General features: G+C 40.5%; 1 protein-coding gene and 1 pseudogene across 2 annotated transcripts; one reads left to right on the top strand and one right to left on the bottom strand.

Annotated features, from left to right (window-relative positions):
- The first annotated feature begins 7,064 nt into the window (after positions 1-7,064).
- Positions 7,065-8,053, top strand: LOC308522573 (large ribosomal subunit protein eL6-like; annotated as a pseudogene). Its single transcript has one exon. The product of its transcript is annotated as a large ribosomal subunit protein eL6-like (transcript).
- Positions 8,054-37,542: 29,489 nt separating this feature from the next.
- On the bottom strand, positions 37,543-70,966 carry FRZB (frizzled related protein). The gene is made up of 6 exons (XM_081095727.1): positions 70,095-70,966; positions 62,564-62,611; positions 46,610-46,675; positions 43,768-43,972; positions 42,923-42,986; positions 37,543-39,174 (listed from the first exon to the last, which is right to left on the bottom strand). The coding sequence occupies exons 1-6, from the start codon at positions 70,570-70,572 to the stop codon at positions 39,058-39,060; spliced, it is 978 nt and encodes a 325-aa protein (XP_080951853.1). The 5' UTR covers positions 70,573-70,966; the 3' UTR covers positions 37,543-39,057.
- Positions 70,967-72,089: the final 1,123 nt, after the last annotated feature.

Raw genomic sequence — 72,089 nt, 5'->3', positions numbered from 1 at the left:
CAGTAGGTCTTATAATTTAAGGGAGAAATGCATTCAGGTGGCCATTTATACACAGTATTTTTAAATACCATTTTGGCCAAATTACTATCAAAAGAGTGCTGTCAAGTGAAAATTTAAAAAGCCAGTAATGTCTTGAACTTTAAAAGCTCAGCCCAGCTAGAAGTCAATGTGTGTCCTGACACTATGCTGGGGGAAATAGATTTGTCCATGATGATTAGCAGATCATTCGCTGTTAGCAGAATATTGGCCAAACCTGCTTCAATTCTATGTCTCATCTTCAAGATACTCTTCAAACTGGCCTCCTCCATGAAATTTCCCTTGACAAATGAAATGTGGCTCCACCAACGACTGCTTTATTCTACCTCTCATTTGTTTTCTGACTAATAAATCCAGCATCCAGGCATTCAAATTGTATGTTTCAAGAGGCTCAAATGTAATGTGGATAAGACACCTCAAAAATCAGGAAGCTAGTAATTATAATATTTAAAGAGGTTTCTAGTTAGAATATTTAGTATCATGTTTTAATTAATTGCAAAATGGGTATAAAATAGATATTTAAAAGTCAAAATGTATCTCACATTTCAACTATGGGAGTTAAAAGTGTTTGTAAATTATATTGTGCATTTAACAAAGTGTTGAAGATATGAGTTTAAAATTAAACTCTAAACAATATTCTAGAGAGTCAGAAAATTTGATTCTAACCATTCACCTTGTAAGTTTAGGCTTGTTTATCTGTCTGTTGCCCGGCCCTAAACTCTCTGAACCTTGAAGACTAGAACTGTGTCTTATTCACTTTTGATCCATGGACTCAGCATTCAATATGTATTTGGAGAACAAATGAATAAAATTTTAAATTATGTTCACAAGTCCATTTATAAGAAATCCGCACAAATGTATATAAACTACCAATAAACAATTATTCTTTAAACTTTATGCTGTAATCTTTTATAGTTTTCATTAGAATTAAATGCATCAGCTACAGTATTTTTATTGAATTAGCCAAGATTACTCTAGTGTGGCTTTGGCCAGGTAGCTCAGTTGCTTAGAGCATCGTCCAATACACCAAGGTTGTGTGTTTGATCCCCAGTCAGGACACATATAAGAATCAACCAATAAATGCATAAATAAGTGGAACAATAATCTCTCTCCCTCCCTCCATCCCAACCTCCCTTTTCTCTCTCTCTCTCTCTCTCAAAAATTAATTTAAAGATATTACACTAGTGAAGTTGTTTATCTTTGTAAGGGGGTTTTGAACAGGATATTTTATAATCCAAAAATAAAGTAAAAGACATATTCAATTTCTTTTTTCCCCTCAAAGCTTTTCATTAGCGTGTTACCAACCCTAATAGGATTGATTGGTTTCTTTTATAGCTTCCTGTTTGGTCCTTCAAGTTAATGTCCAAAAAGTCACATTTAATGGATTTATTGTTTAAACTGTCTCATTTTTTTGAAAGAACAACTCTTTGCATTCCACAAATTACAGACCTATTGCTTATAGCAGTCCATCTAAAATGCATGCCAGTTTCTTTCTTGAATTCATATCATTCAACAAAAATTTATTGAGCACTTACAAGATACTAGGCTTTGTTCTAGTTATTTAAGATGGTAAATTAATTTCTTGACCTCATGAAGATTTTATTCTAGCAGGGAGATATAGATAATAAACACAACGTAAGTAAACATTATAGTATGTTAGAAGGAATATGTCTGGAATTTTTTATAAAAGGTAGAACAGAGTCAGAGAGACTAGGAGAGCACAGAGCAGAAGTGGAAGGGTTGCAGTATTGAAAGGGGTGGGATAGGGTAGGTCATTGTAAGGACTTTAACTTTTTTTAAATTATTATTTATTTATTTAGAGAGAGAGAGAAATGAAAGAAACATCAAACAGTTGCCTTCTGAACAGGCCCTGACTGGGGATCGAACCCAAAACCTGGGTATGTGCCCTGATCAGAAATTGAACCTGCCACCTTTTGGGATATGGGACAATGCTACAACCAACTGAGCCACACCAGCCAGGGCAAAACTTTAACTTATTTTTAAAATATATTTTTTACTTACTTCAGAGAGGAAGGGAGGGGGAGAGAGAGATAGAAACATCAATGATGAGAATCATTGATCAGCTGCTTCCAGCATGCCCCACACTGGGGATCGAGCCCACAACCAGCAACCCAGGCATGTGCCCTGACCGGGAATTGAACCGTGACCTCCTGGTCCATAGGTCGACCCTCAGCCACTGAACCACGCCAGATTGGCAGGACTTTAACTTTTAATTTAAGTGAAATTGTCAAATTCTGGAACCCAAAAGAAGATCCTAAAATCTTCCAGAGAAGTAACACACACACACACACCACAGGTTACCTACAGAAGAACAAGAATCAGACTGTAATTGGAACTATGGATATACTGGAAGAATGTGTAGGAAAGCATTCCAAGTCCTGAGGGGAAAAGATCTGCAACCTAGAATCCTATACATATCTATCCAGACACAAATAGACAGAAAATAAAAATAGTCTTTCTTACATGGTTAGTTGATGGTATGCCTCCACTAAATGGGGGCATACATAAAATGCATGAGATCCAGGAAACAATGACTCCAACCCAAGAGAACAATGAAGCAAATCATAGGACAACTGCTGTGCAGGAGGACTAACAATGACCTGTGTCACATTGCAGTTAGAGAGAGGCCCTGGGAGAGCAGCCTCTGAGGAAGGAGGAGGCCGTAGGGCATACCCATGTTTGTGGTCTTGGAAAAAACTTGGAGTGTATAAGAAACTTTTGGTGGGGTATAGAAATGCAGAATGCAATCAGACTCTGTAATCACAGCATTAAACCCACAGAGTAAGAAATATAATTTGAGCCTACTCTTTGGCTTTCCAGTGAGCTATGTTTTTTCTAAAATATAGAAATAAATTTGTCATAAAAAATGCAAATACTATTACTGATTTTCAGTTTACCAACATGAAAATAAGTATATTTTTGCAAAAAAAAAAAAAAAAAAAAAAAACAAAAAACCAAAACACAACACTGTAAGAAGGGTAAGTGAAAATTTAATGAAATTGGAGCTCTACGGGGTGCGGTAGAAGGGATAGAACAGAGGATGCTGGGCAGCTCTGCGGCCTCAGTGCTTGCCCCAACTCCAAATTCGAGTCCTGGCCACCTCCAGCCGGCGGAACCCGGCTCGCAGCGTCTGGAGCTGCGGGATCCCCGAGTTGGTCTTCGGATCAGGAGGTGAGGGCGCAATATGACAAATTGTCAGTCTAACCAACCAAGTGATGAAGGTGATGCTATCAAAGTTTTTGTGTGAATTCGTCAACCTACAGAGGGTTCAGGATCAGCTGACGGAGAGCAAAACTCGTGCTTAAGTGTCCTCGACAACTCTCCGGCGGCACTCCAACAGGGGGCCCAAGACGTTTGATCATGTCGCCGGCATGGACACCACTCAGGAGTCTGTGTTCTCAACCGAGGCCAAAGGCATTGTGGAATCTTGCATGAGCGGGTATAATAGCACCATCTTTGCAATATGGACAGACTGGCTCAGAGAAAACATATACTATGATGGGACCATCTGAATATGATCATTTTTCTCATAACCTGAGAGGAGTAATCCCACCAAGTTTTGAATATTTGTGTTTCTTAATTGATCATGAAAAAGATAAGGCTGGCCCTGACTGGTTTGGCTCAGTGGATAGAGCATCGGCCTGTGGACTAAAGGGCCCTGGGTTCGATTCCGGTCAAGGTCATGTGCCTTGATTGCTGGCACATCCCCAGTGGGGAGTGTGCAGGGGGCAGCTGATCGATGTTTCTCTCTCATGGATGTTTCTGACTCTCTATCCCTCTCCCTTCTTCTCTGTAAAAAATCGATAAAATGTTTAAAAAAAAAAAAAGATAAGGCTGGAGCAGGAAAGAGCTTCCTTTGTAAATGTTCCTTTATTGAAATCTACAATGAGCAGATCTATGACCTACTGGACTCTGCATCAGCTGGAGGGAGTCTTTGTTGTTGGTGGAGCAGATGGTGACCTCAGCGGCTGGAGCCTATTGGGTGTTGTATTAAGGACGGAGAAACAGGCATGTGGCATCGACTTCAATGAATACAGAATCCTCAAAAGTCATCTCATACATCCTTTGCCATTACAGTAGAATCAATGAAGAAAAGCAATGAGACTATGAGTACACAAACCTCCCTACTCAATCTGGTGGACTTAGCAGGATCTCAAGGCACAGAGACACCCATGCAGGAGGGATGAGGTTGAAGGAAGCACATAATATAAATTGACCATTGAGCTTCTTGGGCCAAGTGATTACCACCCTTGTCAATGTGGGAAACGGAGACATGTTTGCTACAGAGACTCCAAGCTCACCTCAGGAATTCCTTGGAGGTAATGCCAGAACAGACATAGTTGCAAATGTTCATCCTGGATCCAGGTGTTTTGGGGAAACCCTGGCAATGCTAAATTTTCCTCAAAGGGCCAAGCTGATTAAAAATAAGGCAGAGGACACCCAGGTCAATGTGAGCCAGCGCCAAGTTGAAGTGAAGAGGCTCACAGAACACCTGGCCCAGCTCCCTTCAGGGCAGATACTACCAGAAAGCTTTCTGACCGGAGAGAAAGATGAGACTGCTTACATGAAGTATTTCCAAGATTTCTATGAAAACTTATAAGAAGTAATGAAGTTTGAAATTGACCAACTTTAAAAAAAAAGAAAAACTACAAAAGAGAAAATGAGGCTCTGAAACCTGGTCTGAATAATTTGATGGAGCTTTTTGAAGCAGAAAAAGAACACAATAACAAATTATTAATATAATTTGAAGAGGATAAAGAAAACAATTCTAAAGAAATCTTAGACATTCTTGAGTCTGTGTGCCAAGAAAAAGCGAAAGAGACGGCCAAGTGTGAGCCGCCGATGGCAAAAGTACAGAAACTGGAAGAGAGTTTGTGTGCTACTGAAAAAGTCATCGGTCGTCCGGAGAAGTCTAGAGATGCTGACAAGGAAGTTGTAGCGGAACTCATGAGCCAGACTCAGGAGCTGAGAACATCAGTCCCTGAGAAACCATAGAGCTGAAGCAAGAGCTGAAGGACATCAACTGTAAATACAACTCTGCTTTGGTTGACAAAGAAGAGAGCAAAGTGTTAAGAAACAGGAAGTGGGTATTCTGGATCTGAAAGAAATCCTTGGGCTAAGAATACTCACTCAAGACAGAGCAGGATACTCTGTGAGGACCTGGATTATGCTCCTGAGCAGCTGAACATGCTCACGGAGGCCTTGAAGAAGCCCTCAGGGCTCCTGCAGTCTGCCCAGGAGGAGCGGGCCAGGAAGGAGGCCCTGATCCAGGAGCTTCAGCATGAGTTAAGCCAAAAGAAAGAGGAAATAACAGAACAAGAATGAATATAACTTCAAAATGAGGCAGCTAGAACATGTGATGGGTTCTGCTGTGAGTATCCCCAGAACCCTAAAACACCGCCTCATTTCCAAACTCAATTGGCAAAACTCCTGGAAACACAAGAACAAGAAATAGAAGATGGCGGAGCCTCTAAGATTTCTTTGCAACACCTTGTAACAAAGCTAAATAAAGACAAAGAAATAAAAAATGCTGAAATCCTCAGAATGACAAAGCAGTTGAGTGAGATGGAAAACCTACACCTGGAAGGTGAGCAGTTGAGAGAGAAAAACTGGCTTCTGCAAGGTCAGCTGGATGATATTAAAAGGCAAAAGGACAACAGTGAACAGAATCAGCCAGCAGCTGAAGAATGAAGAACTTATCAAAGAAAGACTGGCCGAAAATAACTTAGTTGAAGAAATGCTGAGACTGAAAGCAGACCTAGAAGAAGTCCAGAGCGCCCTGCAGAACAGAGAGACAGACCACCTTAGAATGATTGAGGAAGTCGAAGGAACCAGAATGTTAGAGTCTAAAGCATTCCAAGAAAAGAAACAGCTGAGATCAAAACTGGAAGAATTCTATAAAGAAAGGAAGAGAACACTCCAGGAGGTGGAAATGTAAAGGAAGCAGGTAGAGTGTCTCGCTGAGGAAAATGGCAAGTTGCTAGGGTCACCAGAACCCAAACCAGAAGATTCACTACGTGGTGTGGCTGGAGAACGTCCAGCTTGCCAAGGAGACAGAAAAGTTGCACCCTGAAAATATATTTTTAAAGAAAAGAAAAAGTGTTTCTATGAGCATTCTGCACCTGTACATGTCGTTGACAGTCGGCAATCTGCTGTGTAGAGGGCACCACCCTCTGCAGGGCTGTAGATCAGCTCTGAACGCTGGGAAACCCTTTGCCTCTTAAAAAAAAAAAAAAAAAAGCCTGTGGCTGATGTTTATAATGGAGGCTGGCCAGGTCACGTTTTCCTGAGATATTAACCTGATCTCCCTGAGTTCTAGGTCAGAAGCTCCCACAATAGTCAGTGCTCCCAAAACTTGCAGTGGGGGTCATGGCTGATTGTGCAGTGTCTGTAAAAGCAAACTTGTTCACATAGATCATTTTTGTATTCCTACTTGAAGTATTCTCATGCACATTCATATGACTGCAAACATGGTCATTTTTCAAAATGTAATAAATATTTTTCAAATAGTACAATAAGTTTTTAAAAAGAAGGGATAAAAGACATTATTGGAACAATCAATGAAACTGGAGTAAGAATCAGAGATTAGATAAAATATTGAATAATGTTAAGATTCCTGAATTTGATAGTTGTACTATGGTTAAGTAAAGAAAAATATTCAACTCGTACTTAGGAAATACATTCTGAAGTATTTAAGGGTAAAGATCCATGGTATAAGCAAACTATTCTTTAAAGTTTCAAAAAATAATTATATGTCTGTCTGTATCTGTAACTATATCTATATCTAGATAGATAGGTGATAGATAGATAGATAGATAGAGGATGATAAAGCAAATGTGGCAGAATATTACGAATTGGTTCATCTGGGTAAAATTTAAAACAAAATTAAATTTTATGTTGTTGCCTCTGGTGAGTGAAACAGGAAAGGAGAAATCTTTTTTGGTTAAGGTTCTTTATACTATTTTATCTTGAAGTCGTGTTTATATAGCTCTTTCCCATCTTGCAAAATGGCAGGTGAGAAGAACACTGAGAAGCCGGATACTGCGGAGAAGCAGCCCGAAGCCAGAAGGCCGATGCTGGCGGCAAGGGTAGGAAGGGTAAGAAGGGTAACTCAAGGCCAAGATGCCGAAGAAGGGAGCCCAGCTGCAGCCGGAGCCCCTCCTACTCAGAGGAGTTGGTAGATATTCCTGGTTGGCTATGTATTCCCAAAAGGCCATGCACATGAGGAAGGATTCAGCAGCTAAAACCAGGATCGGAAATAAAAGGAAAGAGAAAGTTCTTGCGACTGTCACAAAATCAGCTGGTGGCGACAAGAAGGGTAGTATTGGAGTGGTTAAACTTCGAAAAATCCCTAGATGTTATCCTACTGAAGATGGGCCTCAAAAGCTGAAACCCTCCAGTCAGCATGTGAGGAAATCCAGGCCAGCATCACCCCCAGGACCATCCTGATCATCGTCTCTTGGTGCCACAGAGGCAAGAGGGTGGTTTTTCCAAAGCAGCTGAGCAGTGGTTTGTTACTTGTGACTGGGTCTCTGTCCCTTAATTGAGTTCTTCCACGTAGAACACACCAGAAATCTGTCATCACCACCTCCACCAAAATTGATATCATTGTGTGACAATCCCCAAACATCTCACTGATGCTTAATTCAGGAAGAAGAGCTATGCAAGCCCAGACACCAGGACGGTGAGCTCTTCGACCCGGAGAAAGAGGAACACAAGATTACAGAGCAGCGCATGGTTGACCAGAAAGCCGCAGACTCACACATTCTGCCCAAAATCAAAGCTGTACCTTATCTCTAAAACTACCTCTGCTCTGTTCGCTCTCACAAATGGGCTTTATCCTCACAAACTGGCACTCTACATTTCTTACAAAGAACCTAATTACATAACTGATCTATTAAAAAAGTCATGTCTCTATATTTACTACTTTGGTTTTATTTTTAAGTTTGAAAATTTTAGGAGTCCTTTATTGAGATATTTTCAATCACCAAGGTAGGTATTTGATTGCACCTGCTTTAAGAATTCCAGATTGCAATTCTCTGTGGGGAATTTTTTGCACTTCTCTATGGGAAATATTTTGATCTCCACAAAGTCATTTTGTTTCCAAATATTTTGAGGCTGGTCAACACCCCAAATTCAATTCTGTTGAATATGGTTCAGTACCAAGTGCATGGCCCTCTGGTCACACAGTATCTTTGCATTTCCTCAACTTTCACAAGAAAATCCATCCTTCACCCAGCTCAGTTGGCTGATGAAGCTATAACTCCATACTTACCAACAGCATAGAAGAGTGGCACTCAGGCCCTGATCAGGAAATAACCTCAAACTCACTACCACTCGAAGTTTTACAAAAGCTCAATTGAGAAGAATAATAATTACAGACAGTGGCCTGTGGGATCTACAGTCCATTCTCCCCTCTAAATAGCCTAAAATGTTTTCCTAAATTAAGCCAGGCCAGCAGAGATCCACAGACCTGACCACATCTTCTGAAATCCCCACCCCTGCCGAATTGCCTTTTACTGAATTTGGCTTGGGTGTTGGTTATACATTATGACACAGTGAAGGATGTTGTAAGAAACAGCCCTGTGAAAACCTGTCAGCCTGACTGGAGAATAGTGTCCACTTCATTACATAGTGGCTTCTTTGTGAGAATTTACAAGAGAATTTTCTTCCCGGTCTCCCAACCAGAAATAATTATGCTACTCTTGAGCAACTAGCTTGTTTTTTTTATCTCCTAAACACTGTGAATCATGTAACTGATCGCTTTTTCCTTCTCGATTTTGTCTGCCAAGAATCTTAGAGGTAAATCTGTGGTCGGTCGCTAGCAGGACTGCAGGACCTTACAATTTCTACTTTGTGTGTTAACCTTATTTCCAGCTTCATTGTTGAATCAGGAAAGCATCATGGAGCCAGAGTGCCCAGTGTGAGCCCAGAGCTGTACCACTTACTGCTTATATGGCCTCAATCACTCCTCCAGGCCTCGCTTACCTCCCTGTAGAATGGGAGGATAATAGTACTGATCCTGGGGGTTGTTGTCAGGATTAAATGAATTCACATATGCAAAGTGCTCAGAAGAGTGCCTACCACCTAGCAAATGGTCTATGTTTAGGCATTATTATTTTTACCTCACCTTTTCTACTCTCACTTTTCCTTTATATTGATTTCCTCTTCCACCCTTGTTAATGTATTTTTTCTTATTGCATGTATATAAATGTAAGCCGCCTTAAATGTTTTCTGGAACAAAACTAGGTATAAACAAAAGCAACACAGCACAAAAATTGCCAAAATATATGCAGCAATTGAGAATAAATTAGAAGTAACCAATATGATGATATTGATTTTTATAAGAAATAAACTTACCTAATACCACAATATGGATTATCACCTAAATAAGCTTTAATCTAGCATCTTTCAGAATCTACTAGAAGTCTAATCATGCCCTGATTTTATCCTAATTACAATTTGTTTTGATGATGGGTTTCTGTGAGAAAAGGCTCCCCCTTTATGCCACATAACTGTTCCAAGACGGAAGACTACGTGAAACTCTTAGCCAATAGACAAGCTCCTAGGAAAGGGATTTCTCTGCTTCACCCTTGCTTCTATGAAGGTCTGCGCCTCCAAAGAACCATCCCTCTGGCTGCTCAGCTGAAAAGGCAAGGCCTCCCTTCCCTCCCCTGTGACTGTGGAAACCGTTCACTCAGGTAAAAGTCAGATGCCTGACAAAGAACGATGTAGGACAGAAAAGGATGTTGTTTACACATACTGCAAGGTTTTATTCCTGCTATTAAATATATTTCAGGAGAAATGAAATCCTGTGGTTCATTTCTCTAAATTGAAACAGCACTGCGCTGCTCTTCTCACACACTTTTCTTCTCACTCTGTCTCTGATGGTGGTTGTTCCCAGTCTGGCCTTGGACTTAGGTCAGAGGTCATCAAAAGGAGCCCTTGCGGTGCAAAAATACTTTCTTCAAATTATTAGTTGCTATAAATTAGAGCTTTGTTCCTTTGGCCAGTGCACTTCACAATGTGGTTACAGTATGGTTTTTTTCTATTATAATGAAAGTAACCCCCAGAACATGTCTTCTATTAAGCCTTTTCAACCATCATGAGATGACTCTATTTTAACTGAAAGCAGGTTTTAATAAAGGAAAGAAGTTAGTCAACAAATATTTACTCAGCGCCGCTTTGGGCTCAATGGCGTCATAGAGCTGGCGGGGATCAGTGAATGGGTACTTGGAGAGGGTGGTTGGGGAAGGCCTCACAATAGGAGAACAGAGATGTAAAGGGGCCCATGGTGAAGGGATGAATTATAGCTAAGGTGAGGCATGAAAGACACCCAGACAATGGAGAGAGGAGGGGTCCTAGAGCTACCTGTGCGGATTGCTGAACAGCAATCAAATTCTGAGTCCTAATCTGGGCTCTCTCAACTCACTGCCCTGCTCCCTTCATCTTTCAGATGAAGGTAATAATGTTTGCCCTGTCTGAACCGTGGAGCTACTGATGTTTGAATTAATGGTTAGGGAATAAATTGAGCCCTACAGGCATGAAATATTAGGAAAGCACAAGGTTCAATTATGTTGTTTTCCCTGTATTTTTCTCCTGTTTCTTTTAGTTCTGGCTTGTTTTTGTTTATTTGTTTTTTAATAAGACAAACGGAGTTTATTCCTCCCTCTCTGTGAACCAACCTCACAGGTCAGTTTATTCATTCTTTTGTAAATACAATTTTTATTGATTTCAGAGTGGAAAAGAGAGTGAGAGATAGAAACATCAATGATGAGAGAGAATCATTGATTGGCTGCCTCCTGCACGCACTCTCCTGGGGATCGAGCCTGCAACCCTGGCACTTGCCCTGACTGGGAATCGAACCATGACCTCCTGGTTCAGAGACTGATGCTCAACCACTGAGCCACACTGGTGGGGCCAGTTTATACATTCTTTACCTAGCAAGGGCAGTCTAAGATTGTCCTCTATGCTCTAGGGCAGTGGTTCTCAACCTGTGGGTCGCGACCCCTTTGGGGTCGAACAACTCTTTCACAGGGGTTGCCTAAGACCATCGGAAAACACATATATAATTACATATTGTTTTTGTGATTAATCACTATGCTTTAATTATGTTCAATTTGTAACAATGAAATTGGGGGTCACCACAACATGAGGAACTGTATTAAAGGGTCGCGGCATTAGGAAGGTTGAGAACCACTGCGCTAGGGTCAAGGTCAATACAAAACTTAAAAAAAAAATGTTTTACTATTTGAGACAAACTCAGTCAACCATTTCTGGACTCAGTGTGTAAGCATTAACCCTTGCCAGGATGTCTTCCTTAGAGAATTTACTCTCATCAAAGCAAAAGAGCACAGGATTTCCCTGGGTCCTTGAGGTAGGAAGGAGAACTGTGTAAATAAAAGCCCTAATAGCAGCTTACGTGTTTAATGTGTCAACTGTTGTAGAGAGGTGGATAGAACCCTAAAAGACATAATTTACTTTTTCTACATCTATACAGTTCAATTAAACTCTTTTCAAAAATGCTTAGATTTTATTCTAACTTCCATTTTCTTATATGTACAACAATAGAATAGGGTAAACCTAGAGGAAATAGAAGGCTAGAGAAGGGGGCAAAAATTTAGGAAAACTTTGAGTCAAGTACTAAAATTTATTGGGAGCAGCAAAAGTCCATGAAAATATTTATAATTCAAGTCTTTAAATACTTAGAACTGGGTGTTTGTTTGTTTGTTTTTTAAAAACACATTATTATGGGAAATTTCAAATGTACACAAAAATAGTTTACAAATCCCCAGATACCCATCAGGTAGCTTCATCAATTTTTAAATCATTGCCAATGTGTTTCATCTATGCCCCAAATCAATTCCCTGTGCCTCCCTGAATTTTTTTTTTTTTTATTGATTTCAGAGAGGGAGAGGGAGAGAGAGATATAGAAACATCAATGATGAGAGAGGATCATTGATCAGCTGCCTCCTGCACACCTCCTACTGGGGATTGAGCCCGCAACCCGGGCATGTGCCCCCAACCAGAATCGAACCCGGGACCCTTCAGTGTGCAGGCCAATGCTCTCTCCACTGAGCCAAGCCAACTAGGGCTCCCTGAATTATTTTTAAGAAAATCCCAGATATCTCATCACTTCATCAGTAAATACATTTTGTTTTTCATTTGTTTTTCATTCGTTTTTCATACAATCATCAGTTCTCATTTTTCTGGGCACTTACGTTCCATACAGTCATCACAAACTCTGAATTAGCAAATACTGAACCCATTGCTCTTAGAGGAAATACAAGCCTCTGGTCACATTTTTTTCAATTGGTCATATATAACCTTGTTTTATGTGTATTCCTGAAAACCTGAACTGTTATTGATTAATTGCTGGAGGCTAAATGTGGACAAGTCTGAGAGAGAACAAAACTCCAAGGGGAGCCAGTCACTGAGGGAGTCCTCTCAGTTTTGTGAGTGTTATCTCCTGAAGCTCTACCAAGTCCTCACAGTTATTATCAGAGGGAAATCTCCCTTTGCTGCCAGCAGGGGAAGGAAGAGGAACCGTTCTGAAATACGCCAGAGCATTCTGTTCTTCTTACCAAGCCTGCTCTCAGGAGAAGCTATTTAGCAGAGCCTGACCTGCTGGCTATTCTGGGAGCCTGACCGACCCGGGGGGAGGGAAAACCAACCCCAGTCCCCTCTAGCCATCCTGTTCCACCGAATGCGGGGGTAGGGTAGAGGAGTTCAGGCAGAGAAAAACTTGTAAAGTGCACAGTCCTGAGGCACAGATCTATTGTGATCCAATCACAGATGTAGGACACTTACCCTCCCCATCTACACCTGACAACACATTAGTGAAGGCTTACTCACATCGTGTCCAGCTATCAAGTAAGATCCTATCTGGCTATCAAGAGAAGAGAAAACTATAAGACACACTAAAAGACAAAAAAACACAGTTTGAAGAGACAGCAAGCTTCAGAATAAAACTCAGATATGGCAGGGATGTTGGAATTATCAGACCAGGAATGTAAAACATATGTAATTAAAATGCTAAAGGCTGTGATGGATAAAAGATAGACAACATGCAAGAACAGATGGGAAATGTAAGCAGAGGGATGGAAATTCTAAGAAAAAAGCAAACAAAACAAAATGCTGGGTATAAAAAAATAAAGAATGCCTTTGGTGGGTTTATGAGTAGACTGAACATGACTAAGGAGAGACTCTCTGAGCTTAAGGATATGGCAATAGAAACTTCAAAACTAGAAGGCTATCAGAAAAAAAAAAAAACAGCTGGGGAAAACACAACAGAATACCCAAGAACTGTATGACAACTACAAAAGAGGTGACATACATGTAATGGAATACCAGAAGGAGAAGAAAGAGAGAAAAGAACAAAGGCAATATTTTAAACAATAATGACTGAATTTCCCCCAAATTAATGTCAGATATCAAACTACAGATCCAGAAAGTTCAGAGAACTCATACTTCCCCTGAAGTAGTATAGTGTTATTAGAAAGTGGACTTGGATTAGTTGTAAATGTATATTACAAATTTTAGGAAAACCACTAAAAAAAGTAATAAAACAACTATATCTGATGTGCTAGGAGAGGAGAAGAAATGAAATCATACAAAATGCTCTATTAAAACCACAAAAGGCAGAAAAAGAGTGGAAAACACCCACAAGTGAGAGTGCTGGGTCATATGGTAATTTTATTTTTAATTTTGGAGGGCTTTCCATGCTGTTTTTCCATGGTGGCTATCCCAATTCACACTCTGATCAAGAGTATACAAGTGTGCCCTTTTCTCCATACTCTTGTCAATACTTACGTTTTGAATTTTATTTTCTTTCAGTTTTAGTGAAATATAATTTCAAATACTGTATTTTATAAGTTTAAGAGGTACAGCATAATGACTTGACTTATAAGAAACCCACTTTAAATGTAAAGCCCTATATAGATTAAAACTAAAAGGATGAAGAAAAATATACCACGCTAACACCAAACCAAAAAATGCAGGAGTAGCTATATTAATTTCAGACAGAGCAGACTTCAAAGCAAGGATAATTATCTGGGATAACAAGGGGCATTACATAATGATAAAGGGGTTAATTCTCTAAGAAAACATAACAATTTTCACATGTATATGCCTAACAACAGAGCACCAAAATACATGGGGCAAAAATTGATAGAACTTCAAGGTAAAATAGATGAATCAATTATTATAGTTGGAGACTTCAACATCTTCCTATCAGAAAAGGACAGACCCAGGAAAGACACAATTAAACTCATCAACACCTTTGACCAACTGGATATAATGGACATCTATTGACTATTTTACTCAATAACAGCAGAATAGACATTCTTCTCAAACTCACATGGAACATTCACCAAGATAAAATGGCATCCCATTTTACTTAGAATAAAATTAAAACTTTTCCGTGACTTACAACCGTCTTGATGAGGTTACCCTTGCTAATTTTTCAAGCTCATCTGGCACTGCTCTCCCTCTCTTCCACTACCTCCAGACATACAGGTTTTATTTCTATTCTGTAAATTCCTCAAAATCATTCTCCACCTTCAGGCCATTTCACTTTGTTTCCTTTGCCTAGAATATTCTTTCTCCCAGATATTTATATGATTAGTTCTTTCTTGTCTTTTAAATCTCAATTTGAATCTTACCTAAAAAGCCAGTTCTTCTTGGTCTAATGGATGCTAAGTGAAATAAGCCAGTCAAGAGAATGACAAGTAGCATATTATTTCACTTATATGTGGAATCTAATGAACAAAATAAACTAACAGAGTGGAGACAGACTCACGGATACAGAGAACAGACTGACAGCTGTCAGGGGGGAGGGGGTTGAGGGCTGGATGAGAAGGGTAAAGGGATTAAGCAAAGAAAAAAAAGAAATACTCATGAACACAGACAACAGTACGGTGATTACTCGAGGGAAGGGGGTATAAGGAAAGGTAAAAGAAGGGAAAGTGGGGATCAATGGTGATGGAAGGAGACTTGACTTGGGGTGGCAAACACACAATAACAATATACAGATGACATATTAAAGAACTGTATACCTGAAATCTGTATAATTTTATTAATAATGTCACCCCAATAAATTAAAAAAGTATTTTATTTAAAAAGAAAATGAGTTCTTTAAAATCTTGCTGCTCTTATTTATAACAACCTAGTTTACGTAATTGTGTATGGTGGTTATCTAAAATAAAATAGGAAATACATGAGAAGGATCCAGTTTGAAGAGATTGAGTTCAATTTAGAACCTGTTGAGTTTGAGATAGAATGTCACCAGCATAGATGGAACTGGTCCCCAGGAAAGTTACATAGTTCAATATATAGTTACCAGTGCATAGGTTGCATGAGAATTCATAGATTTGTCTCAAGTAATCAGAAAAGAAAGACTATACAAGGATTGATGGTAGAAGACTATGAAACGCCACCCATTTCACTGATGAGTGTAGGAAAAGATACCAAAATGGCCTGGAGATAAAAGTAGCAAGAAAATAAGTGAAGAAGGGGAACACAGAGAAAGGAGAAAGACATTTTCAGAAGAATGAAGTGGCAAAACCAATAAGAAATTAAAAGTATATATAAAAAAAGGACAAACTAAAAAGCACTCATTGCTTTGGAACTGAGAGATCACTGATGGTCTGGGCTAGATCATCAAGTCCAATTGCAATGGATTGAAGATAGAGAGTTGGAGGAGATGACAGTCAACTACTTATTGAATGGTTGTCTTCTTCACCAGATTTTAATCCCTACAAGGGCAGAACCCAATCAGTCCAGTATATTCATGTTTTCCAGAACTCACCAAAGTGTTAAACATATAGTAGGAACTCCTACCCTCAATATAAACAGGAGGGGTCAGGGAAGGTAAAGAGCAAATGAAGACCGGGGAGGGAGGAAGGGAGGGAGGAAAGAAGAAAAAGTAATGGAGAAAGGAAGAGGGGGAAAAAGAGGAAGAGAAAGAAATGATACAGCAGTGGGTAGAGAGGACTTAATTATTTTCAAGGCAGAAACATATTGAGCATATTTTTATGTGCATGCAAGAAAAACCAAGTGGGAAAATTTAAGACACAGAAAAAAGACAAATAGAAAGAGCTCTGTGAAAGGGTATGAGATGGGATCAGGAAGTAGAGGAAGAATTATATATTCATAATGGAATGAAAATTAAGTAAGACTGGCAGAATGTTAAAAGACATAAATGACCTATCAAGGGTAATTTTTTTAAAAATATATTTTATTGATTTTTTACAGAGAGGAAGGGAAGGAGAGAGAGAGAGAGAGAAACATCAATGAGAGAGAAACATCGATCGGCTGCCCACCTGCCACTGGAGATGTGCCCGCAACCAAGTTACATGCCCTTGACTGGAATCGAACCTGGGACCTTTCAGTCCGAAGGCCAACGCTCTATCCACTGAGCCAAACTAGCCAGGGCAAGGGTAATTTTTAAATTATTTCATTGTACTATTATTTTATTTGTTTAATAATGCAATTATGTGAAATAACAAATATATATATGTTCAAATTCATATTCTTTTTTTTTTAATATATTTTATTGATTCTTCACAGAGAGGAAGGAAGAGAGACAGAGAGAGTTAGAAACATCGATGAGAGAGAAACATCGATCAGCTGCCTCCTGCACATCCCCCACTGGGGATGTGCCCGCAACCCAGGTACATGCCCTCGACCGGAATCGAACCCGGGACCTCTCAGTCCGCAGGCTGAGGCTCTATCCACTGAGCCAAACCGGTTTCGGCCAAATTCATATTCTTGACTGAATACATAATAAGCCAGTTATAATTTGTACTTGTATCAGAATTTTTCTTTTTTAGAAAAATTTTCTACTTTAGCTATAAAACACATTACCTCTGAAAGTGAGGTAGAAATAGAACCACGGATAAGGAAAAATTATGCTTAATTTTCATATAACATAAATGACAGAATTTCACTTAGAACTCATTTAGAAATGACTTTTAGAACTAATAAGTGAATTTAGTAAAGTTGCAGGACATAAAAATCAATATTCAAAAATCTGTTGCATTTCTATACACTAATAAAAAAAAACCATCAGAAAGAAAAAATAAAGAAAACAATCTCAATTACATCAAAAAGAATAAAATGCCTAGAAATAAATTTAAGCAAGGATGTGAAAGACCTGCATATTGAAAACTACAAGAAATTAATGAAAGAGATTGAAGACACAAACAAATGGACAGATTTATCAGAACAATCAATATTATTAAAATGTTCATACTATTCAAAGCAATCTATAGATTCAATGCAATCCCTATCAAAATTCCCTGGGCATTTTTCAAAGAAATTTGTATAGAATCACAATAAAATCTCAAATAACCAAATCAATCTTGAGAAAGGACAAAGCTGGAGGCATTGCACTCCCAGGTTTCAAAGTATATTACAAAGCTAGAGCAATCAAAACAGTACGGTATTGGGATAAAATAGACACATAGATCAATGGAACAGAACAAAGATCCCAGAAATAAACCCACACACATATGGTCAATTAATTTATGACAAAATTGCCAAGAATATACAATGGAGAAAGGAGAATTTCTCCAACAAATGGTGTTGGGAAAACTGACAGACACATGCAACAGAATGAAACTCAACCACTACTTTACACTGTACCCCAAAATAAAATCAAAATGGATTAATGACTTGAACATAAAACCTGAAACCATCTAACCTAATAAAAGGGTAATATGCTAATTAGACCAGGAGACCTTCCACACATCCTTCTGGACAAAGCCATGGTGGTGGGGCCGAGGCAGAGGTGGTTAGGGGCGGTCAGGCCAGCAGGGTGGGGACAGTTGGGGGTGAGCAGGCCAGCAGGCAGGTGAGCAGTTAGGAGCCAGGGGTCCCAGAGTGCAAGAGGGATGTCCAGCTGCCGGTTTAGGCCCGATCCCACAGGGCAGTCGGACATCCCCCGAGGGGTCCCAGATTGGAGAGGGTGCAGGTTGGGCTGAGGGACACCCCACCCCCCGCCGTGCATGAATTTTGTGCACAGGGCCACTAGTATAAAACTTATAAAAGAAAACCTAGGGAGCAAGCTTCTTAATGTAAATCTTGGTAATCGTTTTTTGTAAATGACACCAACAGCAAAACTGAATAAGTGGGACTACATCATACTAAAAAGCTTCTGAACAGCGAAGGAAGCCAACACAATGAGAAGGACTTAATATCCAAAAAATATATATAAGAAACTCATACAACTCAGTAACGAAACAAAAATATCTGATTAAAAATGGCCAAAAGACTTGAATAGACATTTTGCCAAAGAAGACATGCAAACGGCCAGTAGGCACATGAAACAGTGCTCAGCATCACTGATCATCAGGGAAATGCACATCAAAACCATAATGAGACATTTCATACCTGTTAGGATGGCTGTCATCAAAAAGAGAAAACTTAAGTGTTGTCAAGAATATGGAGAAAAAGGAACTCTGGCTCACTGTGGGCGGGAATGTAAATTGGTGCAGCCAGTATGGAAAACAGTACGTGGTAGGTGCCTTTAAAAATGTAAACCTAGAACTACCATATGCATAGCAATTCCACTTTTGGGTATTTATCCAAAGAAAACAAAAACACTTACTTGAAAATATATCTGTACCACATTATTTACAATAACCAAGATACGAAAATAACCTAGGCCCATCAATGGATGAATGGATAAGGAAATTGTGGCGTATATATATGAATATTATTCAGCCATAAAAAATTAAATCTTGCCATATGAGACAACACTGATGAACCTCATAAGTGAAATACATCAGACAGAGAAAGACAAATAATATATGATCTCTCTTATATCTGGAATCTTAAACAAACAAACACAAAAACAATGGGAGTTTATTGATAAAGAGAACAGATTGGCAGTTGCCAGAGGTGGGGAGTGGGGCAGGAGAGAAAAGGTAAAGTGGTCAACATGTAAAAAGGAAGAGAAAATTTTTTAAATTAATCTCATATTTTTAAAATTGCTCTGCTTTGCCGGTATCAGAACCAATAGAGGTCAAGAGAAGAAACAGAAATAAGGTTTGTTGTTTGTTATTTAAAAAAAAAAACAACATAAAACAGAGCCTAGTCTAAGCCTCACCTATTTTAGTCCATGTCCTTTGAGGTATATAAACTTCTCCCCACCTCTAGAGAAAAAAAAAAGTGAATAGTGACTAAACTCTACTGCAGAGTTGTGTTAATGTAGCCAAATGTCTTGTTTACCAAAATTGAACTGTCATAACATTTGTCCTATCCGTTCCTACCTGGAGGACAAGGCTCTACTGATTTCTTTGTGCTTTTCTAAAACCTTACTGTGGCCTCACCCCCAAACCCAAGGAAACAAATCTGAACCTTACCTAATTTGTATCTTAGCTGAAAACAGGCAACAAGTACAAATTTATTTAATGCCTCAAAAACCAAGTGTCTAATAGGACCTAACATCCAATTTCTCAACTCTGTTTCATAGTTTATCTGTCAGGGCTGACCTTAAAGGTCATTTTGGACGAAAACAGTGAGACTCAGGAATTTGGAGTATCTTGATGATATGCCAATAGTGATCAACAAAATTAGGACTAGAAATTGAGTTTTCTGGTTCCCAAACCAACTCATTTCTCACCACCCATGGAGTGCGCTTTTAAAGTACTTGCAAATATTTACATGTGACTAGTGGAATCTCTTCTGATCCTTCTAAAACAGTGGTTCTCAACCTTGGCTGCACATTAGAATCACCTGGAAATCTTTTTTAAATCCTGATTTCTGGGCCTCATCCTTCGTTGTTATGGGGTGGGGCCACAACATTAGTAACAAAGAAACAGAATTTCCAGAGGACAAGGCCCAGAAATCAGGATTTTAAAAAGATTCCCAGGTGATTCTAAAGTGCAGCCAAGGTTGAGAACCACTGCTCTAAAACCTTTTTTTTTCTCATTCCACTTTTCTAATCGTTAATCGTTCCCACTTTCACTAATTCAGAAGACAGCTATCCTGTGTATGAGTAAGCAGAACCTAGGTGCCCATTTGCTTTGGGATCTTTCTCTTGCTGGTCCGTGCCTCCTGCAGTGGGGATGGCGTTATTAACAAGGGGAGGCTGGCCTTCGTCTGTTGCATTTGCAGAGCTAGTTTATCTAGAGAAAACTGAAACAAATGGCTTGTTAGAATTTTGTGGCTGGTTTTTGTTTTATGTGCAGATTCCTGTCACAGGAGCAACTGAAAGTTCTGTGGGAGGAACTGTGGGTCCCATGCCGCCTCTGCACCCCCAGAGCCTCTCAGCCCTGATGCTTCCTGTTCCGGCGCTGTGTGGACTCTGACACTCCCGGGTGCACCCGCCTGTGCCTCGGGCACTCACCTCCACCTGAGGCACCCGCCTGTGCCTGTGCGAGGCCCTCCTGGGCACCCCTCACTCCCACCCCACCCCCAAATGCGCACTCAACTGCAATGCAGGCGGCTTTTACACTCCAGGATCCTTTTGACCAATGGATGAAAGGAGCCATTTGGATAAATTTTTCCACCTTTCACTCCAGGCCCATCATGGCCCTGCACACAGTCTCTTCCAGACCCAAGCAAACCCTTTTCCCCTCAAACTCCAAGAATTCAGTTATTTGAGCCTTTGAACGGCCATTCCTTCTAATTCTTTGGAAAGAATTGAAATTAGGTTGTTGAGAGGAGAATAAAGGAAGAAAAATAGTGGGGAATTGCAATGCTTAAGAGCATGACACACCACATTCATTCCAGAGAGGGGCAGCACTGGTGACAGGTGGCACAACCAAAAATCATCCTTCACTTACACATCTTGGCACACTGAGGGAGCAATGGAGACTTCAACAATACGTCTTTGAATCCTCTTACATCCATTATTGCTCCCCCCTGTCCTCACTACTCAAGCCTCTCTGGCAAAACACCTCTGCCCAGCCTGTACTTTTAGCATTCACACCTTCCCCTCTGCATTTTTTATAACATTCACACCATACCTTTTCTTAAAGGTCCCTTCCCTCTACTCTCCTGCCTTTTGGACACTGACTCTGTGCTCCTCCAAATCTCCCCCATAAACGACAGTGGCACCTGGAGAAGCTTTTAAGAAGTGAACATACCTGAAGGTGGCAGGACGGGTCGGGATCAGTGTTGTTGCCGTGGTTCTCAGAGCAGAGTCCCTGGAGCAGCATCCACGAGGGCTGGACCTTGATGGAAATGGAAATTCTCAAGACCCGTCCAGACCTACTGAATTAGGAACTCTGGGAGTAGGGCCCAGGGATCTGTTTTCACAAGCCCTCTAGGTGTTTCTGATGTGAGCTAATGTTTAAGAGCATATATATACTGGTAACCATTGCCACGTGGTTCTCATTCAGCCTACCCTCGCCGTATATCAGAGTCACCTGGGAGCAATTAAAACCTACAGATTCCTGGGACTTACCCTCGGAGATCAGTTTCAATGGGACTGTGATGGGCCCCAGAGTGTTTAGATTATTTCACTGTTCGTCCAGGGTACTAAAACATTGCAGTATCCTCAAATAAAAATTAAATAGGAAAACAATTTTTTCTATTGGGGGGAGAGGGTTGGGGTGTGGAGGAGGGAGAGGATAGTGCTGATATAAGGGGAGGTTTCTGATTAAAGTTTGAAGTGTTTAGGTATGTTTAGATATGTTTATAACCTTTAAGGTAATCATTAATATAGAGCAAGGCTGCATGTTCAATTTTTTAAAACATGCTTCAATAAAATCCACAAATGGTCTTTAATATTTCTGAGCACATGTGGTAGAACTGCTTAAAGTAAGCAGAACTATTCCAAGCATCATGGACACCTAGACTGGCCACAGGGCACTGTGGTTCACTGATGGCTGGCCAGGTGCCTTCCCCCTTAACAAATTTAGCAACCTTTTCAGTCGGTGCCCTGGGCAACTGGCCTCCTCACACTCCCTCTCGGCCCCCAATCCTTTGGAACACAGCTACAATTCTGCTAATGTCTTCAGACAAAGGCATCATTTTATTCAGCTTTTATTAATAGCAGCAAGTGTTAGAAACTTTGTAGACTGAAGCCTGTGGGGAGAAAAGCTATAGACCTGGTGTGGATTTAAGCATTATGCCACCTCGTCAGGCCATTTTTCCACTTCCTTTTCATAAGGACCAAAATAGACAATGGGAAAAACACCAACTGCAATTTTCCAAGTGGAAATAAGACACTGCTTTGGGGTTCACTAGAAAAGTTTATGTTTAGATAAAATAACAAGCAGTCATACAAATCTCTACCTTTTCTGGCCTAATCGGCTTCCATTACCACCAGCTGATTTGATTGGGGAATTTTTCTTTCAACCTAAGTAATCATATGGCATGTAGTTAGACGTAGTATACCCTTCTTGATTTTAGAAAATTAAGGGTTGACTAATGGATTCAACTTTCAGTATTTTCATCTTGGTTGCATGAATTACCTTGATTTTCTCCTAGCAATACAATTAGCCATAAATCCCGAGTGTTATCTGATTACTCCAGAAGCAATGACCAAGCTACAGTTCAGGGAAAACCACCAAAAGGCAAGTGGTATTTACGAGGAACTTGAGTGCCAGCTTGTCTCGATGCCCAACAACAATAAAACATTTTTAATATCCATTTTGTGCTTGTAGTAGGCTAAGTGAGCATAAAGGAAATACATGAGAGGCAGACTGGTTATCCTCCCAATGAAAGCACATCTGTTCTTTTGCTCATGATATGCCCAACTGTGCTGGGAACAGAAACTCACTGCAGAAACTACCTACTGAGAACCCCATAAAATCTGGAATCTTGTCTTTGAAGTTGTCTGCAGAACTCAAGGAAAACAAAAGTTGAAGGAAACAGTATGGAGGCAATTTGAACACTGGTCCATGTCAGACACTATTGTGTCTTTAAACGCGTGACTAACTTGTCAGTGGCTTTAAGACACGCAGTAGAGGGCTCAGTGAGGGGGGAACTTGACTTTTCCCCCCACAAGCTGTTGAAATACAGAGCCTGGAAGTAGCTGGGGAAGAAGTGGGCAAATTTACATGAGGCCATTTCAACCCTTTCTGAGTTTCCAAGTGACTGACACCTGTCTGAAGACCAAGCAGGACCTGGCCAAAGGCCCAGTGGCAAGGCATAAAAATACGCACTGTGGTAGAGACCAGACAAAGAAGGTAGATGACCCTGTCACCCCCAGAAAATGAAACATGAACTCGGCCCCAGCCCTTAGCCGTTTTCTGTGTAGTCTGCTGATTAGTCAGATACATTGAGCCAAAGGTACAACTGGACTTTTTCTGCTTCAAGATTGCATGATTGTGGAAGAGAATTACCTCCTCCAAAGATACCAGTGTATTAAGGCCCCCAAGAATGTTTCTCACCAAAGCATATGTAGTGTGGGAATTTATTTCTTGGCACAAGTTATAAAATCGAATGCCTGGGCTCTCAGATCCCTCCGATCACTGGGTTATTTTCGGGGGCGGGGGGGGGGGTGGTCTTTACAATTTTTAATGCATTATATTTTCCTCTGCATTTCCCCCAAATCATATGCAGACTGCCAACCATACTTTTTAAATCAATACATGCGGCTTCATAGAAATGGGAACCAGAAAAAAAGATGTTTTGATGTTCTCACATTTTTTAACCTCAGATTTTTATGCAATTGCAAGTATTATATGTACAACTTTGAATCCTGCTTTATTCATTTAACTATATCATATGAATACTTTGCATTATTAAACACTTTTACAAAAACATTTGAATGGCTGATACTATTCTCTCCAGGGGATAAATCATAGGTCTCTTAAACAATCCTCCAATCATTGACATCAAGCTAAATTTGAAGTATAAAAGTGAACCTACTCTTACTTCAGCTCTGAAGAACTAGGAACTAATCAGTGGGTACTGCTCTCAGAGTTGGTACCTAAAATGCTATTGCAATCAGTAAATTATATATCATGTCACACTTGATCAATTTTTACCATATTAACAGTGATTACACGTTTCTCGAGTTTCACAGGGAAATCAAATAATTGACCACAGCTGGCAATATTTTATTTTACATGGAACACCGCAGCTGGAGGACTGCCAGCCTAACCTTGAACGGGGCTGGAAATTGACTGCAAACATTTAGGGGCAATGTCTTGTGCTGGCTGACTTTCCCTCCTTTGCTAACCTTTCACTGGGTGTCTGAATATTTTCAAAAGTACTCATTGGCGTTACATCGCCTTCGCTGGGGCCCAAGGAGAACCTAGGAGCCCAGCAAGCTGTATCCCCAAAATGCAAAACAACCCCTGATTATGTAGGATATGTCCGAAGCACTTCTAAACGTCTGTGGAAACTGGAAGCGTTTGATCCCCTCCGTTTTTACAGCCTCTTGCAATCATTAAGCAAGGACAGTCACTTCAGAGAATATGTTTTGAATACCAGTAATTCTTGCCACAGAATTTTTATAAGCAAGAATAAAAATGAGAAGAGCAAGAGGAAAAAAAAAATGTTCCTACCCCTTAGGTTTACAACCTCTTCCTGATACTCACCATGTGTTGCCTAAATCAAATGATTAAACACAGAAGCGTCCTGAGTGTATGTGTGGTGCAGCCGTATTAATATTAGGTTTATCCATTCGGCAGGAATGTTATTTTGTAGTCACAATAGTTTTATTAGAAAGAAATGTCATTCTACCCACATAATCCACAGAATTTTAATCAACATGCTGTATGATTTAGTCTTTCATTTCCCTGAAGATGATTACTTTTCACTGGGCACTGTAAGAAAAAGGGGGGAAATAGTCATAGGGAACATTTTCTAGGACATATTCTTGATTTACTAAAAATAGAGACAGACGCAAAGAATCCAGTCTTATTACAGAGGCTTTTTTTTTGTTTTTAATTTTATTGACTTTTTACAGAGAGGAAGGGAGAGAGAGAGGAATAGAGAGTTAGAAACATCGATGAGAGAGAAACATCGATCAGCTGCCTCCTGCACAGTCCCTACTGGGGATGTGCCCGCAACCAAGGCACATGCCCTTGACCGGAATCAAACCCAGGACCCCTCAGTCCGCAGGCCAACGCTCTATCCATTGAGCCAAACCGGTTAGGACCTCAGAGGCTTTTTACTTGACAGGACAAAGAATGCTGCTGTCTACATAGTAAAGCACTTACCATCCACACTTGAGATAACAAAAATAATCCTTAAAAAATTAAATTACTACAATATGTCATACCCTAATCTTAAACACATAACTAAGGATCAATTGGAGTCAGCTGATGAAAAAATATTTTCACTTCTAATAAATAGCATATCCATATATTTATATATACAGAATATATATATATAAAATCTATCTCACAAATTCTGGCCTTCTATAATATCATGTCAATTTTAAAACTTTGATAAATCAGCAATTTAAAACCTGTGTATATTTTTAGTAAGTACACATCAACATAAGAATGTAAGTTATTTACTTTCAATTTTAAAGTGTAGGTTTGCAATGTCTGTTTTCATGACAAACAATTTTCTAAGTTAAACTATTCTATTTTAGCAGCCTTTGAGCTTTTATTTTCGGTATTTTCAAAATCTTGCTTTTAGAAAATGTTGAGTGACAGCTTTAAGTATGCCTCCAGGTTCTCCGGGCCATTTCTCGTGGCCTCCACTGGGTTAATGTGGATGTAGCTGCTACACATACTATACCAGCAGGGAAAAGCTTTAGGGGTGAAAGAAATCTCATAGACATTTTAGCCCAGGAAGTATTTCAATAACACCTCAAACTGAGGTGTGGTTTAGAGCTTCGAAGAGTTTATAAATAATTGTAAGTGGTAAAATATATGTCAAAATCAAAACCTATCAGTAACAAGAGAATAACTTCACACAATTTTAAAAGCTGGTAACTTCAGTTTATGTTACCATGCCAGCAAATGCCACCTTTATTTTTTAAATTCAGCCTACACATCTGTAGCCCCTTCCTTCCACGGGTGTCAAGTGGAACTGTTGTGTTGGTAGAGTGTCTTTTGCACCATCACGTGTGGGAATTTAGTAACCTTTCTGCCACCACAACTAGAAATCACGAAGAGGTATGTATTCGTTCAGTATAAATTCTTAGCATTAATAGTTGGCCCAGGACTGGTAAAGTTATTAAACTGGTTCATATCTGATTCACTGTGTTTCTGCCTTGGTAAAATAAGCATTCAGCTCGGGCCCTCATGCTAAGGCTAGACACCAGTTTATAGGGCAAGAAGGCAACAGGCAATTTAACTTTCAGTTAAGTGTTTTTCCATTAATTGGACCACACATTCTCACAAACACCATTGCACTCAGTTTGGTGCTGAGAAGATTTGCAAGCGTTTTGTGTGTCTTTTGTTAGTTCCAGCATACAGCTTATCCTTGATTTAGCAGACTACAGTTATACTTTTCTTAATTGCTTTTCATGCATAGTTGGGAGAAACAGCAGGCAGCCTTTAAGCAAAGGTTCTGTGGCCTAAAATGGTAGCTTAGCGTGCCTCCTGCCCTGTGTTTAATTAGCATGCCAAAGCAGCTCCAGGCTGTAGAAGACAGGGTCAACAAACTACACATACAACCGATTTTATTGGCATACAAAACAAGCAAAATTATCTGCAATGAATTTATCCTGTGCACTTACTGAAGAAGACGATAGACAGGGGAAGGTCTAGCTAGTTTTCCCAAAGTTAAATCAATCTTTTCCAAAGTTAAATTTGGAAAGTCAGAAATTTAAGCTCTTTTTCTTTCCATTAGTGGCTGATTAAAAGTTATCCGTTTTCTCAGTCTTCAAGCTTTAACAAAAGCCACACTTGGCAACAATGAGATAAAGACCTCATATTCATTCGAGGTTTTTCTATTAATAAAAAGTGATCTTTTTTTTAACCAAAGAAAGGCAAACAAAATAAGTATCCTAAGAGGGTATTTTATGGATAATGCAGTCACCAGTGATATTTCGGATAGCCACACGTGCACTGAGTTGTTCAGTTGCTCATGTTACTGGAAACATGTACACCATGTGGGTGGCTGAGGAGGCTGGAGGGACAGGATAGAAGCTCCTTGGGTGGAATCTGGCTCTGTGAGCCGGATCCAGGGGCAGTTCCCAGGCAGACGCAGCACATTCAGCTGGTGCCGCAACTGCTCTCTGGAGCCAGTGGCACCTGTCACCTGGAAGGCCTGTTAGAGCTCCAAGGTGACAGCTGTATCTCCAGCAATTCACCCCGGAGACTGGCTACAGCAGCATGAACGACTGTCAGACCCTTTGCTGTATCCCAACCAGAGGGAGGAATGGGGCACTTTTCAGTTTGCCTTGGGGTTGTTGGCTTCTTAATGACTTAGGTTTGACTTTGGACATCACTACAGGCTGATGGCTGCAGAAAGTCTGAGTTGGAGGCCGAGATGATAAAGGGTGTAATCTCACAAGGAAATAGCTTGGGGTGGCTGTTCTACCTGCCCTATTTAGTTTACATACCAAAAATTCTAAAACAGGAAGAATTTGAAACTGTATTACTTCTCTTTCCAGCATTATCAGCAAGGTCTCCTGAATCATTCCATTATAATCCTACCATAGTCTTTGCCTCCTTTCCTACTGTTCTAAAATGTTTTGTCTTACCATTAATTTGTACTTCTTTAGGGTTCAACACTCTAAAGTCAAGTAACCCAGAAAGTATTATTTCTACCCCTAAGTTCTTATGTTGGCTTTCCTGGTGTGTTTATCCTTTTCTGCTGCCTTCTTCATGCCTACCTTTTTTTTTTTTTTCTAAATTAGACTTCTAGTCAAACACTAGGTTTCAGATAAGCATTTCAGGAATTGTGTGTATGAGAGTAGTAAAGGATAGACTCCCATAAAGATAAGATAAAAACTCCTAGATCATCAACTCTCATCAAAAAGAAGAGAAAAACCTGAAGAAAAGGGTTCTAAAAGAAGACAGAAACTAACTCATACAAAATTCATTCATGAAAAGGTTTATATAGAGTTGAATGCCAAGCTGACTCTGGCATTCTTCATGTTGCATAGCTACAGGGTCATCCCTAAGAAACATACTTTGCAGCCTAATGATCTCCTTCCTGAATTCCAAAATTATTCCAATGCCTGTGTATTTTCTAAAATTCTAATCGATGAGTGAAATTGTTTAAGAATAATGCAACTTTTACTGCATTTGCAACTACTGATATATATATATCATATGGCATAATATGGTAATTAGACTGGATGTCCTTCCGGACAAAGCGGGGCTGGAGGGAAACCCAGGTCCCGGGTGCCAGAGGGAAGCCAGTGCCAGCATCTGAGGGAAGGAAGGCCTACTCTTGCACGAATTTCATGCATCAGGCCTATACTCTGTGTGTGTGTGTGTGTGTGTGTGTGTGTGTGTGTGTGTGTGTATTCCCTAAGGAAAAAGTAAGAATATTTTGAAATACCTGCTTAGCAAATTACTTCCCCCTTATAATGCAGTATCTCCATTTCATAGCTCTTTGAAATTGTCTCTCATGCTATGGACACACACACAAATATGAATTTGTCAGGATCCTAACCCTCAAATAGTGTTTAATTATAGATGACACTAAGAACTTTCAGTTACACTTGGAAGAAATTAGAGAGCCAATTAGCCAACACTTGTCTTTCTTGCTTCTTTGCAATATACATATATATTGCCAATATATATATTTCACTCTGGGGAAACAGCTTATAACTGAAGCCTCCCAAAGTGAAGGTCTTAATCCACAAGCAAACACAATGTTAGCCACATTTCGTGTATGCTTTCAAAGCCTAGTCTGCTCATTGATTGGAATGATTCAGTGGTGGTGCTATAATTGTTTCTCACAGACCACTAAGAAATGTAAACTAACTGATAACAAAGTTATGATTTATTAAGACGGTGTAAATATTTCACATACCTAATTCATTCCTGCACCCTGGAGTGAGATTAAGTGATGAAGAATAATGTCTCACTCCATAATCCTACTCCTTTATCACCTTCAAGGGAATATCAGCATATATTTATACATATAAAGTCATATCCATTATAATATTAATAAATGCCTTCCTCAATATGCCTAATACAACTTTTTGTGATTATTGCAACCCTCTGGCAGTACTTCTGCTCAACCCCTATCATCTTTTTATTAAGAATCCTATAGTTCCATATGAAAGTAACTCTTCAATTGAGGATTTCTACTCATTCAAGTTTAGAGGTTATGTCATGTCTCAATTACATGACATACTGAATGAAGAACCAGTAGAAATGGAACCTTACACAGTTTAAAAATATGTTGCATTTACCAAATATATGTTGGTAGCTCTCAAATTTTTGCCTATAGCTTTCTTCTAAATTTCAGATGGTTCTGAAATTTAGTCAAATACTCATGTATTTGACTGCCCATTCAACATCTCCGTTTAGTAACAAATATCTCCAACTTAATACAACCAAATCAGAGCTCTTTATTCCTCCTTAACTTCACCCGCCCATTTTTTTTTCCTTTTCCTAGGCCTTCCCCACTCTAGAAAGTAGCACTGTCATCAATCCAATAGCTCAAATCAGAAAATTACTTGGGTCATTTTTGACTTCACACTCTTCTCAGCTCCCTATATCCTACTCATCAGCTAGTCCTATGATTTCAAAATCTAATATGTATCTTAAATCTGTCTACTTCCCCCCATAACCATAACCACCATTTTAATCCAAAAGCAACATCAGTCATCTCTCACCTGGAATATTGCAACAGCCTCCTTTCTCTAATCGTGCCCCCAACCCGAGATATCTGTTCTCCTTACAGAGCCTGGGTAATCTTTCAAAAACATAAATCTGATCATGTCATTCTCTTGCTTGACAAGGTTTTACATATTACTTTGATTAAAACAAAATTCCATTATATGGCCATCATGGCCCTACATGTCTGCCCTTGCCAACTTCTCTAAATTTACCTCCTACCTCTCCCCTCATCCCCCATTCTACTCCCTCCACAGGTCGCTCGGCAATTTCCAACTTCAGGATTTTCAAATGTCCACCTGGACCACCCTCCTACATCAGACATGTTGGGCTCCTTCTCATCCTATTAAAACCAACCAAAATGTTTCTTCCTCAGAGAAATCTTCCCTAACCACCAAGCACTCATCCAGATTTTGTGATCCCTGAAGCTTATACACTTTAAGGAAACTTTTTATTGAAAAATAACGTTTTTAATCTAAAGTTTGCAAATTTTACAGGAACACATGATCATGGACCTCCTCAGAACCTTGGAAGAGGCTGGAACAAGGGAAGGATGCTGAAGCTTAGCCTCAATGACTACTCTTTTCAGCAGGTCCTCTCCATTTCCACCTGCACCCCGCAAGTCTATTATTGCACCCTATTTACACTTCTTAGCACTTCTCACATCTGTCACTTGTCTTGTCTGTCTCCTGTGTCAGATTGTACATTCCAGCAGGGCAGGTGCCAGGCAAGAACACACTGCCAAACACCGCATCTGGCTCAGCAGCACTCGGTAAAGACTTGCCCGTGAGTGAAGAGTCCTCTGACAATACGAGCGCCAGATAAATGTAGAGAACCATTTGACAATTTAAATGTGCCTGTTGTTAAAGCAGGCTTGTTTTCCTTCCCTTTTTCCCATGGTGAGACGTTTACAGCATGGCACGTTTCCTGGTGCAGAAGGAAGAATTCTAATGCCCTCTCTATCTACTCCAAGCCTCAGGAATTTTTAAAGCCACAGCCTAATTTAGAGACAAAAAAGCATTTGTCCCAGAGGGTTGGACTTGGTTACTTGGGTCAAAAACACCATGCTCTGTGCTTTGGAAGAAGAGCTGCCACATGGCTCTGGCTATGATGACATTAGACAGGGGCCAGGGTGCCAGCAACTTCTGCGGAGCCCTTGACTCTTTCTGAGCTCAGTCCTGTCCCATCTGGACACATCTGTGCACCTGTTTTTGTTAGTCAGCCTGAGCTCATCACTACAGGACATTCTCCCCCTCTCCAGGCTGTGGCCCTGAGAAGGGGGTCAGGGAAAGGGCCTGGAGCTTTATCTACAAGGAGAGCTAACACCTCAACCCAGGTGTCTTTGGCACTAACACACTCCCTCTGCTTGAAGGAAAAAGTAAGACTTGAAATTTTACTGACTTACTAATGTGATATTTAACCTTGTCTGAATACTTGCATATTTGGCTAACTGTAAAATGTTGAACAAGTCCTTGGGAGAAAAAAAAAGCATCACTTTTATCAAGTGCAACTATTTCATGTAATTTAACATTTTCTTGTGCTAAGACCTGCAGTGTACCTTGCCAATAGCAGGAATAATGATTAAATTCTAGAATAAGCTACAAACAGATCCTTAAATGTCTTCCAGCATACTCTTTTTGAGTGGGAAAGGTGATATCCCATTCTTACCACCTTACACGGTTTCTATTTGGTTTCACTTGGACTAGAGAAGAGTTAGTGGGGTTGCTTTCTAAAGAATGAGAGAAAAAATCTTGTCTGTGTTCCACTGAAAATCCCTCAAAGTCCTCAGAAAAGAATAAGCCACACCAATCCAGAAACGAACTCAAGGTTCTTTTGTATGTATAGGAACAAACTGCATTCCACCGTTGAGTGGCTCGGGATAGACATCATTTATTTATTTGTGGCAGGTTAAACAGGCAGCTGGAGTGTATATTTTATGGTTAATTAACCTGAGCTAGGTTAATTATGGTGGCAATTAAACCTCAATCCTATGCCTTATAGATGGAACCTCACTGTGACTATCTGCAAATCCAAGCTACAGTATGTCAAACACAAACCTCTGACTGGGAGCCGTTTCAGAATCAATTTACATTCAAATAAAAAGGCACTCCAGTGAGAGGCGTATTAAGATGTTTAAATTATGGGGCGTGTGGGATTCATCAAGCAAGGAAGGCTGTTGTAAATGAAGCTTATGGGGAAGGGGTTAAACACACGAAGGGGTTTTAGTGCATGAGCAACACTTCCTAGTATCTTTTTTTTTTTTTTTTAGCAACTGAATAGGAAATGTTAAGGAAATAGCAAAGAATAAGTAAGGTTTTAAAAATAAAAACCACCAATCATATTTATAGTTTTTCACTCTTACTGGCATGCCAGCTTTAAAAATAGGGGGCAATTAGCTCGCAGAACAAAACACATCTTAATACACCAAACTAGAATGACTGGGAGGGGAGGCCAGCAGTGTGAGGGACTTTTGAAAAGAATTACCCTGTGTCCTTGCTTCTTTTGTAGATTCTACCCTCTTGTATTATATGTGGATTTTCCCTGCTGGGTTATCCTATTCCATCTGTTATCTTCCATTCCTAGTACTGAGCCTTACCACAAAATAGGTGTTTGCTGAATGGGTGTGTAAGAATGAAGTGGTGCTGTCTGTCTGGATACTTGAGCATTCATTCATACAGAACTTTATTCCTAGAGAACGCGCCTCTATGTGAACAACAACAAAAATATTAGTGGGTGGTCAAATGGATTCTATGAAAAGTTGATTAAGTGTGGAGACTATATCTCCCACTCACGTCTTTCCCCTTTAATCCCCTTTTCTCTGCTCTAGACACTGTGTACTCTTGTGCCAGTTGCTTCATTGGTACTAAAAAAATAGACACTTGATGTATTTTCTAAGCCCTTGCATTTTAAGTAGATTCCTGAAGAGCACAATGTCTGATCCAAACGATTAAATCTCTAATGTAAAATTTTAGGCCAAGTCTGATTTAAGCACAAGTCTAAACTTTCTTAGTAGTTAAGTCTCCAAGCCACCAAATATTAAAATAATTCTAACCAGTTATTGAGCATTTGATTCGACACACAAAAGTAGTCAAACTATACCCTGAGGGCCAATCCAGCCCACCTCTGTTTTTTTGTAAATAAAGCTTTATTAGAACACCACCGTGCTCATTCATGTATGTATTGTCAATGTTTGCTTTTGAGCCTCAATGGCAGAACTTGTAACAGACTGCATGGCCCACAAAGCCTTAAATATTTACCATGCAACCCTTCACAGAAAAGTTTGTCAACCCCTGGGTTAGGTTGTTCCCTTTTTCAGCGGGCTCTTGATTATCATCTAATTTTCCATTATGTACCAGTCCGAGCCCTTATGAGTTATTCTTATTTCCCAAGTTTCAATAAGAGCTGTCTCTGTTTAGAGAACCCTGTGTGTAGCCTGGAATGCAGAGCCTGCACTCTTAAAACATAAACACTTTGTCTCAATATAAGTTTAGTACTTCTGGAACTCCTAGGAAATGAAAACACCAAGAAGCTCCTCTGACAATATTTAGCTCTTAATGAGAGCTTAAGGCAAGTGGCCTCTTCTTTCGGAAGCGAATCTTTTGGGGAAGCCACCCTTGACCCATAACATTAAGAGACAATTGCTTTACTTTTCTCTTTTATGTGAAATAACCCATTGCTTACAATGGCTAATAGTAGCATAACAAAGCCTGATTTCACTGAAAATTTCAAAGATTATCAAGTGAATGGATCTGGAAGTTGACCTCTCCATAGAACTAACTGGCATAAAGATGTTGAGCTTTTGATAGGGTGACCACCTTTCATATTTAAAAGTGGTTGGAGCCGAAACCGGTTTGGCTCAGTGGATAGAGCATCAGCCTGCGGGCTGAAAGGTCCCAGGTTCGATTCCGGTCAGGGGCATGTACCTGGGTTGTGGGCACATCCCCGGTGGGAGATGTGCAGGAGGCAGCTGATCGATGTTTCTCTCTCATCGATGTTTCTAACTCTCTATCTCTCTCCCTTCCTCTCTGTAAAAAATCAATAAAAATATATTAAAAAAATAAATAAATAAAAGTGGTTGGAGAAATATTTTGGTTTCTTATTTCCAAAATAAATCACAATATTTGGAATAAAATAAATTTGAATCAGTGGCTCTTCTATGCTGGTACAGGGATTCCATCTCTGGGAAGCCCTGATTCCCCCAGTCACCAAAACAATGTAGAATTAAAGGCACTAGAGTGAACCTGATCAGTTTTGTTATCTTTATTTACTATCCAGTATAAGTAAGCAATACTTTGTCTCCTGTTTCATAAACTATTGACCATCTCAGACCTATCCTGAGTGTCAGGCATCACCTTGAACCACCCTTGCTGATACCCCTAAGATACAACCCTGCACCTTGATCTTGGTTCATGATGTTCGGCTTGTGTGCACAGGGGTGGCTGTTTGGAAGGGCGGCCCCTGCACTGCTGTGTAATGAAGTGGTGTCACCCCCTCCACCTCCTTGTGGTTAATGGGAAGTTCTTTTCGGCATTTTCTTTCATTTCTGAGTCAGTCTCCTCACCAGCGCATCAATCCTTTCCTTTTGGCCTGGACAAGCTTCTCTGAGCACATCCTTTCCTTCTTACAGCTCCTTGAATTCTCAATACCCACCATTCAAAGTAGAAACAATGCCTGGGTATCTGCACTTTACCCAAAGAAAAACGGCTTTAGTTGTCTTTCAACATGTTAATATCTGACATAATGAAATCATTTTAGAAAAGCAGGGGCCGGGGTGCGGGGTGCGGGGGATGGCTAGCTGATTTGGCTCAGTGGACAGAGTGTCAGGCCTGCAGACTGAAGGGTCCCAGGTTTGATTCCAGTCAAGGACACCTGCCCAGGTTGTGGGTTCGATCCCCAGCAGGGGGCGTGCAGGAGGCAGCCAATAAGTGATTCTCTCTCATCATTGATGTTTCTGTCTCTCTCTCCCTCTGCCTTCCTCTCTGAATTCAAAAAAACAATTTATTTTTTTTTTTAAAGCTGGGGGCACTAGGTCATAGAGAATAGTTTTCTTCTTGACTATGGAGGACTCTGGTGGTGGGAGGGATAGGAATGATTTAAGAACGAAAAATGAGAGTTCCCAGTGGACAGTAGCCATGCTGGTTTTATTTGTGATAACAATCAACTTTTTGTTTCATCTTTGTTGCATACTATTAACTCCATACTTTTCTCTAAATTCAAGGAAAAACAAGCTTAAAGGGGAAAATACCATTTCTTTTCCACCGAGAACCACCTATCTTGAAACTATTAATGCCAGAAGCATCACTCTAGTTGTTCCCTCACCTCATCCTGTATGAGATGCCATTGAAATGTTGATTTCGGAGGTGAGGACACTGAAGAGTAGAAGTGAGAGTATTGGGGTCAGAGTTGGGGTTTCTGACATAGGCAGTAGACCTCAACTTAAGGAAAAGCATGTTAGTAGCAATACATGCTTGACAGTATGCTTTTTTACAACGTCAGGATGCGTTTATCTTTTTATCAGCAATTACAGTGGCAGGAAACACAACTTGGGAAGTAAGAACAAGAGGGTCTGGCCGAGCCAGTGTGGCTCAGTGGATAGAGTGTAGTCCTGCAGACTGAAGGGTCCCCAGTTTGATTCTGGTCAAGGATCCCTGGCTCTGGTTGGGGCTCGTGTGGGAGGCAACCAATCAATGTGTCTCTCTCACATCGACTTTTTTTCTCTCCCTGTCTCTACCCCACCCTTCCACTCTCTAAAAATCAATGGGAAAAATATCCTCTGGTAAGGGTTAAAAAAAAAAAGAATAATAAGAGGGTCTGCTATTTAACATAACTCTGAAACTCTATTTTTTAAAATATACTATTGACTTCAGATAAGAAGGGAGAGGGAAAGAAACATAGAAACATCAATAATGGGAATCATTGATCAGCTGCCTGCTACACGCCTGTACTGGGGATTGAGCCTACAACCCGGGCATCTGCCCTGACTGGGAATTGAACCATAAACTCCTGGTTCATAGGTCGACGCCCAACCACTAAACCACATCAGCTGGGCAACTTTGAAGTTCTAAATCTTTGATTTTGTTATTTATGAAATAAAAATAACAATATCTACTTCACACTTTCAATGATTAGATGAGTTAATACACACGCGAATGTTTTCTATAGAGTTCTACTTATTCTTGAACACTGTTACCCCCCAAAGATATAATTATCAAAGGTATGACTATACTGTTTTTTGTTAATACAGTAGGAACAATATTTAAAAATTCTATCAGATGAGTTTCAGTAACAGTATTAGAAATATCTGCTTTACCTCATTTTAACCATGTTTTTGAATGCCTGTTTTAAATATTAAAATTCACCATCTAAATAAACACTAATCTTGAAATACTTATTTTTCAGTTTCCTTGTTGAAAAATAATAGCAAATTAATTTCTTGCAGAAGGCAGTAAGTAGTACTATTTACTCACAGTGATTGTAATTTTTGTATTTGCCTTAATACATAACAGATGTGCAAAGCCATGGATTTGTTCCACCCCAACTCCAAATGCTCGATACAACATATGGCACTGAATCTGTATGTGACACAGGAAAGTATTTGTGTGTCCATGAAGAGGATCCAACTTTGCTATTATTTTTATTAGTTTATTCAGCGTGTATCTAACATTTTGTTGTTATTTGGCTAGGAAGAGTCAAATTCTAAAAATGAACATAATTTTCCAAAGAAAATTTAAATTAACTTTATAGATCTCAAGGTTACTAACAAGGATGCATATATATTAAAATTCTAGTGGCTTTGAAAGTTGGTACCTGCCAGAAAAGCCTGTAGAGAGGACTAATTAGAGATGTATTTATTTTATATTATATGACAATTACAGAGTAGAAAATGTTCTGCCAGGTTAGAAATGTGATCGTCACGATAAAAATCATGTTGTCTCCCAAAAGAGGCCTGCACATAATTTATTAAGTTATTGCAACTATCAAACTGTAAAACCCAATGCACTTTACTAGGCTTTAAAATAACTGACAAAGCTTCATGTAGGTGAGCAAAATCAAGCCTTGCCTGTATAGATCATTAAAATGGAAGGTGGCAAAGAACAAACAAAAAAAAACCCACTGCTGAATCTAAGAATCTGGTCCTCTTTTGCTTATAAATATCATAATTGTATATGTCTTGAGCATAAATTATTTCAAACTTTACACAAAAATTATCACATCCACCCCCCCCCCCCCCCCAAGCAAACGAACTGCAGGGACTTCTTTGTACATCAAAATATTTAATCACATCACATTCACCATAATATGCTTTGGGAGAGTTGATGGCATTTTGTGGATTTGAGAAACCATTCCTTCCGGTCTCCTGCAGTCCATTTTTGCCCGTCTTTCCATCGCTGACATGAAAAAGGCCTGGGTAAAACAGGCCTCGGTCCTTGCGGCGCAAGTTGCATGACTCTCCGGGAAGAGATCCCGAGCTGCAGTTAGTTCTGCACGTGGCACCGCACTCCTGCTCTGGGACACCCACGCTCACCTTCTCAAGGCTCCAACAGCAGCATCGAGGAAGAGATGACCCTGCCTCAGGCACCTGAGAATAAAGCCCGAATGGCAGAGGGCAGAATTGTCGGAAAGCAACCACCGGGCGGCACAAAGAACCGCAGGGAACTTCCTTCCACGAGTGAGGAAGGTGCTGGGGTGCGGGGTCTGTCATAAGACAAGGATGTTCTATTACCTCTAGAACAGAACTTAGATGAGTCATTATTTAGCACTTCGGGAATAACTCATTCTTGCATGATTGTCCTCGAAGAAGGAAACACAGCACCATCTGCTTCCAAAGTGTTTTATTTTCAGTATATCATAGCTTGGAAATTTGGTTCTACTAATATCAAACATAAAAATGGGAGGGAATGAGAATTTCCAAAGATTGGTGCAGGCTCTAAAGAATCACACCGAAGGAAGTAAAAGCATCACTTGCCCCCCCCCCTCCCGCCCCCCCATGGTCCTTGGAGATCGCACTGCAGTTTGGGTAACGAGAAAGTGTACTTGTTTCAAAATCAGAGTATTTGGTTCAAAAGTCAGAGTAGCCTCTCTCCTGAAAACCATAATTCCTTTTCCCCCCCATTACCATTTACTTTTATTTACTGAAGTGTTCTACAACTTCTTAGTCAACTTTGAAATTTTTTACTTGGCTGGGTAATCTTGAATTTCCTTTAGGTTACAAAATAGATTTGCCTATAGTACCCTCTTCTAATTGTTTTCAACTTTTTTCATAATTCCTTTTATTAGACCTATTTTACTGAGCATTAGGCAGCACAAATCCAAATGATAAAGTACAGGCCAGTGCATAGGCCTGTAATTCAGTCCTGCTGAATGTGAGTGTGCAGACACACACAACCCTTGCACAATTTACCATCCTGCAAACTACAGCATTTTATAGAGCTCCGTACCTTTTAAAAACAACACATACATACATACGTTCTTTTCTCGGTCAATGCAGCAAGTCATTTTTAAAGGAAGTAGAAAAAAAAGACTCACGCCAATGGGTTTGTTTAAAATTAAGCAGAGCTATGCTGATAACAGATGTCTAGTTGTAATTCACTTCCCTAAGGCTGTCGAATATATGTATTCATAAACAAATCAAATGAATTGCCAAGAGATAAATGCTACTGTTAACACCCCATCAGCTACTGGTTTCAGTTGTGCTTCTCAATCAGGCAAAATGTTCTTTCCCCAACTCCTCTATTTATTTTGCTTCCTGCCAATCTTGCAAATAATTCGTCTTGTGTGTCTTTTCCTCATAAATGCTTCCTGCAGCTTGATTGCTTTGCCTATGCAGCATTTTCTTTCAAACTGCTATTTTACCTTTGTAAACATGTAGGACTTTCTAAGCTTGAGGAGAATGCCCAAAAGGCATGCAAACACCAGGCTGTAATTAGATCAGCTGAGTCTATTGGACAGCTTGTTTAGCTTTCTCTCTTTGTATCCAATGTTGCATTCCCAGTCTCGGTGCAGAGCAGTAAATGAACATTTACTCCAGCAAAGAGGCCCTGGTATCCACATGTTTAATTTATTATTATTGCAAAGAACAGTTTTCCCATGACTAGTGAAATAGAATACATATCATATATTTAAGGATCTGCACCCAGACCACAAAAAACGGGGGTGGGAAGGAGGAAAGAGAAAAGCAGAAAACAAAAGAGAAAATAGAAGTAATATCAGTTACCACATGAGTTTTTGTGGTAAACAATAGAATATGACGTGCAATAGTGCAATTTTCCTTTGCTAGTCCAGCAATGCAAGTCTTCATAGGAAGTCCACCAGCGTTCTTTCCGCGTTTCAGGATTTAGTTGCGTGCTTGCCGGGGGTTGGAGTTCCTGCCAGACTTCTGACTCTGCGTGGAATCACTATGGCTAGAATCACTTTTATTCAGTCCAAGGTGACGGAGCTTCATATCCCAGCGCTGTGAGATTTAAAACAGAAAGTGGTCGCATGCGCATGTTACCAGGGTTGTCACTTCTGATTCTCACAACTGAGTAAGACTGCAAAGTCAGGTCTCAAAAGCATTTTACTACTTTCCAAAAGTATAAGCTCTATGTCCCAGGATAACAATGAAATTGATGCTGTATGAACATAATTCTCAGATTTTAAAAAGCACAAACTTGGCTACCTAGATCAATAATGCTTTCATATCAAACCTTAAGCTTAAAACTTCCACGTCAGTAAATGGTGACACAAATCTCTGTTGCTACCTGTGAAATTTCCTGAGATAAAAAAATACAAGTCTGGCCCTTTATAGGTGGTCAGCAAATGGAAGCTTTACATAGACAATTTGAAGGAAGAGCTATTTTTCATCTTCCTCTCTTCTAACATAAAAGGATGGATAGCACTTTTAAAATCCATGTGATCTGAGCAATGAAAGAAAAAGAAAATTTAGGTTGGGAATAGGATCCCTTAAAAATAGTTTTCTAGCCGAAACCGGTTTGGCTCGGTGGATAGAGCGTCGGCCTGCGGACTGAGAGGTCCCAGGTTCGATTCCGGTCAAGGGCATGTACCTGGGTTGCGGGCATATCCCCAGTGGGAGATGTGCAGGAGGCAGCTGATCGATGATTCTCTCTCATCGATGTTTCTGACTATCTCTCTCCCTTCCTCTCTGTAAAAAATCAATAAAATATATTAAAAAAAAAAAGTTTTCTAAGCAGTACCTACCAAGGGCAATGAACAGCAGACAAGTTTCTGCCCTCATTCTCAGTTTTACAAAGCAGTCATTACCAACCTTTTTAATAACCACAAACAAGTTTACTAATGCTTCAGATGAACAATGTGATGAGGTTTACATGGAATATAATGAATTAAAAAGGAGTTACATTATGAATATTATAAGCAGTAACAAAGAATAAAGACTATAGCAATACTTCTCAAATTTCAATGAATAGAGAAATAACCTGTAGATCTTGATAAATTGCAGGTCAGATTCTCATTCAGTGGGCCTGCAATGGGGCCCAAGATTTTCATATTTAACAAGCTCCCAGGTGATGCCAACATTGCTGGTCCAGGGACCACACTTTGAGTAGTAAGGAGTGAATATCAAATTCTAACTCCATCGGTTACCATGCAAAGTTTCTTAAACTTACTCCACCTCCCTTTCATCAACAACACACTGAAATTAATAATAGAATCTGCTTATAAGACTGTTCTGAAGAATAATAGATGAAAAATGTATAAAGTGCTTAGTTCATAATAAATTATCATTTTTCAATTACCAAAAGTAATTCATTTTAGACACACTTTCTTCCACACTCTTATTGTTTTTCATACTAAAAAAACAGTCTGGCCGAAACCGGTTTGGCTCAGTGGATAGAGCGTCGGCGGACTGAAAGGTCCCAGGTTCGATTCCGGTCAAGGGCATGTACCTGGGTTGCAGGCACATCCCCAGTGGGAGATGTGCAGGAGGCAGCTGATCGATGTTTCTCTCTCATCGATGTTTCTAACTCTCTATCCCTGTCCCTTCCTCTCTGTAAAAAATCAATAAAATATATTAAAAATAAATAAATAAATAAAACAGTCTGATTCTCGGTTCTCCAAGGCAGGGCAAATATCTTAATTTGAACAACCTACTATAACAGAGACTTAAATAAACAACCACTTGCATGGAAAAACATAAAAAGGTTTTTATTTAATTCTTGATCTAGCTACTGAAAGCAAAAAAAATCAGTTAAATGAGCAACTCTTATGTTAAAACACACACACACACACACACACACACACACACACACACACACACACACTAGTGTCCTCCACAAAACTATTTTTCCCATCCTCAAATTAACTGGAAAACTAAAGATCTCAATTATTCTTTTTTATAATGAAAGATTATTTTTCCTTCCCTCCCATCACTATTTATTCCCTCTGCGCCCTCTAATAATTCTAATCAAAAGAGATTTTTCCAGCCCAGCCGGTGTGGTTCAGTGATTGAGCATTGACCTATGAACCAGGAGGTCATGGTTCGAGTCTTAATCAGGGTACATGCACGAGTTGCGGGCTCAGTCCCCAGTGTGGGGCCTGTAGGAGACAGCCAATCAATAATTCTCTCTCTTCATTAAAATTCCTCTCTCTCTCCCCCTCTCCCTTCCTCTCTGAAATCAATAAGAACATACATATTCTGTAAGGGTTTTTCCACAATCAAGTTTACTAATAACCAAGGACTTTAGTCCTAAATAGCTACATATGAATTAAATCGTTGAGCGTATGTAAACCTAGACTAAGAATAGAAATAATTTCACAATAACAACTCTGTGTGAGTCCCCTATAGAAAGCAACAGAAAACATGTTTGCCTTACGAAGCAACAGGACAAACAAGCCATGCATCCTGGGTCTTTACATGATGATAACTGTTTTGGTACCAGGGATGTTAAAAGCTCTTCCATCTGGTACAGGAATTTAGGACACATTCCTGTTCTACATTAGCAAGCAGAAAACCAAATTAAAAGGACAGTAGAGATTCCAAATACTGAAGAAGAGCCACTTTTTAATGAACACCAAACTAATTGAAAAGAGATACAGAGAATTCTCACAAGTCTAAACTTGAAGTATATCTCACTTTTGACAAGTATGGGGGGGGGGGGAGTAGAGCTTACTGGAGGGCAGTTTCTCCCTGCAAAATAATACCCTCTACATTTTTGTAGGTCACTTGAACTCGAATGTTTCTGCTGCGCCGAGTGCCAGATGTATAAGGTAAACTGCCCAGGGGTTTTTTAACTTACCCTGTAAATGTTTCCCAACCCTTCAAACTCACAGAAGGAAGAGGATGTATTATGTTTGGTACAATTTCCACTCTCCCCACCCCCACCCCACCCACTACACACACACACACCATTTTCAATTCTTTGCCCCTCTATATATTCTCCCATGTTCTTTGACTCTGATTTGCTTAGTATAGTAAGAAGAAATGGAAGCTTTTATTTAAAAGGTAATTTTCAGTGCTTTTTAAAAAATGCAACACTTCCAGAATTTAAGGTTCACTGGCTCAGAAATAAAGCTACATGACTGCTCTACGGAGCTTATATGTACAGATGAATGTGGCTTCACCTTGTACATAGAAAATGGTGGCACTGAGACAATATTTGTAGTTTCCTACTCATTCTTTCTTCTCTTCTGTGACTCAAAGAACTGCAATTTGTTCAAGGACACAATATGCCCAGCTAAACAAAACTATAGTTCCCAGCCTCTCTTGCAATTAAGGACAGACATGAGACCCAGTCGTATATAAATGTTGCTAGATGCAGCACTTGGAAACTCCTTTTTAGCTCTTTTCTTTCTCCCTAAAATGTGTGATGCTGGAGGTGGGGCAGCTCTCTTGTGACCTCCAGGTGAACATGAGTATGGGAGGAATAGCCTTAAAAATGGCAGAGCAGGAAGCTGGAAGGAACCTGGGGCTCTAAAAATAATGTGGAGTCACCCCACCAGACTGGACTAACTACAACTAGAATTCGCATTGTGAGAAGTTAGGCAACTATAGTTACATTTCTCATATGCATACAGAGAACTTCCTAAATGAAATCAATATTAAAAGCAAACTCAGTCCTTGGAATTTTAAATATATATACATATATCAGATTTTAATATTTCTCATGGAGTTGAGCACAGCCACTTTGTTTGTGACAAATGGCTGGTTTTCTGTGTATCACTTTAAACATAAAACAGAGGCTTACCTTAACTTTTTTACCCAGTCGATCCTTCCATTTTTCAGCAATAGAACCCTCCACCAACAGTAATCTGCATTTTTTAAAGCAAGCACATTTGAAAATTAAAACATATTACTGAAAATTACAAGGAACCATTGCAAAGACTTACCTGCTTATTGTAGAATAGAATGACCACGTTTTAGAACAGTAATTATTTTTAGAATAGTAATTTCTTTTTCATCTTTATTGTTGAAAGTATTACAGATGTCCCCTAGTTATCCCCACTGACACCTTCTAGCCCTCACATGCCCCTCCACCCCAGGTCTTTACCACAATATTGTCTGTGTCCATGGGTTATGCATACATGCATACAAGTTCTTTGGTTAATCTCTTCCCACCCACCCACCACCCCCCACCTTCCCTCTGAGATTCTAGTCTTACAACAGTAATTCTTAACCATTTGGGAGCCATGGATCCCTTTAAGAACAAATGAAGTGATGACCCCTCTCCCCAGAAAAATGCACACCCACAAATTATACACATATACCCTACCCCGTACTTGCAATTGAGTGGCCCAACTAAAAACTATCTGTAATCCCCTAGTAAGCACACAGATCCCAGGTTAAGAATCCCAGAGTAAGATCTCTAGAGAAGGACAGTAGGATAGGATAGGCAGAGAAATTGTTCTGAATCCTTAACCCTTTGCGGTCCAATGTTATTTTTGGAATTCGAATAGTCTGGTCCAAATTAATTGACGGGATTGAATGTTGAACTTTTAATGTTCTTATTGCTCGACGTTGGACCTGCTCCTAGCGCCTGGTCTGTCGAGTCAGCCTCGAGGTTGGACCAAAAAGGGTTAAGGAGCGGATTACCTGGAGCGCTCCTCATCTTCATAGCCCATGATGATATACTCCTCATTAACATGCAGTGGAGGACACAGGCAGCCAGAGCTGGTGTACAGGTTAACCGTGTCCCTTGGAATGTTCACCAGAGAAGACTTCAGGATCTCCTTCACCTCGACCACCGCAGTCACGTCATGGCACTTGGTCTTGACCTCTTTAACTTTAGCCCGAATGACTGGGTAAAAGACAATGAAGCTGATATGGTCATGTGATCCACAATAGGTGCCACCTTCAAAAAGGACAAGTAGGCTCCTGTCTAGTCAGTTCTTCTCTACTTGATGCTCAATGAATGGAGAGGAAACGTCAGCCAGATTTCTGTCCTAGATGTTAGTGAGTGACACACTGCACAGCACACCTGTCCCCTTAATGTTCAGCCCTGATCGCCTTCCAATTAGTGTACAAATATAGTTGTGTGTGTGTGTGTGTGTATTTCATTGAGAACAATGCATCTATATAATCAAAGGTCGGGTCAATCTGATGTAATTTTCCTCCAAAATTTCATTTAGAGGTGTGAATATGGTGTCCGCAGTTTCCACTGCTGCCAACAGGAACTTAAACTTTATTGATTTCACTATATGTAAAGACCTAGTACTTAAATAAGCTTCGTTTCCTTGTCAGTATTCTTTTATCGGGTCTATTAATGGATTCTCTAAAGAGTTGGGGGTCTCATTAGTGTTATAAAGATGTCCTGTTCTGCTGTGTTTCCAAACTGTTTCTGTGACCTTTTCACCTTCCTCACTTTAGCTCCCTGTTTAGACACCAGCGCCTTTTTCCTTTTGTTTCAGTACAGATTTTCTTTTATACGCTCCTGTAAGCATTCGACTTTTTTTTTTTAGTAAAAACAGTCACCACTAGATCTTGCTTCCTCCATCCTCTTTGAAATCAGACCCTCCAACATTCCTTCCCCTCATGTGCTATGGAATACAGTCTAACATGTCAATTGCATTCACTTACCTCTCTCAATGGATATACCGACACCCAGTTTATCTCACAAGCGCTGGCTTCACTGCTCAATATACAGACAAACTGCCTTAAAATAATCAATTCAGTGGCAAAGTTGAAGTATTTGACTCATAATCTAGCAAGTACAGATCTGCTTCTTTTCTGTATTTCTCCTCTTTGGAGGGGCCAAATTCTTTAGATTCCTACTTGTGGTAAAGGAGCTCTTTTTTTTTTCTTAAAGGGGGAGTTAGAAAAAGCCTACGAAGTAAAAAATGTCAATTTGTAAGAAGCCAATGGCTCTCTCCCAGGCACCCTCATTGCTCTAGCTCAATATCCATGGATGTTATATGGAGAAAAATGTGTCCAAACGAATCCCCTTTTTAAAAGCCCCTTAGGCACATATCAGCAGATCACTTTCATCTGAGTCACCACATATTTTAGAAGTTTTGGACTCAAAAAAAAAAAGGGGGGGGGGAAAGTAACCCATGAAAATTAGCCAACTAATAGCTGCATCCATGCCCCAACTCCAAACAGAAACTTATCTAATTTCCCACCAGTACAATGTGCATACAATAGAAATTAAGTTACTAATTCTAAAAAATTTAGGACAAAAACCTCATTTTTGCTTCACAGGTATTTTAATTTTCAGAAAATTGGGTGCCTCAAATATGAGAACTTACAGCAAACAAAATGCAACTGCCCCTGCTTGGTGTGACTTGTGAGCAAAGGAATCCCTTTCCGTCCGTGTTCTATTCTGTATTTTAACAAAAGATAAGATTTCCCGTTTGGAAATGTCATTTTGGAGAATCAGATGATAAATTCACAACCCAGCCAGCAGACATTTTGGGATCCTGGTTTATGTGAATGTGCTTCGCAGCATCCATCAACTCTTAGGGATCAGTGAGCTGTGCAAACGTTCTCAGACTAATGATTTATTTACCCAGTGTGGCTACTATTTTCATTAGAAATTTTTAGCACACATACCCCCTCCAAAATAAATATCTCTCTGCAAGACTTACTTTATTATTCAGTAATTTTATGAAAGCTCAAGAGATTTTACCTGAACTAATTCTGAATGAAGCAGAGGTTTTGTATGAGTTATCAACTGCTCCCACCCCCACTTTGTTTTCTCAACAGACACATAGATATTTATGAAAATCAATATATTTGGGGATTTTAAACTTTTTTCAGATGTTTTTTTTTTTCTGCTATTTAATCATTGGAGTGCCTGCCTTCCCCACAGAAGCTCTAAGTAAGACCCAGGCAAGTGAAAATCCTTAAACTGCAGGCAACCTGGTTATTATTGTTTGGTTATGAGAAAGTATCTTCTTTCCACTGATTGTGATCTGTATCCCATTTTATGTGACAGCATTCTTTCAGCTACCTTGTTGAAAATATTCTCTTTCCATGACTTGCAACCACTAGTATTTTGACTTTCAACAAAAATAATAGCATTATGAAAGCTGAATAAAGTAAAAACTGATTAAGTAAAGTAAAATAAATACAAACTCAACTGAACTTCAAGCACCTCTCACGCTCAATTCCAGGGGGAGAATCCCTCCCACCCAGTTTGAAATGTATCTCTATACTCGGTTACATGATTCTATGATACAGCATTGCTACCTGATATGCATCAAAATCAATGATTTGTTAAGAATTTTGCCCACATCAGACATTTTAATTATTTGGGACAGGTATCCTCTCAAAAGTTGTCCTTATTTATTTGCTTTTAAGTCTTATTCTTGAACTGCTCTCTCTCTCTCTCTCTCTCTCTCTCTCTCTCTCTCTCTCTCTCTTACACACACACACACACACACACATACACCTCTTTACACAGCAGTTTATAGGTCAACCATGAAGTTATCCTTACCATAGTTGTAATTGTTTCGGAAATAGGTCTTCTGTGTAGCTCTAATAGGCTTACATTTGCAGCGTTCTGAAAAACATAACATTTTATCTGTAAGCAAAATTTCAACATTAGCTTTCATTTATTTATGCACACTTTTTTGGTTGGCTAGATTCAATTTGGTGGCGATAAGGCTCTTTAGAGATTCTATGTGTCTGATCTCTTTGTCTGGAATTACATTCATCTTCATTCTCTCTGCATAGACTTTTTTTTTTTTTTCAGTAACAGTAGACTCCGAAGTTCCTACTCTCTAACAAATTACCCAAATCCTGAGGAAACACCTTCGCCACCATGCATGAGGAGAGCATGACCCCTGAATCCTGAAAGAGGATGCTTCGTGCTTATGAAAGTAGGCTCAAAGCCTAGTGAGAGGCAACTTCCTTCTTCTGCTCAGGTCACTGGTTTACCCCTCAGAATACCCCTGCATTCACATACGCCTTACAGGTGACACAGCACTCCTCCAAATCTTAGTTCCTGGACCGACAAGCTACTCGATGAGATAAGCAGGTATTATTACAACCTAATGCACTTTGTGAAGTTTTTAAGAAGAGAGGCTCAGCCCCGTCATAGGCAGAATACCTGCTATTTAACTCAATGGCATCTTTACGTTTAGTGGAAGAAATTACTACATGCATATTTTGAAATGAGAAGCTTCATGTTGCTTAAATATCTGGTGAGTAGTGACCAGGACACATTTTATGTGTAATACAGGTGTATGCCATAGAAATTCTAATTATCTCAAAATGTTTCATATATAGGACAAATCATTTAACATCATGGGAATGGACTACTAAATTGTATACAGGTTACTTAGCTGAAAAAATATATCAAATATGCTTCATAACATGGTAGGTTGTTAGTCATTAAAGTCAATATAAGAAAATAACACACAATTATTTTAGAAAACATTTTAGTTTGTGTAAAGGTTATTTTTTTAAATAGTGCTCCAGAGAAAGCTTCATTAAAAATGAAATGGTATGTGTTTCTTCTATTTTGACACAGAGAAATAAAGAAAAAAAAGGACATATGAATCATAGTAGGAAGCCAACAAAAATATTTTGTTTAAAAAGTGTTTTGTGTTAGCATTGAGACGAATAAAAGGCAGAAGCTTTCGTTGACTACGTTATGTTTTCACATCAAAATAAATTTTGATTTCAGTCGAACCTGCAGAGGACATGTTTTAAAGTACCCCAGTCCCAAGGAGAGTGGAACCGTTATCACTTTTTAGATTCTGGAACTAAGCACCTCAACTGGGGGCAGGTGCTCTTCTGCAGAGCAATAGAGGCAACAACTGTTGTTCTCGCCCACAGGAGAGGTGAGAAATTTCTCATGGCTACGCATAGCACTTCCCCTATTCTGCAGATAATTTTTCACACACAATTTCTGCAGAATAAGTATTTCAAGAAAATAAATAATGGGTAATATCGGTGCTGGTTGCTATTTTAAAGAATAATAGCTTTCTTATTAGCAAAACATGTATATTCTCGTTAAAAGAAAATGGAAGTTATCTAATTCTACTGTTTAACTTTATTTTGTACAGAAATGTTACACATTTTTTAAGGAAAGATGTTCTTGAGATGAGACTATTTCTGGATATTTACAAATTATCCTCACCCATATATAGATAGGGCATGTGCTTTTCTGCATTTAAAGATAGATATCTAATGCCAGGACTGGTGTGGCTCAGTGATTGAACTTTGACCTATGAACCAGGAGGTCACAGTTTGATTCCAGGTCCGGGCATATTCCCGGGTTGCAGGCTCAATCCCCAGTAGGGCATAAAGGAGGCAGCCGATCAATGATTCTCTCTCATCATGGATGTTTCTATCCCTTTCTTCCTCTCCCTTCCTTTCTGAAATCAATAAAACATATTTAAAAAATAAAAACAGATACCTATCAAAAATAATGCATGTAGATAAATAACTACATATTTGTAATTCTTCAGAAATCTGCACATCTATACATATAAAAGCCTAAGCAACCATTCAACTGGTAGCTATGACACACACTGACCATCAGGGGGCAGATGCTCAATGCACAGGCATGGAAACATGGAACAGACTGATGAATCTCAGAGGGAAGAGGGGAGGGGAGGGGAGAGGGCGGGAAGAGATTAACCAAAGGTTTTATATGCATATTAGAGGCCCAGTACATGAATCCGTGCACCTGTGGGGTCCCTAGGCCTGGCCTGTGGGGACTGGGCCGAATCTGGCAGTCTGACATCCCCTGAGGGGTCCCAGGTTGCGAGAGGGCACAGGCCAGGCCAAGGGACCCCACTGGTGCACAAATCCGTGCACCAGGCCTCTAGTGCTCTAATTTAAAAAAAAAACAAAAACTCTTGGCAAAAATATAGTCACTGGACTGAGTCTAATATGTCATTACCATATAACTTTGCTTGAAGCACAAATAGATTTCATAAAACTTCCCAAGCAGAGATTTTTCAAAAATTATATCATAAAGGAAGATTTCAAGTAAGTATTTACATAACTATATATACACAACTACATATACATAGTTAAACCATTTCCTACTTAATGAGCTAAGCAATTATATTCTTGGGACAAAATTTTGTTCATCCTCAATGCACTTATTTCTGATGGCTTCAGAAGTGGCAACGCCATCCCATATATGTCGCCCTTTCCATGCTCCAATCCCTAGCTCTTGCTATAAACAATTATCTGTCTAGTTGAAGTAACTAGTAGCTCAATGAAATAACAGGGTAATAAAGAGGAGTGGAATTTTATATCTACAAAGTTCAAATGTGTAAGGACTTCCTTTCACTTATTTATATTCATGAAAGTGTGTCTTAGAACAATAGATCTGGAGGATTATCCTTTTCCTAATGTTTACTCACATCTACATGTATATTACCCAAAGCCCAAAAATCAGAAAATTGGAAAGAATTATAGAAGGATACACTGAATACATTGTTTATTAGATTTTTTGTACCTGCCACCCTAAATCAGACTGTAGCAGCTTCTTTTTCTTTACTACCAATAGTTGATTTCTTAGACTTTTATTGCGCCACTAATATTATTATTATCTCTACTTTAATTTAATTTGCCAATAATTTTGCTCAATAGTCTTCCTCTCCAGCTTCCCAATGGCACAAGGTTTTTAAGTTTTATAGTGGTAAAAGAAAATCTATTTATTGCACTTTGCACAAAAATAATTAGAAATTAGTTTGCTTGCATTCCACTGTTGAGAAAAAAAGCTTGTAAAGAAATTGCCTTGGTGTTCTTATCTAAGGAAAAAATATGAAAAAGGAGCTGGCAGCAATAAAATAAGTGACAAAGAGTTCTTCAAATGTAGGGATGGTTTTAACATGAGTTCATCACCCTAGTACAAATAGGAGTTTGCAGAATTAACGTGCCCAGCACCCCATATAAACCATGGTCTGCACTTCAGGGAGATGCCCTATAGTGCACTGTGGTGCCTGCGAGGAAAGTGGTAGCACACTTTGTTCAGTTATTTGCTCATAAATATTGGCTCATTTACTAAAAACACATAAAGATGGTATTATTTTAAAGGGTCATCCGCGGCGCCCGGCCCACACCCACGCCACGCTATTTTAAAGGGTCATGTTGTTTTACAAGCTCTAAAGAATTTCAAGTACCTGATACAAGTATGCAATTTGACTCTCACTGGACCTTCACTATTTAATGCAACCTTGTTTGAGTTCAAGCTGAAGTGTGATATGACTTTCAAGCTAACACTGACCTTTGTTTGAAATTGACTTCTTTTGGGTGTCATCCAAAGCTCTAAGACTATAATTAACTTTGCCAGATTTCAAAACTCCTATAACCTTCCATGTACCATGACTTCAGAATACTACTATCCATGAATGAGTACTTTTCTGCTTTTTTAGGAAAAGACCTTAGATCTGTGCTCAGGGTTTACTGTCAGAAAGGGGAGGAGGAAGAAAATACAATTCTATTTATGTTATGATTCTCACTGTAAGTCTTTCAAGACTGACTCTTTCTAGTCAGACCAGAGTTTAAGTCATTGTAATTTACACCAAATGCATTCAGCGTATGTTTTATATCCTGGCATTTGACCCTAGAATCCCCCTCATCTTCTTTTCCTCCATTTTAAGATACATTAGAGCAGACCACAAATTTTAAAACAGATGCAAAAATAAATTTTTATGACTCAAAAATCTATATCCTTAACTATGACTTTTTTTTAAATATATTTTTTATTAAGATATTACATATGTGTCCTTGTCCCCACGTTACCCTCTACCGCCCCCTCTCCCCCGCTCATGCCCTCACCCCCCCGTTGTCCGTGTCCATTGGTTAGGCCTATATGCTTGCATATAAGTCCTTTGGTTGATCTTTCCCCCTTACCCCTACCCTCCCCTACCTTCCCTCCAAGGCCCGACAGTCCAATCAATGCCTCTCCGTCTCTGGATCAGTCCTTGTTCATCAGTTTATGTTGTTCATTATATTCCACAAATGAGTGAGATCCTGTGGTATTTATCCGCTCTCCAGTTCCATCGATGCTGTGGCAAATGGTAAGAGTTCCTTTTTCTTCTTCCTCTTCTTAAAGAATACCTTTCAGCATTTCATATAATGCTGGTTTGGTGGTGATGAACTCCTTTAGCTTTTTCTTATCCGTGAAGCTCTTTATCTGACCTTCTATTCTGAATGATAGCTTTGCTGGATAAAGTAATCTTGGTTGCAGGTTCTTGCTATTCATCACTTTGAATATTTCTTGCCACTCTCTTCTGGCCTGCATGGTTTCTGTTGAGAAATCAGCTGACAGTCGGATGGGTACTCCCTTGTAGGTAACTGACTGTCTTTCTCTTGCTGCTTTTAAGATTCTCTCTTTATCTTTTGCTCTTGGCATTTTAATTATGATATGTCTTGGTGTGGTCCTCTTCGGATTCCTTTTGTTTAGGGTTCTCTGCGCTTCCAGGACTTGTAAGTCCATTTCTTTCACCAGGGAGGGGAAGTTTTCTGTCATTATTTCTTCAAATAGGTTTTCAATATCTTGCCCTCTCTCTCCTTCTGGTACCCCTATAATTCTGATGTTGGTACGCTTGAAGTTGTCCCAGAGGTTCCTTACACTACCTTCATATTTTTGGAATCTCTTTTCTTTTTTCTTTTTCGGTTGGGTATCTTTTGTTTCTTTGTATTTCAAATCTTTGACTTGATTCTTGGGATCCTCTTGTCTGCTGTTGGATCTCTGTAAATTATTCTTTATTTCAGTCAGTGTATGCTTAATTTCTAGTTGGTCCTTTTTCATGTCCTCCATGGTCTCACTATACTTATTGAGGGATTCATTAAATTTATCGGCGGTTTCCATAAAATTCTTGAAAAACCTTATAAACGTGGCCTTGAACTCTATATCCAGTCGTTTGCTTTCCTCCATTTCTGCCTTTTGTGGCCTGTTTCTTTGTCTCCGCATTTTGGTTGCTTCCCTGTGTTGATAGAGTGGCCCTGCGCTCCAGGTGTCCTGTAGGGCCCAGTGGCTCAGCCTCCCCAGTTACCTGCGGTGGACACTCTTGGTGCACTCTTGGTGCCTTGGTTGTTGTAGGATCACTGGGAGGAATTGACCTCCAGGCCAATTGGCTGTGAGAATCAGCTGTGTCTGAAGTGGGAGAACTTCTGTGCTGAAGACACCCTTCTGGGGCAAGACTTGCTTCAGTGGGGCTTTGGTGCTCACTGAGTCTGCTCCCTGAGTGTGTCCCTTATGGATCTGAGGAGTTGCAATCTGGATGGTCCCCCTCTGACCACTGGATACAGTGGCTCCTGGATCTAAGGAGGTGCTAATTCAGCCTCTGCCTGAGGCCACACAGCAGGAGCCACGAAGAGGCTCAGCTGTGAAGCAATGCAAGCCGCTGCGGGGCCTTGGGCCTTCTCTTGGAAGTTCCGGGTCTGCCTGGCTTGGCTGCAGTTAGGTACATTCACATGCAAAAGCCTCTGCCGCAGCCTGGGTGGGGCGGGGTCTCAGGGAGTCAAAGGGCGGAGAAAGCAGCTATGACTGATTCTCCTAAGGAGTCGCGCGTCTCAATGACCCGATAATTGATGCAAGCACCTCTGAGGGAAAGCCGCACTCAAGTTCGCCCGCTGCCCGACAGTCCAGCTTCTCCCCGTATGAGTCCTGGGTCCCCAGAGACTTCCCGGAACCGGAGTTCAGAGCAGTCGGGAGCTTGTGATTCAAAAAAAACAGCCGCGTCCTCAGGTGCCACCCCCTTTCCGCGAGCTCACGAGCCACCGTACCTCTGCACTTCACCTCCGCAGCTCCTCTGGCTCTCACCGTGCTTTTCTTTCCTTCTAGTTGTAGAATTTACACTCAGCCAGGCTTCCTGTTGTTCTGGATGATGTCTGCTCTGTCCTTTGCAGTATTTTTCAATTGTCGTGGGAGGCGACAATTTTCCGGTGTTTATCTATGCCGCCATCTTAGTTTCTCCTCAACTATGACTTCTTTATTGAGATCCAGATCTATATTTTTAACTGCCTGTAAGAGTGTCCATAGCATGACCTTAAGTAGTTTTAAATATACATCAATGTCCATCACACCATGAACTTGTCTTCCTCCTATGGAAATAGTCTTTTCTGTCTCTACAACCCCGGGATAACCATTGCTTCTGTAAATGTGAGATGGGAAAGGAAATGAGAACTAACATTTGTTGAGCCCTTTTAGTCACTTACATGTTAATTCATTTTACAAATATTTTTTATCATGCACCTGCTATATGCCAACCTCTGTTCTAGACAAGTAGGACACCTGATGGGCAATACAGACAATGCAGAATAAGTTACAGATATTGAACAAGTAATTACACCTAAAATCATTTATTTTCATATGTGATGAATGCTATGAAAGAAAACTACAATGAGCAAAGAGAACATGTAACCTGATTATCTAAATTAGTCTGGTCTTCTGACAAATTTCAAAGAGAATGTGGGGGTCGGAGGGTACTTATATGCATAGCCCATGGACAAAGACAATAGTGTGGTGAAAGCCTGGGAGAGGTAGGTGCAGGGTGGATCGGGTCAACAGGGGAAAAACTGGGACATCTGTAATACCTTCAACAATAAAATAAATTTAAAAAAAAACAGCCCAGTCTTCAAAGTCTTCTGAGAAAATGACATTTATGCTTAAAACCTGAAAGATGAGTTATAACAATCTAGGCAGGAACAATACCTTAATATGTAAGATATCTAAGAAGTTCATAAAGGAGAATGAGAAAGAGCATCCAATGACAGGGAGTCAAAAAGCTGAAAGAAGAGGGTGTTCCAAAAAAATGGAAAGCAGTCCTCTGTCAAAAGAACCTCCAAGCTCAACTGAGTTAAGAGAGAAAAGTGTCCATTAAATTCAATCAGCAAGGAGAGAAGGGGACTCAGAACAAAGGGAAGGGGAGGACGTTGAAAGCCAGGCCATCCACTACACAAGCAAAGAAAGGAAAGAAAGATCCAGATGTTGATGGGCTTATATATCTGATGGTGGGATGAGGAGAGAGTTTCTTCTGATGGCTTTTACTTGATCTCATTGAAGGATGAAGTAACATCAGCAACTGTGGGGAATGAGGGACTAAGAGAGGCAGGGTCTAGAAGTGTAAGGAGAGAATAAAAGATATACAACAGTTATTTTATTCAGTAGAAAGGCAAACTTTCTAGAGGATAAAGGCAGGATTACTAGGCAATGTTAATTGTGTTTTTTAATTTTTTATCTTGAACTTAAAAGTGAAACCAGTCACCCCAATTGAGCTATTTTCTCTGACAACTAGAATTGAGACTTTGCCAGTTGAGTATGGCAGAAGAAAAGGAAGGCAAGGGAATTGAGGGTATTTTCAAGAGAATGATTATTACAGTGCACCATTAAATCTCAGGCAGACAAGGAGACTAGTGAACAGATCAATACACAGTCTCACTGGAGCAAAATGTTTAGCAATGATAATACTAGAGCAAATCTGCTGAAATGAAAAAAAAATGGTAGGCAAAAAGAGGGGTACTTAAATTAACATTAGAGTTCTGGCACTACTGCCCGATGGCAAAGCCCAGAATGTGCCCACGAAAATGGATGGTTGGGGTAGAACAAACAGGTTTGTGAAATGAAGAAGTCCTTGCACAGATGGATTATCTACTTTAAAATCAACGTCACCAAATGGCAACATGCATGGGTGCCATTATGGAGCTTGTTCAGAGGTCCCTGAATGCAGTGGTTCTCAACCTTCTGGACCTTTAAATACAGTTCCTCATGTTGTGACCCAACCATAAAATTATTTTCATTGCTACTTCATAACTGTAATGTTGCTACTGTTATGAATCGTAATGTAAATATCTGATATGCAGGATGGTCTTAGGTAACTCCTGTGAAAGGGTCGTTTGACAGCCAAAGGGGTCGCGACGCACAGGTTGAAAGCCGCTGCCTTAATGGAAGGTGGGGAATACATCATTTGGCCTTCCAGAAGGTCAGTTCACCACTGTTCTAGAAACAAAGCAATTATAAAACATGCCTAAATTTCACTCTAAGACCATCTTCCCTCTTCCAAATAGCAAGTCATAAAATAAACACCTTACTGAAATATAGAGGATCTTATTCCTAGGGCATAACATATAACATAGAACCCTAGTGTCCTGATCTACATGATGAAAGAAATTTTAGCGACAACAGTGCATATCCTGCAGAATCAGAAACCAAGTAGATCTATACTACAAAGTAGGCATATACCACTAGAAGAGTCCAGAAAACACCATGGTTAAAAGGATGGACTTTTGTCAGACACAGCTAGGTTTGCGTCTAGGATCCATTCCCTACTATTTAACATCTAAAAAGTGGCAAAATGTAAAGTTACTGAGAGACTCATTGGGATTCCTAACCCATCATTTATAAAGACTATCTAATACAGTGACGGTGAACCTATGACACGCATGTCAGAGGTGACACGCGAACTCATTTTTTTGGTTGATTTTTCTTTGTTAAATGGCATTTAAATATATAAAATAAATATCAAAAATATAAGTCTTTGTTTTACTATGGTTGCAAATATCAAAAAATTTCTATATGTGACACGGCAACAGAGTTAAGTTAGGGTTTTTCAAAATGCTGACACGCCAAGCTCAAAAGGTTCGCCATCACTGATCTAATGAGTAAAAAAGGTAATATTTTTCCAGGTTCCTCACCACCTACAGACCTGTGATACCTATCAAAAGTAAGCAAAACAATGAGATTTTTTTCAGTAGTGCTTGATTCTACTGTTTTGACTCAAGTAGACCACAATAATTTCTATCCTGATGTAGGGAGTCCATTTAAACTATCATGCACATATCCCAAATTTGAAGGATCAAGCTTAGCAAGCCAAAATAACCATACAAGTGGCCATTCTAATCCTATATAATAAAAGGCTAATATGCAAATCGACCAAACGGCAGAACGACCGGTCACTATGATGCGCACTGACCACCAGGGGGCAGACGCTCAACACAGGAGCTCATGGCTGGCAAGCGCAGCGATGGTGGCAGGAGCCTCTCCCACCTCTGTGGCAGTGTTAAGGATGTCCGACTGACTGCTTAGGCATGCTCCCTACCTAAGCAGTTAGTCGGACATCCCCCAAGGGCTCCCAGACTGCGAGAGGGTGCAGGCCGGGCTGAGAGAGCCCCCCCCACCCCCACCCCAGTGCACGAATTTCACGCACTGGGCCTCTAGTGATATTATAGTGCTGAAGAATAAGACAAAATGATTAGGCCTTCACCACACTATGGTCTGTGTCCATGGGTTATGCAAAATGCTCAAAGTCACTAATCATCAGAGAGATGCAAATTAAAATGACAATGAGGTACCACTCCACACCTGTCAGCATGTCCACCATCAACAAATCAACAAATGACAAGAGCTAGTGAGGATGTGGAGAAAAGGTAACCCTATTACACTGCTGGTGGGAATGCAGACTGGTGCAGCCATTATGGAAAACAGTATGGAGTTTCATCAAAAAATTAAATATGGATCTGCCATTTGACCCAGTGATCCCATTTCCAGGAGTGCTATATCCTAAGAAGCTAGAAATACCAATCAGAAAGAATATATGCTCCCCTATATTCACAGCAGTGTAATTTACAATAGCTAAAATCTGGAAACAGCCCAAGTGCCCATCAGTGGCTCGTTTACACCATGGAATACTATGCAACTGCAAAAAAGAAGGATCTCTTACCCTTTGAGACAGCATGGAGGACCTGGAGAGAATTATGCTAAGTGAAATAAGCCAGTCAGAGAAAAATAAATATCATGTGATCTCACTCATATGTGGAATCTAATGAACAAAATAAACAAGTCAACAAAATAGATATAGAGATATAGAAGCATGGAACAGACTAATGAATCTCAGAGGGAAGGCATAGGTGGGTGGAGAAACAGTTTAACTAAAGAACTTATATGATAAAAATATTCCTTTTTTTAAATATATTTTATTGATTTTTTACAGAGAGGAAGGGAGAGGGAGAGGGATACAGAGTTAGACACATCGATGAGAGAGAAACATCGATTCAGCTGCCTCTTGCACGCCCCCTATTGGGGATGTGCCTGCAACCCAGGTACATGCCCTTGACCAGAATCGAACCTGGGGCCCTTCAGTCCACAGGCCGACACTCTATCCGCTGAGCCAAACTGACTAGGGCGATAAAAATATTCTTTATCTTGATCTGATTAATAGCTATATGGGTGTATGCATTTGTCAAAAGTCAATGCAGCATTCATTAGTGCATTTTACTATAAGTAAATTTTACCTCAATAAAGTACTATTAACATAAATTTCATATAAGATATTTCTCTGGTTTTTCCATAAATTGAACTGTATCACGACTTAGCAGCTGTTCATTACATGTTTAAAATAATATTTATTCCCTAAAGATAGACACAGGGCAAAGAATATCCTATTAGATCTTACTTTGGATTAGAGCAGTATGTGGAAATGCAATGAAGTTGATTGTTGAAACGAGGTAATATAATAAGGCTTTAAAAAGCAAAAATAACATTTGCTCAATTTAGCTGAAAAAACAAACCTCAAATATTGTAATAAAGGTCTCAATTCATAGTTATTTGAACTCTGTAAAAGGGAATTACTTAAGATTGAGAGGACTAACTCTATATTAATAAGAAAAGGAAATTTAATTTACTCCTTTAAGATTTATGTCCTTGGAAAATTTTAAACTGCCTTTCACAAGGTGTCTGGATCCAAGAGTCATTCACGATCAACAAAATATAAAGTCAATGCAATTTGCCCATTTTTCTCTCATGAAATCTCGAAGTGTGATGTTTTGTGATGAATTCCAAAGAGGTCAACTGACAAAAAAATAAAGTAGGCTTCACAGTCTTTTGGAATACAATGTTTCTACTTAATTCCAAGCACACAGAAAAGAGGTGAAAGAAAAGGGAAGTGCAGACAACTGCTCACTCCTTCCTACCACGTCCTTGGCATAGAACATGCCTGGTATGAGGAGGTGGTCATTCCATTTGTGGTGAATGGTCAGGTGGATGAAGTCTCAGTGCTGGGGATCTGGGAAAACAATTGTACCACATACTAAGAAAGAAAGTTGCGAGGAGGAAATTTTTAATGAAAAGTTTACTTTGTTTCTTAAATCTGTTGTTATTGGAGTGCGAATAGACTGCCCAGGTAGAAGTGTTTGGAGGAGAAGTGTGGTACTCTACCTGGGAGAGTGATCAGAACGAGTCGTAGGTGATGGAGGGACACCGGTAGGAAGAGATCATTGTAAGGAGAAAGGAGCAGGGGCCAAGCACAGAGCCTCGGGGAATGCCCACCGCTGGGCGGCAGGAGAACCAGGACAGTATGGGTAGCCGCCCAGGGAGGAAAACTACTGCAAAGCAACAACAACAAGTAGATATGCCACTATAAAAATAACGTTTTTTATTTACCCTAATTTGGTCTCCAATAAAGGGTAGATGTTTTCCCAAGTCAATTCAGCCTCTGTGGTCAGCAAACATTTGCACCAAAGGGGGAAGCCAACCAGATTCCTTCCCAAAATTAGTAGGAAGCCCCAAGGGCAGAAAGAAATTGGAAGGAAAGAGAGAACGGGTCTGTACTACCCAAGCGAGGCCGGCAGAGGCCATCCCCCTGGGTGCCTGGCAGGTGCAGGCGACCGGGAACCTGCAGTTCCTCAGCGGCTGCCACTCAGCTGCCCGGAGGAGCGTCTCTGAAGGACCTCTGAAGCAGGGCCAGGAAGAGGCCAGTGAGACACTGGCGTGCACCCCGCTTACCCTGGGGCTACTAGTAATGCAATGCCCTCATTTGAAAACACAGCGGTGGGCAAAAGTAGGTTTACAGTTGCGCCTATAGAAAATGCATTGATTAATAAATTAATAATAATACAAGAATAAACTCTGTGTTTCATGTCATCAGAACTGTAAACCTACTTTTATCACAAGGGAACCCCGAGGTCACTATAATCTGATTTTATATTAGGAGGCAGACCCAGAGAAGTTATGTAATTTGGTCATGATCGTATAATTAATTAGTGTCAGAAATTACCAACTCTATCTCCTCTCTGGGAAATTTGTGTTTTTCAAATATAAAAGCTCATAAATTGGTCACCGTCACAAAGTAGAAGACTCTGGGGATTCTTTTTCAGGATTACTTTAATAAAAATATATCTTTTAGCCGAAACCGGTTTGGCTCAGTGGATAGAGCATCGGCCTGCGGACTGAAGGGTCCCGGGTTCAGTTCCGGTCAAGGGCATGTGCCTGGGTTGCGGGCATATCCCCAGTGGGGGATGTGCAGGAGGCAGCTGATCGATGTTTCTCTCTCATCGATGTTTCTAACTCTCTATCGCTCTCCCTTCCTCTCTGTAAAAAATCAATAAAATATATTTTAAAAATATATATATATATATATCTTTTAATTGCATCATTTGATTACCTGCCTCAATTTTCTGTGTTGACTTGACAGACCTAGTGATTCAATGGAATAGAACTAAAATTGTTTTTCTCCACATTCCAAGTTATGGAAACAAGAGAGAATGTTCTCCTTATTATGATAGGGAGTTTACACTATCATAGTGAGCTGCTCAGACAGAATTATTATTTCTAAAAAAAGAAAATTGTTAAGTTTAGAGGCACAGGATAAATTAACCAGAGTGAAAATTTCTTTTCCAAATTTCAGACAGAAACAGCTTGACACTTTTGAAAGACGGGTTATGTGGATTACAATGTTTTTATGTCTTCCTCATTTCCTGTTTTATCATAATCAATCTCAGCTGTTACATTACTCCAAAGAACAGCATTTTGACAAATTATATTTTCTTTTCAGAACATGCGAATGCAAACAGAATGAGTTTGGTTTTGTTTGCTGGCTTTTCATCACTCCCGTTATGCCGGAGAACAGGAAAACATTATGAAAGAGGAACAGTAAACACTGAAGCCAGGAACGTTACATTCATTCTAGATAACCTTATACATTGAACTATTTTTGTATATTATGTATAGTGTTGTTGATGTCTTCTCTGTTTCACACGCAGAAGTGCTATGTTATTCTAACCACAGCTTCAGGACAAATTGATAGCACATGCACACACATGGCCAAAAATTTTGACTAACCCAACATACTGTGTATTATACAAATGAGCTTTTTGGTTTGTTTTGACCAAATACAATAGTGGGAGCGATCTTTAAAACAGAACTATTGCTGAACACTAATGAATTTTTAAAAGATAAATGTTTGTTGGGGCGCCTTTGGTAGACATTGTCTCAGCTCAAACACTTCTCACTCTGCTGGGAGTCAGTGGAAATCAACAGAGAAAATTGGTCCAATCTAAAGAAATAGATGTTTCGAACCTGTTTACAAACTTAGTAAAATTAATTTTTAATGTTTATAAATGTTATATTATTTTATGTTCTGCTTCCACATATAAAACACCCGACCAGGCAGTACATACAGACCCAAATCAATGAATTACTAGAAGAAAATGAATAGAAGTATATAATAATTAATTACAGTTATGATGTTCTTAAAGAAACAAATGCAGCATGAGTTGTATTAAAACTGGCAACAACCCAAAACTCTAGAAACATTGGAATGAATAAAGTGTCATCTATTCATATGCTAGACTACAATGAAAATTTGAAAATACTGCTCTACAGCATAATAAATAGCAAAGGAAACCACAAACACAAACGCACAAATTACATGCAGACTGTAGGATGCCATTCATAAAAGTTTAAAATCAGGCAAAAGTTAATATATGCTGCTAGAATTCCTGCCAGTGGTTATCTTCGGGAAGAAGCATGGAAGTTATGATTTGGAAGAGGCACGGGGAGGCTTCTGGAGTGGTGGCAATGGCTCTATCTTGATCCGTGTGGTGGTTACATAAGAGTGTTTACTTTGCGGAAAGGCACTGAGCTGCGTGCTTTTATGATTTATGATCTCTTCTGCGTATATGTCATACTTCATTTAAAAGTTTATTTTATGATAAGACGGAGTAAGTAGATTCCATCATGTCTTTCCCTCTGAATAGAGTTATAAAACCTAAACAAAATGCATGAAGCAGCTACTTAAGGACTCTGAAAAGTAAATAGTAGCAGGAAGATGAAGAAGACCAGTACCATCAAACTGGTAATGGATTCATCATTTTTCCCTTCTGCTAGGCCCCAGCTGAGGGGCTAATTAAAGCTCAATCATCAGGTCCCAGCAAAGCAGATTTAAAAGAGCCTAAATAATCAACTGCTATTCTTACTGTGTTTGTGCAAATAATCAGGCCAAATTGAAACTGGACTTAATACAGTAAAAAATTGGTCTTAATTTGGCTCTTTAATGAAAATGAGGGTGATTGGGGGGGGGAATTATGTTTTAAAGGACTCTATAACACAATTGTAAATAGTAGACTCTAGTTCAATTAAAAGCTTTATTTTTCACTTATGAAGATTTGTAACACAGTTTGTCTCCACCAGGTTACAAGCCCTATTTGTATTCAGGAGATACCACCTCTAGGCACCATCACTATTTCCTTCTGTGCCCAGGTCTCACTGTCCCTCTGACAGAGAGCAAGGGTCTCTTGGCTCTGAAGGAAAACTTTGCCCCTCTCAGCAGGAACAGCTACAGAAGAGACCTGAGCCCTTTTTCTCTGAAAGAATTCAGAACCAAGATCCTTAGGAGGAGAGGGGGTTAGGCAGTTAGACATGAGCAAAGCAAGGATGATGGGCCAGGTACAGAAAGTCACCAGGGTGGAAAGCCCTGGGTGCCTGCCACAGGACAATGGTAGGGTGCAACCTTGTCCCCAGCGTGACCTTCCCTCCCCTAGCACCTCACTGGCCATGCAGCTTGGACACCCTGACCTTTCCTCCCTACAGATAACATCTAGGCCTCAGCTGTATTTCAGCTCTGGGCTCAGAAAAGCTGAGCTCAGGACCAGCTGCATTGAATAATGACCGTCGGGACCCTGACCCTGAAAGGACACACCTGGAAAGCTGATGAACATTCTATTGAGATCTTCCACTGGGACCTCCCCTAAAATCTCCAGCCTTAAAACCCTTAGCACAGAGGACCCTGCTCTCCCTCTTAGGAGCACACCAGCGTCTTTCCCTTCTCCCCATCCTCTCCCCATCCTCCTAGGTGTGTCACCTTTACCCTCCACTTCTAAGCTCCAAGGACTCTTCCTTTACTTCTATCTTATTTCCTAAGCCCATTTCTTCCATGAATTACTTCTACCTCTGTGACTTTCCAAATAAATGTTCTTTTATATTAAAAAAGTATAGAATTCATAAAATTCATAGAATTTTTAATGACCAAAAGTAAAGGTCAATTTTATTACATGCTAATTTTAAAAATTAACATAAATAAAAAATAATTTGTATAAGCTTACTTTAAGATGTAGGGCACAAATGTCCCCAAACAAGACTTCAGTATCTGGGTTACATCAAAGATTTGACTACAAGTGAAAACCAGGAAGGTAGTGATGTACTCACCACTGCTCGCCCCTCTACAGTTTCCATTACTAGAATCCATAGGAAAATCTGAAAGGTGATAGAATAAAGTAAGAATCATCACATATTCATTATTACTTCAAGAGTCTATATATATAAAAAGCTAATATGCAAAGTGTCCCCTTGGGAGTTCGACCAGGAGACCGGGAGCTTGGTCGCTCACTATGACGTGCGCTGACCACCAGGGGACAGTGTGGAATGAAGAAAGGCCCCAGCCGGCAGCTGGCAGCCAGAAGGCCCCGATCGGCCCTGATCGCCAGCCAGGCCTAGGGACCTTACCCATGCACGAATTTCGTGCACCGGGCCTCTAGTTTCTATATAAAAATCTAATTCAGTCACAGTTATGATTTGGATAAGAATGCAGGTGTCTTAAGTAGATGCTTATTAGTGCCATGAGGTTGCCACTCTATCATTTATAGGTCAAATAAAGACAAGACCTATTCTTTCATCTGATTGAAAGGTAATTTATTTTTTATGAATCCTCATCAACTGTGCATAAAATTTCAGGATTTAATAAATTTTTTTAGTTTCACCAAATTTGTGAATTATGAGCATCCTACACAATAAAGCCCATGCACATATTAGGCACTTGCCCAACACTTATCTCTTGATGACTAAACGAGCCAAACACACCTCCTCAATAAATAAATGTGTCACACTTTAATGGAATACATTTAAATTCTTAGTGCCTAAAGGGGAAAAAACATTCAGAAAGCACTCTCATGCTCTTTGTTAACTATAAACAGTTCTTCAGCAGGATTACTCAAACCAGTGCAAATAGACATGGTAATTGGAAATTACCATTTGCACTTTTCATAATCCCGAAATTCCAGAAAATCGTAATGATAAATGATAACGGAAAGTTCTTCTGTGTTCTAATTAGGAAAGCAGCCTAATGAATAACAGAGGGCCTCAGCAAGGCACCATGCTGAGAGATGCCGTACCTACCTCTATATTTTGATTGACACTTCAACTCAGTACTTTTAAACAAGAGTTTTATATTTGTATCAACACTTTATGTTAAATGAGTTTAATGCCTGTGTTTATCCTAATTGAAAATAATGTTCTTTTTCTATGTTTTCATCATAGGTCATATCATGAGTAAGTTAAACTAGGAGGGTTAATACCAAGTTAGGACAAAAGCACCAAAAATTACAATTAATGAGCCATATACTATTAATTTAATGCCTTTTATTCTATTTAATGACTTCATTCACAATAAATGTATCCAAATAATGTGCCAGTGGCTTTCCCATTCCTGAGTAAGTCCAATAATCATGTGATGATATGCATGTGATTTATAAGATCTCTCTGTAAATAGAGAAATCCTGTTAACCCACATTTTAAATAATTGTTTAATGTTAAAAGGTTGGAAAAAAAATGAAAAACAAAGCTCTTCTCTTGGAAAAGAAAACTCCTTTGGTACAGCTGAATCTAGGGAAGTGGTTTTCTTCTTTCATTCTTATTCACAGAAAAATATTTCTACACTCTTAAGAGTGCTTAAATGTCAATTGTTAGAATTATAAAAAAAAAAAAGAGAAACAGTGTTCTAATTATAAATAACTCAAAAATTGTTTTTAGAAACTTAAAAATTCTAACAAAATCATCCTCAATTAAAACGGTAGGTTTTATTGGCCGGTTTTATGCCCCAGGTGTTTCAAGTAGGGGTCATAGAGATTTCCAGAAAGTTCCTAAAGGAGCCGGGAAGGGTAGGGAGCTTTTCCTAGGTAGAGAATAGCCTGTGGAAAGGTAAGGGGGTCAAAAGCCACAGTAGGTGGCCCAGGGACTGGCCAGGTTTCCAGCGTGGCTCACACAGTGGTGTAAGCTGAGAGAAGGGAAACTGAGACAGGAGGGATGAGATCGCGAAGGCTGGAGGCACAGAACAAACATTTTAAGCAACAGATTTGCATTTCAGGAAGATCGCCCTGTTGGAATATGGAGGGACAATACTGGAGGTGAGTGAGTCAGCTTTCATTCTATGGCCATAACCCCTGTGACAAACACTGAGATTCAAACTAAGAAAGTAGCATGAGAGAAAGAGGGAGGGGAACTGGATTTCAAGTAGATTCAGCGCACTTGATACCGATTGAACATCGGGGATGGCGAAGTGGGTGGAAGCAAGACTGACTCGCAGGCCTACAGCTGGAGTGTGGCAAGTGCCTCATAACAATACAGAAAATACCATAAAAGAATAGGCCTGTGAGGGTAAGGAAATGACGAGTTTACTCTGGAGCATGCTGAGCCCGAAAGGCTAAGGATTAGATGTGAAAATCTGGAATGCACATTCTCTGATATCTCAAAAGAAGTAATTTTATCTTTTGAAATCCCTTATCCAGGGTTGTTTTTTTTTTTTTTAATATATATTTTATTGATTTTTTTACAGAGAGGAAGGGAGAGAGATAGAGAGTTAGAAACATCGATGAGAGAGAAACATCGATCAGCTGCCTCCTGCACATCTCCTACTGGGGATGTGCCCGCAACCCAGGTACATGCCCTTGACCGGAATCGAACCTGGGACCTTTGAGTCCGCAGGCCGACGCTCTATCCACTGAGCCAAACCGGTTTCGGCCAGGGTTGTTTTTTATTCTCTTAAACTATACAGACAGTCCCCCAACTTACAATGGTTAAAACCTTACAGTGATGTCAAAGTATCACACATCCAGTAGAAACTATACTACAAAGTTTGGATTCTGGTCTTTTTCCAGGCTAGCAATACGCAGTCGGATACCCTCTTGTGATGCTGGGCAGCAGCGAGGAGCCACAGCTCCCAGTCAGGGGGATGATGTGGGTAAACAACAAACACTACAGTGGACTGCGTTGCCAACATTTTTTGGACAGTCTGTGCTGAGCACGTTTGCGGTAGGCTAGCCCAGGCTATGATGTTCATTATGCTAAATATATTAAATGAATGTTCAACTTACAATATTTTCAACTGAGTAGGGGTTTAGCATAACCCCATTGTAAGCTGATGAGCATCTCCATATAAAAGGGCTTTCACGATGATAAAAACAGTGCTTTCACTGCAACTTGATGGTCAAAAGACAGATTCTCTCTAAAATGAGGAATCACTTCTTTCTTCATAAAGAGGAAGTGTAGTGCAGAATGGGTTCTGGTTTGAATCTTCTTTCTTGTAATAGCTTTATGAGTTTGGATACATCACTGAACTTCTCTATTTGCTTCAGCTTTCTTTTCTGAAAAATGGATATAATAGTACCCTCCATGACATAGCTATTATGTAATTAATAAATTAATATGGATACACACTTAAAACAGCACCTAGAACACTGAGGTGTAATTAGTTCTTATTTTATGGCTGCAAATGATCCCTCTCCTGAGGATGATGCGTCCTTTCCGCAATCATGTTGTTGTTGTTAAATGTTTATACTGTGCTTTACCATTTATCAGTCACAAGAATATTTCTTTTGTTCTTCACAATCCTCAATGTTAGTCGAATGACTTGCTTAAAGTAAAACATTAATGGCAAATCTGGAATTCCAACTAACGGCCTATAACTCTAGAGCTGTGATTTTCTTCAAATTGAGGAAAATAGTCAACTCTTAATTATTCTAAAGTATATATCTATATGGTAACTCTTGATCTCCTCTTCTTATACATCTAGTAAAAGGAGAATGGCCAAATATAACATAGTCAGTTTTGCTACTTATAGCAACAACTATTTGGAAGTTTCTCAGGAACAAAATTAAAATGAATTATTAAAATAAGATTTGGGGACCACTGATAATTGGATTAACTGTAAATTAAATAACACTGAGATATTCTTCCCTACCCCTTCAGAGCATCTGTCATGATTTTACATGATGGATTCTTAAAATCGTGTTTTCTCTCCAGTTTTAATCTAAAATTTCCATTTCTCCTTTCCAATCCATTTTCCTCCTATCACACTAAATAAGTCTTCCTTCTGAGTGTTTGGCCCCTCAAATATTTGTAGACCAGGGCTGAAGAAAAGGCTGCCTGTTCCTCAGAGAGCGGAGAAATGATTAAACAGCAGTTCATGCATGTGAAAGTTGGCCCGGCTCTGCCAGGCGAGACAGGGCCTGGAGAAATGTGTTGAGCAAGAGCTGGGGTGACAAGTTAACACCACTACGGAGACCAGCAGTGACTGAGGAGTGATTATAAAGCCCTTGGCATGGCACGCCATGGGTGTTGTATAAATAGCTGTTAAATATCATACCGTAAATTTTCTGAAATACATGAGTGCTCTGCTTCTGATAAACCATCGGTAACTAACAAACAGCCATCAGGCTCATTCTCTTTTCCTGTTGCTCCCAAAGGAACGTGTTCTCGAGCCTGAGGTCCAGGTGGATTTGTATAAAATGAAATATTAGTAAGCTTCTATGTTCAGAAGAAGATCTGCTTCCCCAGGTAGGTCCTACTGTGAAGCTTGTTTTCCAGAGCTGACCTGACCAAAGCTCTAGGGTGAATCTCCAGTGACCAACATACCACTTCAAAAGACAAATGAACACACACAAGAAGTATCAATTTTCTATAACAATGGTAATCATAGTAGAACAGCTACAGCAGCAGCAACAACTTGTTAAGAGCCATGAACCAGGTGGTACATCTGCTGTTTAATTTCATTTTCACATGCCTGTAGGAGGTGGACAGCACTGTCCCCCTGATACAGGTCAGAAAACTGCATCAGAGAGGTTATATAATGTCCTTCTGATAACAGCTGACATAAAGCAGAATGAAGATTCAACCACTGGTCTGTCCATACCCTTTACTCACCATACAATATTAATTAGCCGGCTGAATGACTAACTTGAACTGATAAAATTCTCAGATAAAGCAGTCCTGCATGTAGCCATACCCACATAGTAAAAGTAAAATGTGGAAAAGGAATAAATTTAATGTGAATTTATTAGTAATGGTCAGGATATGATATTTGTTTTAAATATATGTTTTGCCCTTAGTATTTCAAAAGCAACAAGCAGTTTAAAGCAATACTCCATTTCAGTAAGACTTTGCTCTGTAAGATGTTCTAAACTTGTTTGCGGAGTCATACTGTATGTACTCTGAGGAAGCAGATCCATGTGAATGGCAGGATTTGAAAACTCCTCTTGGCACCGAAGGAATGTGAGAGGTGGTCCCGTTTTTATTCAGGAAGACCTTATTTTTATAGTCAGCTGGATTCTAGTCAGAGGACATAAGGACTCTGTTTATACCTGGAGGAAGAGGGGGCGGGGGCAAGCCCAGCTCCGTGAACTATCATATCCCACTGAACCAAGGAGTATATTTGCATCGTAAATTAAACTGGCCACATGTGGTAGTTCCTAAGTAATTCCAGGTGCCTGACAGTTTGACCCAGGATGGGGAATGTAATTTTCAGCAAACTGGCCTTGGAAACCAAGGGGACCCTTCAGGCTGGAATCCACCCCTCCATGCCCCGTTCCCACGTCCCCTCCGGCTCCCTCCTGCCACAACAGTCTGAATCACACTGAAGGTAAAGGCGGGGGGGAAGGGAGATCTTTACTAAAATATGGTTCCAACTGCCACCTACCCCTACTTATTTTTCTAGCAAGGATGGCGTCAGCAAAGCAGATACAGTGGCATTTTAAGGTAGCTCAGAAATCAGGTCCATGGACTGGCAAATTGTTCCCACGCATGTCCTATTTATGTGAGAGCTCCAAGGAGGCAATTGTGCTGTGTCTGGTCCACAATGGTAGGGAACTCGGGGACACCAATGGAAACTGCTCTGAGAGCCATTCACCTGGCCAAACCTCTCTCATTTGAGGGCCATCTCTGAGAGGCTTCGGAGCAAGTCTTCTCCTTTAAGGGGAGGACTGCATTTCACAGGAATCACGGGCACCTCACTCCTAGCCCCTGGCCTGAGAGGAGCATCAGCATTTAACGGATTCTAAGGACTTGGCAGCCCAGAGCAGCAGCTCACCCAGTTCCTCCAGCGTCTGTACCGTGTGTGACAGTACTGCAAAGGCTCCAAGTGCGCGTTTAGCCCAAAGAGTAATTACAAATTCATTTCTTTCTGATTATTTTATACAAGCAGTTCCTGGTTCTTGATCAAAGTCAAGAAAACCATAGGTATATTCAAAGAGTGATACACTAAGTGAAGTGACCGTCAAAAGCTCTTGAAATCTTTCTGTTCAGTTTTGGTTTTGTGGCTATTCATACAAATACTTTCCCCCCTCCCCCACCCCCACTCACTTTATATTAAACGGGTAATGTACACAAAGAGCAAATTTTTTTTCAAATCAATTATCTGACACCCAGGAACTATTACCTAGACATGGACTGAGGACATGAGCTTAGGCTGAGCACACTGAGAGGCAAAAGGAAAACTTTATGCCCAAGAAAAGGACAGGAAAGGAGGCAATCAAGTCTTCACAACCAAGAACAGAGCTGACCTGGGAAGGGTATGAAAGAAGACCAATCATAAAAGATTGGGTTTATTTTTTAAAGGACACGAAGGGTGACATTTAAGTTTGGGTTAACTGGCGGGCGCGATACTGAGTTAGCGTGAAATGGACCCTAAGGAACTAGGTTCAGCTGGGGTCTTCAGAGTTATGACTGTCATACTGAGACCAAACACCAGTGAGAAAACAACCTGTGGTTGGTTCTATTAAATGCAAAACAGCAATAAAGTTTTATGGTAGGGAAAGACTGAAATGAATGTGTGGTTGATGTACACACAAAAAGAGCATGAAATAAGGTACTAAAGACAAATTACTTGCAGAAGGTAAGAGTGGGGTAAGCGGTGAGATTAAAAATAACATTACATGAGTGTGTGATGATAACACGCCTTAAATATAACTCCTTTCACTCATATGTCATTTACAAAATGACTTGGAGGCATATGGGAATGTGAAAAGCGCCGGGCAATGTCACTCCGCCAGCTCCGTGGCAGGAGCAAGTCGCAGGGGCTAATCAGCAGTGCATAGCAATGTTTCACAGCTGTTTCAGTCCGGCATGGAAGGACAATTTGCCTCATTGAAAGGCGAGGGAAATTTAAGGCGAAGGTAATTGCTCAAATTGGATTTTGAGCAAACACATACCACTAACGTCTGTGGGTCCGAGTAAGGTTACTGAAATTATCTGGGCATTGTTAATGATTAGAAGAAAATGGTGCTTCAGTTTTCTGTTTACACCATACAATGTTGACAAGCATCTCTAAAACATTACAGAGAAAACGGGTGATTGAGAAAGCGAGGGAACCGGGCAAGAAAGCTCAGTGACTGTAAACAAATAAGCATTTTTTAAAAGCATCCCTACACAAGACCTGGATACTTCCACGTGCAAGGAGTGGAAAGTGAGGGGTGCGTTTTGAGTAGAAGTGAGATGGGAGTGGAGGAACCGGTGTGTTTTAGAGAAACACATCATCTGCTGGAAGACAGTGCAGCAGTTGGGAAGGGTGATGAGGGGAAAGAAACGGAGATTAAGAGAAGTGGTCGGAACAGAAAAGACAGGATTCGAGAGTAACGGACTCCGAGTGGCTGGCTGTGAGGCAGGGAGGGAGGCTCGCAGCGCCAGGACTCACCGGCGCCGTCGGCAGTGACGATCGCCTCGGGAGAGATGCACACGCCGCGGTCATACACCGGCAGCTCCTCGCAGGCCAGGCTCTCGGGCCACGAGTGGCGGTACTTGATGAGGATGGGCTCACAGCCCTGCCGGGCCCGCTCGCACACCGACTTGCAGGGCTTGATGGGCTCGTGCTGGAAGTCAATGGTGCAGATGGGCGCGTACATCGCGCAGAGGAAGAAGAGCAGGTCGGGGCTGCAGTGGGTGCCCAGCAGACCTTCGAACTGCTCGATGGCCAGGATGGCGTTGGCCTGGGTGCTGTGGTGCAGGTGGTTGGGCATCTTCGTCATGTTCCAGGGCAGGGACTTGCACAGGGGGATGCGGACAGGCTCGCAGGCTGCAGCCCGGGCTCCGGGCACGCGGAGCAGGCAGAGCGCAGCCAGGGCGAGCAGCCCGGCCCGCAGCAGCAGCCTCCCTCCCGGGCGGCCGCAGCCCATGATCCCGGCGGGACGGGGCAGGGAGCAGCTGCGCCCAGCACGCCGAGAGGCCGGCTCCGGCGGCTCCTCCTCCCCCCTGGAACTGGACACGACGATCTGGGAGCCTCGCCTCCCCGGCAATCTCCCGGCTTCCGAGGATCAAATTCCCCCAATGGGGTCCCACGAGCTCCACCGAGCTCCCGCCGCCGCCGCCCCGGCCGCTCCCGCCGCTCTGGCTGCCCTTCCCGTCGCCTAAGCCTCGCGGGGCAGCAGCACCTATTTATTTCCCGTCCCCTCTGGCAAAACTTCAGACTCCGCAGATGAACCCGATGAGAGGAAGCGAGGGAGAAATGAAAACAACAGTAGAACTCAACGGAGGTCGTTGGTGCTCCGGGGTGGCACGTCCCCTGGCTACAGAAAGGTGCTAAAAGGAGCATGAAAGTCCCCGCAGGGAGGAGGAGGGCGTGTGGAGGCCGAGCAAGGAAGGAAAACCAAAGAGAAACGTCCCCCGGGGGGCGGGGCGCTGTGCAGTAAGAGTTTGCAGGTCTTGCAAGCTGAGCCAAAAGATCCACTTTTTGCTGGGAGCTGCCGCGGCTGCAGCGCCCGCGGCCGGGAGGAGCCTCGACGGGAGGTCTGCGCCCGGGACCCGCGGGTCTCCGCCTTCCTACCTCCAGGCCAGGGGGGCAGCTCCGCCCCCGGTGCAGACCCGGCCCTCCAACGCCGGCCCCCCTCCCTAGGAAGGAAAGGAGGGAGAGAAAGAAGGGCTGTGGGTTGGAAGCGGAGGGGAGGGGGAGCCTGGAGCAGTCAGGACGCGATAACCGAGACAGCTCCGACCGGAGACCTGCAGGTCTACCCCACCCCCACCCTGCGGAGCCTCCCGGGCCGGCCCCGAAGGAGAGCCTCCGGCCCCTGACTGAAGAGCCACCCCAACTTCCAACTGAGGAGTCTCCCCAGTTCCGCACTTGGGAACCCACCCAGCCCCAATCTCCCTGGTAACGGAAGCTACAGCTTTATCGGTGGGAGCACCACAGTTCTGCAGAAAGTCAGACAGGAAGGGGAAGGACTGAAGCAATGTCACTTTAAAGGTCCAAGTCGCAGAAAACATGGACCCTGGTGGCAATGGTGGAACCTTAACCAGAGCTCCTGACTACAGCGGTCTGCACTTTAGATAATTAGGTGGAAGGAAATTGCCTTTCATTTAAAAAAAAAAAAAAGGACGAAGAAGAAATGCTGAAAAACAATTGCAAATAGGCCACCAGAAGCAAAATAAATAATAAATTTTTCTTTCTTTGCCCTGCAGACAAAACCTTTGAGTTTTGCTTGCTTTTTTTTTTAATCTTAAGAAGGAAAACTAATTGCTTTAAAGCACTTGAACATAAAATGGCACTTAATATTTAACTCTCCTCACCAACAATTTCACCTAACACTTGAGGGAAATGTGTAGGAAAACTACCCCACAAATAATAAGGATGATGATGATGGTGACAATAAAATCCTTCCCATCCAAACGAGCTCAGCCTAGAGAGGAAAATAGAAAA

The sequence above is a fragment of the Myotis nattereri genome (assembly GCF_964212035.1).
Source record: "Myotis nattereri genome assembly, chromosome: 7".
NCBI classification, from domain to species: domain Eukaryota; kingdom Metazoa; phylum Chordata; class Mammalia; order Chiroptera; family Vespertilionidae; genus Myotis; species Myotis nattereri.
The sequence above is the reverse complement of the archived record's forward strand: the minus strand, read 5'-3'. Positions and strand labels throughout refer to the sequence as shown.

What these genes read in the sequence shown, in the direction of transcription:
- FRZB (XM_081095727.1), bottom strand. Translation starts at nt 70,572, where the DNA reads ATGGGCTGCGGCCGCCCGGGAGGGAGGCTGCTGCTGCGGGCCGGGCTG. An exon ending in CTGTAGAGGGGCGAGCAGTG is followed by an intron (nt 46,676 to 62,563) that starts GTGAGTACATCA and finishes TATGTTTTTCAG; the next exon opens with AACGCTGCAAATGTAAGCCT. An exon ending in GACTGGGTAAAAAAGTTAAG is followed by an intron (nt 39,175 to 42,922) that starts GTAAGCCTCTGT and finishes TAAATCTCACAG; the next exon opens with CGCTGGGATATGAAGCTCCG.